The 71,582-nt window shown below is 38.3% G+C and overlaps 1 pseudogene; it reads left to right on the top strand.

The window, feature by feature from the left end:
• Positions 1-30,047: 30,047 nt before the first annotated feature.
• Positions 30,048-33,934, top strand: LOC115990574 (annotated as a pseudogene).
• The last annotated feature ends 37,648 nt before the right edge of the window (positions 33,935-71,582 follow it).

Genomic DNA, 71,582 nt, shown 5'->3' with positions numbered 1-71,582 from the left:
TAGGTTATCACTATCCGCACACATTCACTAGAGTTTATTTTTCCATTCAAATGTCATGCTTAATAAATTGAATTAGGGTTTATCACATGCACACACATTAAATTCAACATACAAATTGATTAACATATTGGATGATGTGATATGAATGTTGGCCACCATAGTCTAGAAGACCGGTTTCACCGGGCAAGGTGGGTGCCTAACACCTTCCCATCTTGTAACATAGCCTCCGAGCTTAGATCAAGGGTTAGTAGATCAAATACTTATCCATGTAATTTTTGATTTTTAGATTGTAACTAGGAAACAAAGCTATGTACTTTATCTTAGATTGTATCTAGGACCAAAGCCATGTAATTTTCCTATGATCAATGTAAATTCAATTTCAAATTAATAAAATGAGGAATTTTCATTCATGATTTTCTTATTTTTCCAATAATTAAATAAGTGGCGACTCCATTGTAAAACCCTTAATCTAAAGGGAAAAATATAACTAGTCGAACCTCCATTTTGAGAGGCAATAACACGACTTCACCTATTCACGTGGGTTTGGCCCAACATCATAAAAATGGGCCGGGGGCGCGGTCTCTCACAGTGGCGACTCCACTGGGGATATTGAGGGCTAAACTTCAATTAGGTTATGGTGGCCAACCATGTCATTGTTTGTTTATTACTTTTTGTATATAATATGTCTAATATGTCATTATTTTGCATGTCATGCATCATTTGCTTAAATGAAATTTATTTTATTTGTGTGCAAGCCCGGAAGCCCGGTAGTATTAGCCGTGGATTGTGGTCTTCCTGAGACTCACATACCCAGCGATGAACCTACCACCCACCGCGACAAGGATCATCATGGTTATGCCATGGTGGTTTATAGGGACAAACTGTACCGTTCGGACCAACGCGGCGCTCCTGGCGTCACAAGTTGGGAGGTACGACGTCCTAGCTTGTGGGGACCTTTAACCTACCTTCTACCCATGTTGTAATGACCCATAGAACCTACCTTTAGGTTGGTCCATGTAAATTGCATTTCATTACGCATTTGTTTGGCCGTTGTTTGAACCATGATGACTCAAGTCCAACGCTTGAGCCCATCATGATTGTTTGAACATTGCATGTTGTGAATGAACTCAAACCCAAAAGCCTAAGATTGAACTCTACTTGAAATGGAAGCCCAATTTGTTTCTTGAATGAGTCTAAGCCCAACACTTGAGCCCATCAAAAGTGTATGCTCATGATCAACATCAAAGGCCAAAAGCTCACAAGATGCATGCCTTCCAAGTGTAAGCCCAAGCCATTTCAAGCAGATACCAAGAGATCATAATCAATGTTCAAGCCTTCCAAGTGAAAGCCCAAGCCATTTCATCATAATCAAGGTTCAAGCACCCTAAGCCTCAAGCATCATAAATGGACCAAGAGGAAGCAAGTGGCCCAACTTTGCCTCACTCTACATTTGGTTTGCAACATCATGGTTAAGCTTAAAGTTTGATTGTTTATTCCATGTTTCTATGTTTCTTTGAATTCAAATTCTTCATGTAGCATTTAATGAGCTTTGTTTGTGTATATATATAATAAATAAAAAAAACAATTCAAGATTTCCAAATTTCCCAAAAAAAAGAGAAAAATTTTCAAATGAAAAAAGCCTTTGGACAAGGGGCATTGAGCCCTTAAGTCAATTTAAAAAAAATTCCTTGAACTAGGGACATTGAACTTCCTAGTGACTTTTTTAAAAAAGACCCAATTTTTTTTCTTTCTTTCAAGATTAAAAAAAAAAAGAAGGCTCCTTTTCAAAATGGTACATGAGGATCCCTTGGACAAAACATTTTTAGAATCTTGATGTTTGAAAGCTTGAGCAATCAACTTGTACCAAGGAATGATTAATTTCATTTGATCCATGTAAAGACTTTTGCTACTTGACTTAGAATATAAGAAGAAATGGTCTTAAAAGGCAATAAAAAAAAAATCCATCCATCGAAAAATCTCGAGAATCCATGCACTTGATCCAATTTTCAAAAGTCTTTTGTTTCACATCATTAGAGCATTCATACTTTTTCTTTTAAGATGAATTTATTAAAAGAGCTTGAATCACTATGCCTACAAGCAAGCATTACTAGGGATAGGAGGCCGTCTTTGGTAAAACAAGATTATACCTTAATACCTAGAATAATCATTATCCATTGCTAGCCCATTTGAGCCTTTAAACACTTAGCCTTTTTTTTTGCATGAACCCACTAAAATCTAAACTTAGGGTGGGAAAATTCAAAGTATGCATGCTTAAATCTCATGTTGAGGAGGAGTCGACCTTGTATCTTTGAAGCTAATTGATAAAGCTCTCCTAGAAGACATGAAAGACAAGTGGAGAATTCATTAAGCTAAAGATAAGAGATCATCAAAGTAAAAGGAGTTTTCACTCAATCAAGGAAAGAGAAATGAAATTCCATCAATGTGAGAGAAAACAAAAAGGTGTGCATCAAGTTTGAAAAGCCTAAAATTCATCATACCAAGAGGAATACAAGATTCATCTAAAAGAGATTTCATCAAAAAAGGAAAAGATTCATCAAGCATAGAAAGGTGCAAGTGCATTGAGGCAAGAAAAAAGTCTAGAGAGTGCATCAAAATGACCAAAAATCATTAAGCTGAGAAATACAAGGAGGGCAAAAGGTCCCCAAAAGTTCATTCAATCAAGAGATGAAAGACCAAAAAAAAAAAAAAAAAAAAAAAGAAAGAGAAAAAAGAAAGAAAGAAAAAAAGAAAAGAACAAGGAAGGCCTGTTTTGGCTTTTAAGCTGAAAACCCAAAAGGGCGGTCTAGGCAAAAGTTAGGGCCAAAAGGGAAAGAAAAGAAAAGAAAGCCCGTTAGGCTGAAAACCCAAAAGGGCGGCCTAGGCAAAAGCTAGGGCCAAAGAAAAGAAAAAAAAAAAGGTAAAATCCTAGCAAATTGGAAACTTGAAAATGTAATCTAAAAAGAAAAGGATTTTACAAGATAAAAGTCTAGAGGTATGATTCAAGATGAATGAGCATAAAAACAAATGTTGATACAAGTGACCAATGAAGACTAGTGAGAAGATGACAAAGAAGAAATGTGACAACTCCTCCAATACTTGATTTTTGAGTAATGCATACTTGGGGGAACATCATAGGAAATTTTGAGCCTTTTTATATCCTTCATTTCATAACCTGAACTCGGCCTACATTACAACCCATGAGTAAAGACCTCCTTGAAGTCTTGCTAGTTGTAGGCGCATCTTAAACTCTAATAATATCTTTCTCTTGAATTAAAAAGGAAAAATGCTTAAAATTGTCAAACCCCACAGGATGATATGTCCGAAGACAAAATTTCTCAAATTCTCAAATCCTCAAAAGAACTTCCAAACCTGGAGCACTCTCCTTGTTTGCACCCAACAATGTGATTCATAAATATTATCACATTTCATTTCTTGATTGCCTTTGGAGACTTAATCTGACGATGTTCAAAAGGATGTAGGAAATTTGATTACATGAGTTTAATGATCTTGATCCTTCCTAATCAAAGAGATTTGTTTGGTTCTTAAACACATTGATTTTCCAAAATAGTTGTTCAAAGGATCACATCTTGTTCAAAAAAAAAATGGAAATTTGCTTTTTTTCAAAAAAAAAAATCAATCTTTTTCAAAATCCAGTTCTCTTGAACTACGTCTTGACCTGATCCTCTGTGACAGAGGTACATAGGCAACCTTGCAGAGGCTCGATCCCTTTCACTCAAACAACCTTGGAGAACAAAGTCAAAATAATGTGACAAAATTGTTTGGGTGCATGTTAGGCTAAACTCATTTGTTTTGCATTAAGCATGTTTAAACTTAGAGCATTGGCCTATTTATATTGTATGCAAGTTTTCAGGATAATTGGTTTCTAACAAGCTAGAGAAAGAAAGCCTTTTTGCAGGAACCAATGATGACGGACCGTGATCTTCTTTCATGTTCCCCAATTGTTGCAACATCAAATGAACTCAACTTCAATTTAAGCATGGAATATGCCTCAAACTAGGGGCATTGGCTAAATACTTTCAATTCATTTCAATGAATAAATCCATTGCTAATTGAAATTATCTTTTTACAGGAATTAAGCAAGGACTTATCCAGTAATCTGCATCAACTCCCAACCAAAGTTGTTCTCATTCAAAGGATAGGTTTTTCAAAAAACATCATCATGAATAAATCTTCATCACTTTTACTCCATCTTCATCTTCTTCACTTTTTGATAATGAACAAATCTTCATATTTCAAAAAAAAAAAAAAAAAAAAAAAAAAAAAAAAAAAAAAAAAAAAGAAGAAGGGAAATTTTCAAAAAAGGGCTGGGACTACGGGCATTGGCTTCGTATTCTTAGGTTGCTTCAAAAAAAAAAAAAAAAAGATCATCAATCAAAATAAAAAAACAAAAAAAAAAAAAAAAAAAAAAAAAATTTCAATTCTTCAAAAAAATTCAAGATTCTCACCAAATTTTTCAAAAGAAAAAAAAAAAAGTCATCAATCAAAATTTTTCATTCTTCAAAAATCAAGTTTTCCAAATTCATTTCAAAAAAAAAAAAATCTTCATTAAATTCTTCTTCAGGAACAGAAAGCTATCATCATCTTCCATATTCTCCAGTGGTGCAACAAAAAGTCAGTTGTCCACCCTCAGCATTCATCGAAGCATAGAATATGTCCCAAACTAGGGGCATTCGCCAGGTATGCCAAAATATTTTCAATGAATATCTCTGTTACTAATTGAAAGTATTTATTTTGCAGGTATTAGGGTAAAAGGCACACACACATGGATATGAATAATACCTTTCAATTCGATCGAACCTCTGGGAAGCATGTCCAAAATTTCAATGCATTGGACCTCTCGGAAGCACGTCCAAAACTTCAATTTCAATGGACCTCTGGGAAGCACGTCCAAACTTCAAACCATCGGACCTCTGGGAAGCACGTCCAAAATTCAAATCCTTGGACTTCTGGGAAGCACGTCCAAAATTTCAATCCATTGGACCTCTGAGAAGCACATCCAAAACTTCAATCCATCGGACCTCTGGGAAGCACGTCCAAAAATCCAATTCCATCGGACCTCTGGGAAGCACGTCCAAAATTCAATCTTTGGACCTCTGGGAAGCACATCCAAGATTCCAATCCATCGGACCTCTGGGAAGCACGTCCAAAATTCAAATCCTTGGACCTTTGGGAAGCACGTCCAAAATTTCAATCCATTGGACCTCTGAGAAGCACGTCCAAAACTTCAATCCATCGGACCTCTGGGAAGCACGTCCAAAACTTCAATCCATCGGACCTCTGGGAAGCACGTCCAAAATTCAAATCCTTGGACCTCTGGGAAGCACGTCCAAACTTCAAACCATCGGACCTCTGGGAAGCACGTCCAAACTTCAAACCATCGGACCTCTGGAAGCACGTCCAAACTTCAATTTCAATGGACCTCTGGGAAGCACGTCCAAACTTCAAACCATTGGACCTTTGGGAAGCACGTCCAAACTTCAATTTCAATGGACCTCTGGGAAGCACGTCCAAACTTCAAACCATCGGACCTCTGGGAAGCACGTCCAAATTCAATCCATTGGACCTTTGGGAAGCACGTCCAAACTTCAATTTCAATGGACCTCTGGGAAGCACGTCCAAACTTCAAACCATCGGACCTCTGGGAAGCACGTCCAAAACTTCAATCCATCAGACCTCTGGGAAGCACGTCCAAATTCAATTTTAATGGACCTCTGGGAAGCATGTCCAAAATCAAACCATTGGACCTCTGGGAAACACGTCCAAATTTCAAATCCACGGACTTCTGGGAAGCACGTCTTCAAATCCATCAGACCACTGGTAAGTATGTCTTGTACTCATTTTTTTAAAAAAAAAAAAAAAAAACACAAAAAAAAAACAAAAAACAAAAGGGGGGGCCACATGCATGAACTACGTTTAGACCTGATCCTCCCACTAAGAGGTACGTAGGCAATCTCCCTCAAGATTCGGTCTACATTTTGATCAAGAACATGACCGTCTGCATTTTTATTTATATGCATCATACATTCACCATGGTTAAATACTGATTGCAAAGTTAGGTGTCTCTTTCATACATTGGCATTCGCTTTTCAAGCTCTGCCAATGAGGGGCATTCTGTTGACACCCTATTTTGCAACCCGTATTTAACCTCATATGGAGGGTAAAAGGGTAATTTCACATTGAAAATATGCATCTTGATTCTGGTCATTAGATCTTTAATCTCATTTCACCAAAATGATCTTGATGTTGTAACGATCAAATCGACTGGTCATGAGCCCTAATCGGACCATTAGATTGAAAGTTATCATCAAATCAAGTTTTAATGGCTGAGATGCACTATTACAAATTGAGTCTGACTATATGTGATTATGAACAATTGATTTCAATTGGTTATAAATATAATCAATTTGAGATCGATGATGTGTCATAATTTGATTGGTTAGGACTACATTTTATGGTAGGGTTGCACACACCTAATTAACTAGATAGTTAAATATTAATTATTCAATGAGTAATTTGTGCAATTATCTTTTAATTAGAGTAAATTTGGAACCAATTAAGTCTGAAATGGGAGTGATTGGAGCCATTTAATGTTAATTGGGAGCTAATTTGGGGACCTATTAATGTTAATTGTACTGAAACCATTTTCTAACAAATGACCTCTGCTTACCATTTCATTGATATCTCTCAGAATATTTTGAATCTGTGAATGAGGTTATTTTTCCCAGAAACTAGACATCCGGGGCTTCAATTTGAGTACAAGAATGAGACAATTCCGATCAGAATTGAGGCAGATATGATTTTTCAAAGTTGGCTCTATAGGCTGTGACAGCAGCTACGGGAAAACCGAATTTTGGCTTGCTCCTCACTTCCACCAATCTTTCCATTTAATGCACCAGATTTCCCCAAAGGCTAAAATGAGGTCTAGGTTCATGATTCCTTGTCAACTCTCATTAAATGGCATTCCATTCATATTTCCTCCACCACTACTATATAAACCCCCCTCTCCTTCATTCCAAAGGACACAAAGAATCCCCCTCTCTTCTCTTCTCTTGAGTTCTAGTGAAATTGAGTAGTCTTGTCATATCTTGGTCTTCCTGAGACTCAAGGTATTGAGTGAGACTCACTTTCCCTCTCTTAGCTCTTCTTTTCCTCCACCCTTAGGACCTCTATCAAGAATCCCCTCCTCCATCATATGGATCTTGCATGAAGGTATAATCCCCTTCCCTAATTGTTTGCTTATATTGTCATGATGAGAATTTAAGATTAAAGCATGATAATTCTCTTGAATATGTTTGAATGTTCTTAATTGTTTTTATGTGTTCTTCACATGTTCTTAGTTGTTCATCACATGTTCATGCATATCACTAGATTTAATCTTAAATCCACATCAAAAATATGAAAAACATGTTTGTTTAGTAATTTTTTCAAATCCTTGAATCTAGGTTATCACTATCCACACACATTCATTAGAGTTTATTTTTCAATTCAAATGTCATGCTTAATAAATTGAATTAGGGTTTATCACATGCACACACATTAAATTCAACATACAAATTGATTGACATATTGGATGATGTGATATGAATGTTGGTCACCATAGTCTAGAAGACCGGTTTCACCGGGCAAGGTGGGTGCCTAACACCTTCCCATCTTGTAACATAGCCTCCGAGCTTAGATCAAGGGTTAGTAGATCAAATACTTATCCATGTAATTTTTGATTTTTAGATTGTAACTAGGAAACAAAGCTATGTACTTTATCTTAGATTGTATCTAGGACCAAAGCCATGTAATTTTTCTATGATCAATGTAAATTCAATTTCAAATTAATAAAATGAGGAATTTTCATTCATGGTTTTCTTATTTTTCCAATAATTAAATAAGTGGCGACTCCATTGTAAAACCCTTAATCTAAAGGGAAAAATATAACTAGTCGAACCTCCATTTTGAAAGGCAATAACACGACTCTACCCATTTACGTGGGTTTGGCCCAACACATCATAAAAACGGGCCGGGGGCACGGTCTCTCACAAGTTAGTACTTGTAAGGACACGATTTTCGTTAACCCGGTCCTGGATGATCAGGCTCTGGCCCAAGAAGTCCCACACAATGAAATTTGTAGAGTATGAGATGAAGAACTCGGTTCCAGTTGGCTCAAACTGTTCATTGCATGTTCTTAGTGGATGTAGAAACGTAAATCACGAAAATGTAAGTCTAAGTCAAAGTTCCATTCATGGACAAGCTTTCATACAATGACTTCTTTCTTTTCTCTCTCCTCTCCTTGCCCTCCTTTTTCCGTTCCCTTTTTTGGGGGACTCTTACATATGATATAGGCCCTCCTTTATCATCTGGGCCCTACACTTGTTGATCATCCAAACTTCCACTTGAGCACCTGTCCCATCAGACGCCCTTACCAGTTCTTTGTGAGTTGCAGTGATCAAGGTAACACTGTTCAGGGGTCTTCTCCTCATTAATGCGGCCAGGAGAGTAGTTATGGTGCATTTAATGTGGTGGTGACAGCCTTTGCTGGGATATTTTGGACCTTCTTTCTTTTTATGCGTTTGGGGTGAGGGCTACAATAAATGGGATGCATCATTGATTTGGACTTTGGGATTTTCGAGGAGGAATCGCTCCTCGGACGTGTTTTCTTCTCCCAGTTGGTTTAGGTAGGGATTATGGGCCGCGACGTCTCCTCGGACAGGATCGTGCTCGGACGGGCCCAAGGCCCAGCAAACTTGTTATTCTGGGCCGGTCCCCACAATAGCCCCTCAAAACTCCGGTTTTGATCTCCCTCCGAGGAGAAAAGCGGGGTTTTGACATTTATGAATGATGGAATGGATGAAATCTTGGTTCGCGCGCGTGGGCGGTTACTTTTGACGCGCCATAATTTACGAGGCGCGGCCATTTACTCCAGACAGCTTTATGTCCCCTCCATCCAACGGCGAGGTGTGGATTTGACGGCCAGCATTGTTCCTTGAATTCGTGAGCGGATGGGATTTTTTCTCTCTCCCTCCTGCTATATAAGGCGCCTGAGAGGCTCATTTTCTCTTTTTTATCCACACATCAGAACAGAGAGCTCCAGAGAACTCCAGCGCCCAGAAATCCTTGAGCGCCTCCATCCTTCAAACCTCTATAATCGTTTCTGCGAAACGTCCTTCCTAGAAGAGATTTTCGACCACCTCACCGGTCATTTGTGAAGATATCCGTAAGTTCTGTTTGCTTCGTCACTTCGATTTTCTCCTCGAACTTTACTTTTCTCCTCGGTCTTTATTTTCATTCCTCCAGTTCAGCTTAGATGGGTAGATTCAAAAAACTAGTAGACACTCCGGCTGTTATGGAGGCTTTTAGGGCAAAATACCACATCCCACCGGGGGTGGTTCTGCGGTACTGTCCCCCAGAAGGAGTACTATTAGATAAAGGCATGGGTGAAGTGGTCATTCCCATGATTGCCTTTATACAAGGGGGAATGACACTCCCCATGCGTAGGATTACCCGGGACTACCTGTTCCACCATAGGTTGACGCCACACTAGTGCGCTCCAAACATGTTCAGGATACTAGGCTGCATAGATGTTTTGAACGAGCGAATGGGTCTGGGTCTGACTTGGTACGACGTGGTACGCATGTACGAGTGCCACTACGTAGAGAATGGGGGGTATTACCTTAAATCTCGATCCGAGGTGGTTAGGCTAATCTCTTGTCTCTCTATATCCAATAAGACCATGAAGGATGACCATGAAGGATGACTTCCTCATTGCCTCAGGAGAATGGAGCGATGGTCTTCATTGTCCAACTCAGGCAGGAACCCCAGGTGCGGCGCCTTTAGGCCCAATCCTTTAGGAAAGGGGCTTAGCTCCTCGGACTTACTCTCTTTTTCATTTGTCATAAATCTATTAGTTTAATTCTGATTTTCTTCTCGGCTGTATTGCAGATAAAGCTTTGGTTGCTCCCAGGCTGAGCCACGTGAACGTTCCGGCCCTAAATTATCTTTTAAGGTCAGAAATCTACGTTCACAAGGACGGGCAGCTGCGTGCGTGTCATTTGGTTTTGGGCTATCAACCACTAACCCGTGCTTTCCAACCCGTTGGCCACGCCATTAGAGCCGGCAGCCCCTGGTTAGCTAGGATTGACGTGTCCCAGCCTAAGATTTTAGCCCAAGTAGATCTTAAGCCAGTTGTGCTACCTGGAGTTCGGGCTCCTCCACCGGTCGTGCAACTGCCTCCAGAAGATTTTGAAGTCGCCGTGCCAGCTGAGGAAGAGGCTGAATCATCTCGTCTTTCCCTTGAGGAGGAAATAGACGAGTTTTATTTTAAGGAGGAGGTTGACAAAGCCGCCGTAGTTGAGCTCTCGGACCCTGAAGGAGAGCAGGATCGCAACTCCGTGGCGGGCGGTCCAATCATTATAACTTGCTCGGACGATTCTTCAGACGAGGAAGCAAGCGATATGGCTGGTAAGGGAAAGTCTTTGCGAGAACTGATGTCCAGCCGAGGAAAGGGTCAGTCCTCAAAGGCGCCTGCCAAGGCACAAACCTAGGACCCTCCTACAATCGCCCCTTAAGTTCCTTCTGACCCTGGCCTCAAGGTTAACCCTGACCTAAAAAAGAAGAGGCCAGCTGACATTCCTGAGGAGGGTGAAGTGGCCCCCCACCTGGCCAAGTAGCAAAAGGCCACTCGGGGACAGAGGAGTAAGAGGGCTAACTCCACGGAGAGCCGGGATGAGGAGAATCGGGCTGAGGTGTGTGTTAATCCCCGCGCATGGAGTCCGAAGATGGAGTTAGACGGGGTTGCTATCCCCTACACTGCCTCTGTTCGCGAGTACAACAGGGGCAGAACGGGCTACATAGTTGAGGCCCTGGAGTAACCAGTGCTCCTTCCTCGGGATATGGAGGCTTACAGGCAGTTCTCCCAGCCCGATCTTTTTCTGTCCCTTAAGAGGGACCTTGCGATGGTAAGCCATTCTTGCACCCTTTTATGAAGCCATCAATATTGTTGCATTCTGTCCTAATTCTGGTTTTGTTTTGTTGGCAGATCACCCAGCAGGTGTTTGTGGCTGAGGAGTTTTGCCGTAGCAACCGCAGCTTGGCTGAAACTGAGGTTCAATCCCGGGCTGAAGTGGAGAAGACCGTGGGGTCCCTCAAGCAAGAAATCTTTGAACTAATGGAGAAGTTCAAAGAGTCGGAGAAACAGCGCAAGAGCGCGGAGGCTGGCTTGAAGAATGCTGAAACCCAAGCAGTGGATCAGCGCCAGAAATTGTACGTAACTGAAACCAGTCTTGCTACTGAGCAGCAGAATGTACTGGATCTCAAGGCCGCTCTGCAGAAAGCTCAAGATGAGATGAGGCGGGTTAAAGAAGAGGCCCAGCTGATCCGAGAGGCTGCAGAGGCTGAAAAGAAAGCTTCTCATCAGCTCGGGGTCCAAGAAACGGAGGACAAGCTATCCGAGGAGATCCCCGAGGTGTGTAGGGACTACTGCAACATTTCATGGGCTCACGCCCTTGATGCTGCAGGAATTCCTGCGGATTCGGCGCTGAGACTGCCTGAGAACATCTTCTACCCTCAGGAAATCTGAGAGAATCCTGATGGCGTCCAAGCAGCTTCTGAGCAGGACTTGGCGGTGCCTGATGCCGTCCCTGTGCCTGATAAAGCGAAGGATCCCGCCATGGACTCTATCTCCGAGGTTCCTCCTCCTCAGCCAGAGCAGAAGAAGGATCCTCCTGCTAAGGCTTAGCTCTTAGGCTTTTAACTTTTGTACTTCCTCTTTATTTTGAATGAGAGTCGTCCTGTTTTTGTGTTCTTTTGTAGGGACCTCTCTTTGTATTGTCCTCAGAATATTTATGTAGAATGTTTTCTTTGTTTTCTATGGATGTATGCTGGTACCATCCCTTTATTTAACGTTTACAATGGTGTAAATAAATATAAATGGTTGAGATAAAAAGGATGACGTGCGGCGAATTTGAATATGGGTTGCAATAATGCTAAGCTGCGCGCACACCTTGAAATGACTTCCCTTAAGTAATAATTTCCCCTAAGTCTGGGGTCTGAGGACCATGCAGGACTTAGGTTCTGTTTAAAACTTGGATAAATTGTCATAAGTAATAATTTCCCCTAAGTCTGTGGTCCGAGGAGCCATACAGGACTTAGGTTCTGTTTAAAACTTGGATAAATTGTCATAAGTAATAATTTCCCCTAAGTCTGTGGTCCGAGGAACCATCCAGGACTTTAGGTTCTGTTTAAAACTATGAATAGTTACCATAAGTAATAATTTCCCCTAAGTCTGTGGTCCGAGGAGCCATCCAGGACTTTAGGTTCTGTTTAAAACTATGAATAGTTGCCGTAAGTAATAATTTCTCCTAAGTCTGTGGTCCGAGGAGCCATGCAGGACTTAGGTTCTGTTTAAAACTTGGATAAATTGTCATAAGTAATAATTTTCCCTAAGTCTGTGGTCCGAGGAGCCATGCAGGACTTAGGTTCTGTTTAAAACTATGAGTAGTTGCCGTAAGTAATAATTTCCCCTAAGTCTGTGGTCCAAGGAGCCATACAGGACTTAGGTTCTGTTTAAAATTTGGATAAATTGTCATAAGTAATAATTTCCCCTAAGTCTGTGGTCCAAGGAGCCATCCAGGACTTTAGGTTTTGTTTAAAACTATGAATAGTTGCCATAAGTAATAATTTCCCCTAAGTCTGTGGTTCGAGGAGCCATCCAGGACTTTAAGTTTTGTTTAAAACTATGAATAGTTGCCGTAAGTAATAATTTCCCCTAAGTCTGTGGTCCGAGGAGCCATGCAGGACTTAGGTTCTGTTTAAAACTTGGATAAATTGTCATAAGTAATAATTTCCCCTAAGTCTGTGGTCCGAGGAGCCATGCAAGACTTAGGTTCTGTTTAAAACTTGGATAAATTGTCATAAGTAATAATTTCCCCTAAGTCTATGGTCCGAGGAGCCATCCAGGACTTTAGATTCTGTTTAAAATTATAAATAGTTGCCGTAAGTAATAATTTCCCCTAAGTCTGTGGTCCGAGGAGCCATGCAGGACTTAGGTTCTATTTAAAACTTTGAATAGTTGCCATAAGTAATAATTTCTCCTAAGTCTGTGGTTCGAGGAGCCATCCATGACTTTAGGTTCTGTTTAAAACTATGAATAGTTGCCGTAAGTAATAATTTCCCCTAAGTCTGTGGTCCGAGGAGCCATGCAGGACTTAAGTTCTGTTTAAAACTTGGATAAATTGTCATAAGTAATAATTTCCCCTAAGTCTGTGGTCCGAGGAGCCATGCAGGACTTAGGTTCTGTTTAAAACTTGGATAGTTGGAAATAGACCAGGGGGCACAGGATTATCACGAAGCAAAACATGGGCAAAGCCATTTCCATTAATAATAATATCTTCTTAGGTTATTTACATTCCATGGTCGAGGTATAGTTTTCTCATCCAAATTTTCTAGATAATATGCGCCTATCCCAGCCACGGATGTGATGCGATACGGTCCTTCCTAATTGGGCCCCAGCTTGCCCCAAGAGGGGTTTTTCGCGCTGCCCAGAATCTTTCTCATTACGAGATCACCCGGGCCTAAAGGTCGCAGTTTAACATTGGCATCATATCCTTGTCTTAGCTTCTGATGATAATAGGCCATATGGATCGTTGCTTTTTCCCTTCTTTCTTCGGCTAGGTCTAGACTTCTTCCCAATAACTCGTCATTACTGTTCGGGGTAAACGAGCTAGACCTCAGCTTGGGAAAGTTGTTCTCGATTGGGAACACGGCCTCAACCCCATAAGTCATCGAGAAGGGGGTTTCACCGGTTGACCGTCGCGGCGTTGTCCGATAGGTCCATAAGACGTGTAGGAGCTCTTCTACCTATCTCCCCTTTGCCTCATTCAGTCTTTTCTTCAGTCCGTTCACTATGACCTTGTTCACGGCCTCGACTTGCCCATTTCCTTGGGGGTAGGCAGGAGTGGAGTATCGGTTAATAATCCCAAACTCGCGGCAATACTCCCTAAAGGTCTTGCTGTCGAACTGGAGACCGTTGTCCGAAATGAGTGTGTGTGGAGTTCCGAAGTGGGTAATAATGTTCTTCCAGATGAATTTCTAGGCATCCACGTCCCTAATGTTGGCCAAAGGTTCAGCCTCCACCCATTTGGTGAAGTAATCGGTTCCAACTATTATGTATCGCTTGTTCCCCGCAGTTCTGGGAAAGGGACCGACAATATCAAGACCCCATTGTGCAAACGGCCAGGGGCTAGAGAGGGGGTTGAGGACCCCTCCGGGTTGGTGGATATTCGGGGCGAATCTCTGGCACTGATCACACTTCTTGGCGTACTCTTGGGCCTCTCTTTGCTTGTTCGACCACCAGTATCCTTGGGTGAGTGCCCTGTGTGCTAGCAACCTTCCTCCGGTGTGACTTCCACAAATCCCCTCGTGTAATTTTTCAAGTAAAGGCTCGGACTCTTCTGGATGTATGCAGAGTAGGTATGGCCCAGAGTAGGAGCGCCGATATAGCTTGTGGTCCTCTGATAGCCAGAACCGAGGAGCATTCCTCCGTACCTTCTCGGCCTCCAATTTTCCCTCTGGTAGGATGTCGTCTTGGAGGAAGTTTTTTATGGGATCCATCCAGTTGGGACTCTTTCTGATCTGATGGACCTGGGATGGGTTTCTTCTAATGGGGCTCGCTTGGACTAGATCTTCGACAAGGATCATCCGCGGCAGATTATGCGTCAATGACATGGCGAGAGTGGCCAGCGAATCTGCGTGAGTGTTCACACTCCTGGAAATGTGCGTCAGATTGAAGGACTCAAAACTCGACTGTAGGCGTTTGACTTGTCCTAGATATTCTTTCATCCTAACGCCTCTAACTTCCAGCTCACCCATCACTTGGCCGACAACCAATCTGGAGTCCGAGAATGCTTCTATTACCCTTCCGCCCAATCTTTGAACCATCGTCATCCCTTGGAGTAAGGCTTCATATTCGGCTTCATTGTTCGTAGCTGAGAACCCGATTCTCAGTGATTTTTCAATGGCAGCACCATCCAGCGATATTAAAACTATCCCAACTCCAGATCCTCTCTGGTTGGCCGCGCCATCCATGTAGACCTTCCAATGCAAGGTTCCCCCTGCTAAAATTGTACCAACCAATTTTCCATCCACGTCTTTCTTCTCAGTTATTGTTTCTATAGAGGGTTCAGCAAACTCTGCGACCAAGTCTACGAGGACCTAACCTTTGATGGAGGATCTGGGCATATATTTAATATCAAAGGCCCCAAAAGCGCACTCCACATGGCGATCCTTCCTGTGTAGTCGGCGCTTCGAAGCACCGCTCGAAGGGGGAGCTAAGTTAGAATGATGACCGTATGCTCCTGAAAGTAGTGAGGGAGCTTTCGTGTGGCGTGCACTATCGCCAAAATTGCTTTTTCCAAGGGTAGGTATCGCACCTCAGCCTCATGTAATGATTTGCTCACATAGTAAACCGGTCGCTGCATCCCATTATCATCCTGTATCAATACCAGGCTGACAACATGGGGGGCTACAGCGACGTATGCAAACAGTACCTCGTCTGCCTCAGGGCTGGACATGATGGGTGGTCGTGATAGGTATTCCTTAAGCTGCTGGAAGGTCCAAACACAATCCTCCTACCATTCAAACCCTTTCCACTTATTTATCAAGAGGTAAAAAGGCCGACATCGATCCGCTGATCGTGATATGAATCGGTTTAACGCTGCGATCATGCCAGTGAGCTTCTGCACTTCCTTCAGATTCCAAGGAGCCTGTAGGTTGTTAATTGTTTTGATTTGATCAGGACTTACTTCTATTCCCCTGTGGGTTACCATATACCCTAAGAATTTCCCAGACCCAACCCCGAATGAACATTTGGAAGCATTCAGCCGCAACCTGTGCTCTCTTAAGATAGCGAAGATTATTTCAAGGTCTTTCACGTGCTCGGACACCCTTTTACTCTTCACAACCATATCGTCTATGTAAACCTCAATGATCTTGCCCAGCTGTGGCTCGAACATCCGGGTCATCATCCTTTGGTAGGTTGACCCTGCGTTCTTTAGTCCAAACTGCATCACCTTGTAGTGATAATTTTCGATGGGCGTCATGAAAGCCGTCTTCTCCTGGTCTTCTAACGCAAGGGGTATCTGATGATAGCCCTGGAAGGCGTCCAGGAAACTCATTCGAGGGTGACCCACGGTTGCGTCCACCAACCGGTCGATTCGTGGTAAGGGAAATGGGTCCTTTGGGCACGCCTTGTTTAGGTCCGTAAAATCCACGCAAACTCTCCACTTCCCTGTTTTCTTCCTTACCACCACCGTATTTGCCAACCATTTGGGGTAAAAGACCTCTTTAATAGCCTTTACTTTTTTCAGTTTTGCCATTTCGTCTCTTACGGCACTAGCATGTTCCTTTGAGGGGCGTCTGGGTGGTTGCTTCTTCGGAGTGGAAGACGGGTTAACGTTTAGGTGATGACAAATAAGGCTAGGATCAACTCCCGGAGAGTCGTAGGCATCCCATGCGAACACATCGACATTTCTTCTGAGAAATCTGACCAGTTCCTCTTTCTCTTGAAAAGGCAACTCGGAGCCGACCTGGAAGAATTTCTCCGGATCGTTGGTGACAGCGAATTTATCTAAACTTTCACACCTTATCTCCTTGGCTAGCCCATCGTCCTGCCCTGTCGAGGCGGCTGGTTGCTATAAGCTTTCAGGGGCCGAGGACTCGGCATGGGACCGATGTAAAATGGCGGTCACCATACACTGCCTCGACCACGATAAAATTCACCTCCACCACCTCCGATCCAGTCTGTATGGGCAGCCTGATCTGCCCCTTTGGCGTAACAGTCTTCCCTTCGAAGTTGATAAGGGGAGAGTCATAAGCTGTCAAATCCTCCGGCTTCAGGTTCAGCCCCTTGTACAGATCTGGGTACATTATCTCTACCGCACTTCCTGAGTCCACTAACACCCTTTTCACATCGAAGTCTCCAATTCTTAATGTAACCACTAAGGCATCGTCGTGAGGTTGGATAATTTCTCTCTTATCCTCGTCCGAGAATCCTAGTATCAAGGAGCTTCCCTTTTTTGACCTTTTGGGTTCCCTTTGCCTGTCCTCGAAAGGGAGCCGATCAATAGCCAGTACTCTAGGGAGGTGTGGTCCAGTTCTTCCTGGTGCGGCGAGGATGACATGTATTGTCCCGGTGGGGGGTCTTAATGACACATCCTTTCGAGGCTCTTGCATCGCTTGATTGGGATGGCCGCTCGAGGGGTGCAGAAGATGACGTAGCTTCCCTTCTCGGACCAACTGATCTAGGTGATTCCATAGATTCCTGCAATCCTCAGTGGTATGCCCATGGTCCTGATGATAGTGACAGTACAGGTTCTGGTTACGTTTGGAAGGGTCTCCAGCCATCTTTCCTGGCCATCTAAAATAGGGCTCGTTCCTTACTTTCTCCAGCACCTGTTGCACTGGCTCCCTGAACACGGCATTCACCGTTTACGTGTTACTCTGTCCAGCCTATCGCGAAAAATCTCTCCTCGGCTGGTTATGGTTATACCGTTCCGACCTAAAATCATTTGCTTTGGGGGGAATGACCTTTTCCTTTCCCCTTCCTTGCAGCTGATCTTCCTCCACCCTTTTGTACTTGTCGATCCTATCCATCAACTGATGAACGTTGGCAACTGGTTTACCAGTGAGGGATTTCCTTAGGCCATGCTCGGTGGGAAGACCGCTTTTGAATGTGCTGATATCAACATCATCATGGTTGTCATCTAACTCGTTATACACCTCCCAATATCTATCTGAATATGCTTTCAGGGTCTCTCCCTCGTGCATGGATAAGGATAATAGCGAACTGAGGGGTCGAGGGACTCTGGTGTTTGTAATAAAGCGGGAGCAAAAAGCCTGAGTGAGCTGCTTGTACGAGCCTATGGAATTTGTCTTCAGGCTGTTGAACCACCTTACCGCCATTGGTCCCAAGCTAAATGGGAAGACTTTGCACATCAGGGCTTCATTTTGCGAGTAGATAGCCATTTTTTGGTTAAACTGACTCACGTGCTCTACCGGGTCTGCTCGGCCGTTATAGATGGCGAACGCTGGTTGGTTGAAGCGTCGAGGCAGCTTAGCCCCTTCGATTCTATACGTGAAGGGTGACCTTGAAACCTGGTCTAGCGCCCTCTTCATAGCATCGTTTCCCGAACCCTTGCTAGATGGGCTCTCATATTTCCGTACAGGATGCGGTTCCCTTTCGTAAGAAAAGGTTTCACTTGGGGGGGTCCTTGACCTCCGTCGGTAACTCGCATCCTCCCCATTAGAGGACTCATCAGAGCCAGAGGGAGATCATTTTCGCTGTACACGTCGTAACTTCCTTTTCAGGTCATCTATCTCTCGCTACATGGCCTGATGACTATTTCGCCTCTGGGATACGTGACTACCTATCTGAGTGTGACTCTGGCTCGTCTGGATAGTATGCATACTTCCCTCACGATTCCCTCGGCCGCTTGGGTTGGCAGGGTTATTTTGCCTCTGGGACTCAATGGGTTGTGTCTGTTGGGAGTTGGCCTGGTGAGGATTCTCCTGGTATGGACCTGGTTCTGCCATGCTCGACCGTTGTACTAGTTGATACCCTAGTTCTTCCCACAGACGACGCCAATTGTAGGGACATGATTTTCGTTAACCCGATCCTGGATGATCAGGCCCTGGCCTAAGAAGTCCTACACAATGAAGTTTGTAGAGTATGGGATGAAGAACTCGGTTCCAGTTGGCTCAAACGGTTCATTGCATGTTCTTAGTGGATGTAGAAACGTAAATCACGAAAATGTAAGTCTAAGTCAAAGTTCCATTCATGGACAAGCTTTCATACAATGACTTCTTTCTTTTCTCTCTCCTCTCCTTGCCCTCCTTTTTCTGTCCCCTTTTCTGGGAGACTCTTACATATGATATAGGCCCTCCTTTATCATCTGGGCCCTACACTTGTTGATCATCCAAACCCTCACTTGAGCACCTGTCCCATCAGACGCCCTTACCAATTCTTTGTGAGTTGCAGTGACCAAGGTAACATTGTTCAGGGGTCTTCTCCTCATTAATGCGGCCAGGAGAGTAGTTGTGGTGCATTTAATGTGGTGGTGACAGTCTTTGCTGGGATATTTTGGACCTTCTTTCTTTTTATGCGTTTGGGGTGAGGGCTACAGTAACTGGGATACATCATTGATCTGGACTTTGGGATTTCCGAGGAGGAATCGCTCCTCGGACGTGTTTTCTTTGCCCAGTTGGTTTGGGTAGGGATTATGGGCCGCGACGTCTCCTCGGACAGTATCGTCCTCGGACGGGCTCAAGGCCCAGCCAACTTGTTATTCTGGGCCGGTCCCCACAGTACTAATTAAAGAAATAGAGAAGACAAAATTTTCATTTGGAGACTATATAGAAAAATTTTAATTTGGAGACTATAATAACTTTGATGTGATTATATAGGTTTTTATTTATTTTTTATTTTTTATTATTATTATTTTTTTATAAGCTAATGTTAAGTTCTTTGAAAAAATTCAAGGGCCATCTTTCTGTGACAATTACTAGGGATTCAAGTCAGTCTAGCATAACTAGAGAACATATTAAACAATGAAAGGAAAAATAAAATCTCAGTAATAATCATTGCTTCAGTTCAATTGGAGAACATGTTAAGTGCTTTTTATTTATTTATTTATTTATTTATTTATTTTATTCTGTTGCTGCTGGCGACTTGGTCGTGGAGGTGGAAAAGCCGTGGAGGAGATAGAGAGAGAAACGTGAAAAGATAAAAGAAAGAGACATGTAGTGGAGAGAGAAAATCAACCGTATAAATTTTTTTGGGTTTATAAATATGTATGGAATGTATTAAATAAGAGATAATAAATGAGATTAATTAGAATATTAGCATTAATGAGGATCTTTTTTTAACCGTTGTATCTACTTAAATCCAATGGTGTAACTTGAACCCATCTACATATATATATATATGTGTGTGTGTGTGTGTGTGTGTGTGTGTGTGTGTGTGTGTTGATAAATCATAACTGCAATGAAGCAGAAAGAATTTGAACTTTGAATATTTTCATTGAAATACCAAGAGTTACTAATTGAGCTATAAGACTTTTAACTTGTCATGCAATTTTGTAATAAAAAACACTAAATATTAACCACTACATTTAAAAACAACTTCCTGGTGAACTAGCAATCAATGGTGGGGTTAGGGTTAGGATTTGATTTTGGGAGGACAAAATTTCTAATTGATGCACACATGTATACAAATGCATGTACGCAACTACTTATAAATATTCTATATATATATATATATATATATATATATATATGTATATAATATAAAATCAAAACTTTTGACTTTAGTTGACCTTTTAAAATTTTGACACATAAGCTTTATATGCCTCACAAATTTACACCTCATTATAATTTATTTTTTAGTTATAAAACTTTGGTCAAGTCCTATAAGGACTCAAGATCCTTGCCAACTTAAATTATCAAAGACTCCAAGTTATAACTGGAATTCCATTCAGTGTGCACCACGACAATTGTTAAAGTTTAAAACAAAGAAGTTTTTTATATTTGCTTTGGCTAACTGGTTCGGTTTGGTTTGTAACATATGTTTATAGTAAATACTGATTTAGATTCAGATATTAAGTAGCAAATATATATGATTTATAATCTATTGAGGTTAGGGGTTATGATTTCAGGTAATTTGCAGCTAGAGGTAATGGATGCCACCAAAGTATCTTAATATTTTTATTCTCATGTTTGACGTTCTATCATTTTACCACGTTACTTTTGGGATCTTACAAATTTTCACATCACCAATATATATTTGTTTTATTAATTGTAAAAAATACCTCCTATAAGGACTCAAGATCCTTGTCAACTTAAATTATCAGACTCCAAGTTATACTTTTTTTTTTTTTTTTGAGAAAGGACTCCAATTTATACTTGGAATTCCATTGTGCATGCACCACGACAATTGTTAATGTTTAAGACAAAGAAATTTTTTATATTTGTTTTGGCTGACTGCTTCGGTTTGGTTTGGAATGTAGGTTTTGTAAGGAATTATACCAAAATCCCAACCTGTGAGAAACAAAACAAATAGAGAAAACACACGCCAAAGAAAACAATCACACGCACAAGACAATATTTACGTGGTTCGGCAATTTGCCTACGTCCACGGAATTGCAGGGATTTCACTATTATCAGGGAAAATACAATAGTGCACAAAGAACACTCTCAAGAAACCCAAATCCCAATTACACCCTAGCACTCTCTCACAGAAAAAAAAAAATAAGAATAGAACCTGGCTGCCTCTTTTTTTTCTATTTTCTCTGATGCGGCTGCTCACTAGGTTAATTGGAATTTCTCTCTAATCTCACAGCACACGGCTACAATTGAAATATAATATATATATATATATATATATATATTAAGGTCGGCTGAATAAGGTTTCCTATTACAAATAGGATTTGGTCAAAGCAAAGTGAATTTAGACTTGACTTGGGCTTGTGGCAATTCAAGCCACACACGGGCCCAATTCAACAAATCTCCACCTTGGCTTGAATTGATCAAGCTACACTAGCAAACTCCTCCATCAGCTCCACCTTAGCCCTTAAGGGCTCACAAGCTGTAAACATCAGCCACAATCCTCCATAACACAATCCCTCATCCCTGCAACTCATCCTCCTGTCCTCAAGCTAGAAGACCAATTGAAATTGCGCACAGCTTCAACTTCTCAATGGTGACACCCTTAGTCAACATGTCTGCCGGGTTCTTAGATCCACAAATCTTCTCAAGTATTACCAGTTTATCTTCAACAAGGTAACGGATAAAGTGGTATTTTGTTTGTATATGCTTCGACTTTGAATGAAAAGCTGAATTTTTGGCAAGAAATATTGCACTCTGACTATCACTGTGTAGAATGCCCATCTTCTGCTTCTTACCCAATTTATCTAAGAAACCATGTAGCCAAATCATCTCCTTTCCAGCTTCAGTTGTTGCAACATACTCAGCTTTTGTGGTAGACAAAGTGACAATCTTTTGCAGATTTGAAGCCCATGATATAGCTGTACCACCCAGAGTAAAAACAAACCCAGTAGTACTCTTTCTACTATCAATATCACCAGCAAAATCAGCATCTACATAACCCTACAGTTTCAAACTTGCACCTGTGAAGTAAAGACATGTATCTGATGAACCCTTCAGATATCTCAGAATCCATGACTGCCTCCCAATGTTGCTTTCCAGGCCTACTCATGAATCTGCTCACAACTCCCACTGCATGTGCAATGTCTAGCCTTGTACACACCATAGCATACATCAAGCTGCCAATAGCTGAGGCATAGGGCACCTTGCTCATATGGTCCCTTTCTTCTTTTGTCTTCGGTGATTGTTCTTTACTTAGTTTGAAATGACTACCCAAGGGTGTGCTCACTGGTTTAGCTTCATTCATGTTGAACCTGCTGAGAACTTTCTTCACATACTCTGACTGTAAAAGCTTCAATGTACCATTAGCCTTGTCTCTAATGATTCTCATACCAAGGATTTGCTTTGCAGCTCCTAAATATTTCATTGCAAACTGTTTGGACAATTGCTTCTTCAGATTATTAATCTCCTCAATGCTAGACCCTGCAATAAGCATATCATCCACATACAACAGTAATATAATGTAAGAATTGTCAAAAGACTTAGCATAACAACAGTGATCAGCTTCACATCTCTTAAACCCAATTCTATGCATAAAACTGTCAAATTTCTTGTACCACTGCCTAGGAGCTTGTTTTAGTCCATACAAGCTCTTTCAGTTTGCAGACTAGATTCTCTTGTCCTTGAGCAATGAACCCTTCTAGCTGAATCATGTAAAGGTCTTCCTCTAAGTCACCATGAAGGAATGCTATCTTCACATCTAACTATTCAATATGTAAGTTTTCTGCAGCCACCATTCCCAGTACCAGTCTGATTGTTGACATCTTTACAACTAGAGAAAATATCACTGTGTAGTCAATGCCTTCCTTCTGTTAGAACCCTTTAACAATTAATCTGGCCTTGTAACGTTTGCTACCATCATGCTCAATCTTTATTCTGTATACCCACTTGTTGTGCAAATCCTTTTTTCCTACTGGCAATTCAGTCAGTTCCCATGTCTGATTCCCCAACAAGGAATCCATCTCATCCTTCATGGCTAACTCCCACTTGCTTGAGTTCTCATCCTGTAAGGCTTCATCATAACACTCTGGCTCACCACCATCAGTCAACAGGAGATAATTTAGAGTGGGTGAATAACGCTGTGGAGGTTCAATGTTTCTGGAAGATCTGCGGACTTCAACTACAGGTGTACTAAGATCTACTTGTGAATTTACATTCTCCTTATCTTCTTCACCCCTTTTCTGGACAGTACCTTCAGTCAATTCATCTAAGTTGACAAACTCAGATTTCTTTTGATCTATCACTGTAACATTTGACACTACAGTTGACCTGTCCTTGTACACAACCTGTTCATTAAATATCACATTTCTACTTCTGATGATTTTCCTGTTTTGTTCATATCAAAACCTATAGCCAAATTTCTCATCACCATAGCCAATGAAAAAACATATTTTAGACTTTGCATCAAGTTTACTACGAGCATCAGAATCAATATGAACATAAGAAATACAACCAAAAACTTTTAAGTGTGAAAACTTTACCTCTTTACTGCTTCAAACCTCCTCAGGAAGTCTGAACTCCATGGGAACTGAAGGTCCTTGGTTTATCAGGTAAGCTGCAATACTAACAGCATCAGCTCAAAAAGTTTTTGGTAGGCCAGCATGCAACCTCATACTCCTAGCATGCTCATTGAGAGTTCTGTTCATGCGCTCAGCCACACCATTCTGCTGTGGTGTCCTAGGAATGGTCTTCTCCATCCTAATTTCCTGTGCAGCACAATACTCACTGAACCCTCCATCTATGTACTCTCCTCCATTATCTGACCTCAAACATTTTACTTTCAAACCTGTTTCTGTCTCAACCATGGCCTTCCACTTCTTAAAGGTTTCAAATACATCAGATTTATTTTTCAGAAAATAAATCCATACTTTTCTGCTTGAGTCATCAATGAAAGTGATGTAGTACCTTGAACCTCCAAGGGAGGCAACCGGAGAAGGCCCCCATAAATCAGTATGTACTAATTCCAATTTTTCAGCCTTCGGTGTCTTGCTAGTTTTCAAGAAACTCACATTTTTCTGCTTTCCTAAGATGCAACTTTCACACATGTCAAAATCAATGGACTTCAATTCTGGAAGTTTTCCTTTTGACAGCAGCATCTTCATCCCTTTCTCACTCATATGACCAAGTCTGCGGTGCCATAGGCTTGTATCAGTACTTGCATCAGCAACTGCAATTGTGTCTCTTGGACTTGAGGTCATGTACAGAGTATCAGTTTTCTTTCCACGAGCCAATACCCTAGCTCCCTTTGTAACCTTCCAAGTACCAACAACAAATAGTATTGCATGTCCATCATCAAGTTGTCCAACAAAAATCAGATTCCTCCTCAAGTCAGGAATATGTCGAACCTTCTCCAGTAACCAAACAGACCCATTAGGCAACAATATTTAGACATCTTCCATACCAACAACATCCAAGGCTGAACCATCAGCCAAATACACCTTACCAAAATCACCTGCAACATAATTTTGTATGATTTCTCGGTGTGGAGTGGTATGAAACGAAACTCCTGAATCCAAAACCCAATCATCAAGTGGACTGTCTACTGCAAGAAGTAATGCATCTTATACCTCTTCTGTTACAGCATTACCAGAATCATTTTCATTCTTCTTCTTAGGACTTTTGCATTGATTCCTAAAGTGACCTGTTTTCCCACAATTCCAGCATTGTACTTGTTGGCCTGATCTAGATTTACTTCTGTTCCGATTAAAATTTCTGGATTTTGATTTGCCCCGATTTGAATTTCTGTTATTACCTCTGCCTCTTGTCTCAAGGTTTAGGGCAGAACCAGATCCTGAGGTTTCACCTGCATTTCTTCTGCGAATCTCCTCAGCCAGAATTAAATCTCGTATATCATTGTACTTGAGTTTTTCCTTTCCTGTAGAATTACTTACTGCCATCCTCATTGCCTCCCAACTATTTGGCAAAGAAGCCAAAACGATCAGTGCACGGATCTCATCATCAAAATCAATTTCTACAGATGATAATTGATTTGTGATAGTGTTAAATTCATTCAGATGTTGTGCTACTGATGCATTCTCTGCCATCTTCAGATTGAACAGTTTCTTCATCAAGTGCACTTTATTGTTTGCTGACGGCTTTTCATACATACCAGATAAAGCCTTCATCAGATCTGCTGTGGTCTTCTCCTTTATAACATTGTGTGCAACAGACCTAGACAGAGTTAACCTGATAACTTCTAGTACCTGTCTGTCAAGAAGAGCCCATTCCTCAGCCTTCATAGCCTCAGGTTTTGTCCCCAAAAGAGGCAGATGCAATTTCCTCCCATAGAGATAATCTTCAATCTGCATCCTCCAATACGCGAAGTCTGTGCCATCAAACTTTTCTATTCCAGACGCCTTTCCTGCTTCCTCTACCATTGCTCCCACTCAAACCTAACCCTAGGCTCTGATACCAGTTGTAGGGAATTTAACCAAATCCCAACCTGTGAGAAACAAAACAAATAGAGAAAACACACGCCAAAGAAAATAATCACATGCACAAGACAATATTTACGTGGTTCGGCAATTTGCCTACGTCCACGGAGTTGCAGGGATTTCACTATTATTAGGGAAAATAAAATAGTGGACAAAGAACACTCTCAAGAAACCCAAATCTCAATTACACCCTAACACTCTCTCACAGAAAAAAATAAGAATAGAAGCTGGCTGCCTCTTTTTTTTCTATTTTATCTCATGCGGCTGCTCACTAGGTTAATTGGAATTTCCCTCTAATCTCACAGCACACGGCTACAATTGAAATATAATATATATATATATATATATATATATATATATTAAGGTCGGCTGAATAAGGTTTCCTATTACAAATAGGATTCGGTCAAAGCAAAGTGAATTTAGACTTGACTTGGGCTTGTGGCAATTCAAGCCACACACAGGCCCAATTCAACAGGTTTATAGTTAATTTTGATTTAGGTTCAAATATGAAGTAGCAAATATATATGATTTATAATCTATTGAGGTTAGGGGTTATGAATATTGCAGGTTGAACCAATAATTCACAGCTAGAGATGATAGATGCTACCAAAATATGTAAATATATTTGTTTTTTTTTAATATATTAATATTTTTATTCCAATATTTAACCTTCTAATATTTTACCACATTACATTCGATTAATTAGTATAAAAAACGATTAATCCATTAACTGAAAAAGAAAGGTAGAGAAGACTTCTAGGTTGCATAATTAATTAATTAAAGAAGAAGTATATGGCACGTCCGTTTGCATAAAAAATACCACACAAATGATCTGAAATTTTTTATATAAGGTAACCTTAATCACCAATGAGAAAGAGGTGAACCTCAACCTGTTGATAGTCCTGTCCATGAGGTCACTTAAGGAGAAAATAAATTATATGGTCTAAATTAATGTTGGATTGTCGTTATTCTTACTAGACAATAACTCGCAAATTTCATCGAATACGTTATCATCGAATACGTTAAACAATCATTTTCTTGATCAAGAAAATGATTGTTTAAAATATTTAAAAATTTTAAGACTTTTTTAGATATCTTTTTTTATCCCAATCAATTGTTCAGAACTTTTTAAGAATTTTTAGATCTTTATTATTTTCCATTACAGATAAAAAAAAAAATGAAAAAGTATGTTAACAGTTACTATTTTAAATTATAATGATAAAAGAAAAAACCTTTGCCGGATAAAATTATTTTATTAACAAGCAGTACATACTAAAAAAAAAAAAAAACACTAAGGTTTTTAAAAATCAGTCCTACTTAAATATTGATTTTAGAAGTCAAAACGGATAGAAAAAATTAGTTTACAAAGATACCCAATTGAAATCCTCGTCGGGGAACTAAAAAAGCTTTAACTTTTTATACTTATCTTACCTTCCCTTAAAAGTTATCTTGATTTTTTAGTAAAGTTTGTGATTTACTTTTGTGTTAGAACATATTTCCCTCTCCTTTATGTATATGTGTTTGTTTCTAAAAAAAAAAACAAACCTTGTTATACTTCTTTCACATTGTCCATTATCGTTTTCTCTAATTGTGTGAATCAATTAATCGTAGCTTGCATTATTGATAAGAAAAAAGACCAAAAAATATGAGAGATAGAGGAATAGAAAGACAAAAGGATATAAGTAGTTAAATTACATACATGAGTAAAGAACCTATCATTGATATTCCAGAAGAAAATTTTGAATCAAAATGATAATAAAAAAAATTCTCATATAAGTTTGAAAATAATAAATAAAGAAAAAAAAAAAACATTTCCTATGAGTCAACTTGGCAATTCCAAACGTGAAAGTAAAAAATCAAACTTTGCACCATAATTTCTTACAAAATTAAAAAGAGATTTTAACTTGTAATGATTTGTTGAGTAAAAAATAATAATACCAAAGTTGCAATTGTTGTAACTTGAACAACGAAATATTTCATGATTACTGCCAAACCAGCAGAAAAACACTAAGCAAACTATAGGGTCTCTGTTCGGGGCCCAGACCCAACAGTTATGGGGTTTTGGCCCAAGAAGCCCTAGACAATGAATTTGTAGAGAGTGGGTTACAGAACTAGGCCCTAACGAACTTTGGGCCATACAACAATCAAAAATAATAAAATCTCTTTTATGTCCATTAGATATACAGTCCGAGGAGACATATGGGGTGTATCCCTGTCTCTGATCAAAGGCTATGGTTCTCCTCTTCTTCTTCTATTCTAAGTTCCTCCTTTTTTTGGTCCCCTTTTTCATGGGGACTCCCCTCTCTTATATAGCCTCTTTAAGGTCATCAGAACTTTACACTTGTTGATCATCTGTACCTTCACTTGAGTGCCCGTCCCATCAGACATCTCCCCCATCTTTGAGTTGTAGTAGCCAAGATAACACTGTTCGCAAATCCTCTCCACATTAATGTGGCCAGAAAAGTAGCTGTCATGCATTTAATGTGGCAGCTGTAGTCTCTCCATTGACATCCTACACTTTCTTCCCTCTTAAGGGTTTGTGGGATTCATCCCTGCTACTAACACTCGTTGGGGTGAATTTTTATTGCTGGCAGGGGGCGTGTTTGAGCCATATTTGGTACGTCCGAGGAAACATTCCTCCTCGGACCGCCTTTTAAACAAGTTTGGGCCGGGAGCCCTTTTGGTATCCACACCTTCTTCTCAGACGTGATCGAATTCTATATGGGGCCCAAGGCCCATTGTATGTTCTGGGGACTTCACCCCTACACAAACCTATTTCATTCTTTTTATTTTTTAAACTTTCTTTTAGAAGACGTTTTTTTTTAAAAAAAAAATTTATTCCACAAGCAACCAATTGCCAAACATTTTTATATATTAGTATTATAATAGTAATATTAAGAGTAACAATTAGGGATCAAACATTTCTTGATGTTCACCATAATTAGTCGGCTTTTATTTTTAAGAAAAAAAAAAGATCCCTCTCAGTTGTTTAAAATATAAATATGTTAGTCAAAAGAAAGAATATGTATTGAAGAATATCTCTACAACGAATATTTTAGCTAGTTACCTAATCAAATTACAAGTGTTAATTGGGGAGAGAAAAATGAAGAAAAAACTAATTTTATGAGTGTTTGACAAGAGAGAATGGATGGATGGAAAATTGGTGAAAATTAGATGTTTTCTCTCCTGACCCACCAAAATTTTATCTCCCCAATTTATGAAGAAATTAGAGGGGAGATGAATAGTTGCACCAATGACTGAACAACTTTTTTTCCTTGGTGTGGGACTTGCTGGCTACTTTTCCAATTTTTTTTCCCTCCTAGGCGTGATTCAGGTTTTGCTCTTCTTGTTCTTGTTCTTGTTCTTTTTTTTTTTGGGTGGGGTGGTAAACTAGATGTGAATTTTTTTTTTTTTTTTACTTTTTTTTACATGATTTTTCTTTTTTAATAAATTTAGGTGATTGCCTTTTTTTTTGTTGGTTGTTTGCCACTTTTTTGTTTTAATTGGGCATCAGTTTTTTAACAATGATATATGAGTAAATTTATACAAACTCAATTTTTTCATCCATCCACTTTTTCATCCTCAACTAAAATACAAATGAAGGAAACTAAAATATATTTTATTCTCACACTTTTTTATCACTTCTCTATTTTCTATTTTCCCACTTTTCTATCATTTCTTCTTTTCCTATCCCCTAACTTTTTCACCCCTCCACTTTTAATTGTAATTGCTTGTCCTAATTACACCAATTACAATTCCTTTTTTTTTTTTTTTTTTTTTTTTTTATCAATTCTAATTTCTTTTATCTACAAATTAGTTATGTAACTTGGTATAACGTGACACTTTAGTATTGTCAAAATTGATTTTTATTTCAGGCTTTAGTATATTACTTAGATTTTTTTAATTTTTTATTTTTTTTTATAGAGTTTCAACTTATAACATCCGTTTTTGATGATCGTATTTTTTATCATAAGACCAATATACCAATCAATTTTTTGTATATGCGAAGATTAAATCCCAGATCTTTTATTCAATCATCAAAAACTTTACCAATTGAATTAACTAAAACCCGCATTTCTTAGATATTAAGATGTAACTTGCATTGTAAGATTCACATGATAGATTAAACAAATGTGTACAACATTATATACACATTTATTTAATCTATAATGTAATATTAATTACATTACTATTACAATGTCAACTTATAATTATCCGTTAGAATATTTCCATTTTTAGTCTTCTTTGCTATTATTTTGTTCTAATACAATATATAATTTGTTTTTTTTTTTTTTGTTTTTTGTTTTTCTCTTAAAATTCATTTTTCGGGCTATATATATAACACCCATTGCACCATGCTGCTAGGTAGAGTTGCACCTAGGCTAAGCAGCAATGGCATCAATGGAGCCGGTTAGCTCTTGGAACTCTAATTCAGTTCTCAGCGTTATGGAGCTCACCAAAGAGCCAATGACCGTAGTCCCGAAGAACTATATTCGTCCAGATCAAGAACTTTCCGCTCCCTCAGATTACAGTGCCTTGACAACAATCCCCACCATTGACATGAAAAAATTGGCCTTGGGGAAGACCTCGGACTTGGAACTAGAGAAGTTGCATTCAACTTGTAAAGCGTGGGGCCTCATACAGGTTCTTCTCAATTTTTTAGATTATTTACACACAGGATTGCCCTTGAATGCTGCAGCTATTTGATTAAAAAAAAAAAAAAAGACACAGCATATCATAATGTCTAATTTTCCTTTTTTGAGACAGAAATTTAAGTTTGAGAAATATCCTAAGAAATATTTTTTTTTTGATATAGCTGGCGAACCATGGAGTACTTAGCTCTTCACTATTAGAAAAGCTAAAACATGAGATTGAAGAATTCTTCATGCTTCCTTTGGAAGAGAAAATGAAATATAAGGCAAGGCCAGGTGATGTTGAAGGCTATGGAACAATCATCAGATGCAACGACCAAACACTCGATTGGGGTGATAGGTTCTACATGACACTCAACCCTATTCAAAAAAGAAAGCCATATTTATTTCCAGAGCTCCCTTCATCCTTGAGGTTCTCTCTCCTCTCTCTCTCTCACATACAATAAAGCCAGGACACAACAATTTCACTACAAAGCCTAGATGGCAATTGTTGCTAATGATAAATCAAAAAATGATAAACAGTAATAAATAATTACTTAGACTTTGTTGTGAAATTATTACGAAACTATTGTGTATATAGCAATATTCAATTTGTAATAATAATAATTATTATTATTTTCATACGTACTTACAGAAACACCTTAGGGGCATACATCTCAGAGTTGCAAAAGCTTGCCATGACACTTCTAGGTTATATGGGAAAAGCTCTGAAAAATAGAGATCAAAGAGATGGAGGAGTTATTTGGAGATAGGATGCAATCAATGAGGATGAATTACTATCCTCCATGCCCACAACCAGAACTTGTTGTGGGTCTTACTCCCCACTCTGACGCTACTGGGATCACCATCCTTCACCAAATTAATGGAGTACAAGGTCTTCAGATAAAGAAAGATGGGGTTTGGATTCCTGTGAACTTTTGCGCAGATTCTTTTGTTGTGAATGTCGGAGATGTTATGGGGGTTTGTCATGCTTCAATCTCTCTTCCTTTATCCAAATTCTTTTTTCAAAATGCACGTGTTGAATTTAACTAGTCTAGATTATTAAATAGTACCCTAGCTATCATAGTCAAACTTTTCTGTTAGTTTGAATATCATCTCCAAACATTTACTTTTAAAAAACAAAAAAATCATTTCCAAACTTGGTCGGTAAAACCTTACATATTGCACGAATAATGTGATTAGAAATATGGTCCTTGTTTTGGTAAAATGATAATTAATCACTATTTCAATCTATTTTTTCTTTTGGGTGTCCGTTTAGCATAATTAATTTTGCCAACTTATTTTACTATTTAGAAGTTCTATTATACTTTTTGATACTATTCATGGATCTCACTATACTATTTAAACTAACTTTTATCTTTATCTACAGTACTTTTAGTAAAAAGTTTTCAGTTTTAATAAAATAAGCATATCCCAAATAGACCCTGGGGGTATGATATTTTTACAACAGTTTTACAACAAATTCTAAGTGGCAAAATGTTAATGACTCTCATTTGAGTTCACCATTTACATAATTTTTTTACTTACCATTACCAACTTGTTATATAAGATTTAGTGTGAAACTGTCGTACTTGTAGCTATACGTTTATTCTTTGCTTTGAATAAAGAAAATTCATTTCATTGTTAAGATTAGATATTACAAGTCTAGAAGTATATATATGGAGTGTAATGTCATTTAAAATTGTAAATGACATGACAGTTTGTATACTTTAATTTAGAAAATAAAATCATAATTATAAAATTAATTTTCTTTAATTAAAATGTAATAGAAAGAATCCTATTTCCTTCCAAATTACATACCCAAATTCACAATATGTATAAGTGTTATTTTGTGATTTCTTCCATCTAAATTTTTTTCCAACAAATACTTATAGTTGTCTTGTAAGTAAGTACTGAAATTCAATTATAAGTTGACGCTTAAACGTATTGTAAAATTAAGTGTAAATTTAGACGTTTAGATGAGGTGTGTGCGCGTCACAAAAATAGGACCTCATTTGACTTTGCCGACAGGAATATGATAATATCTAGGAACTTGGCTGAACAGCTGCCACGAAATTTCTGTTGGGATATGCCCCATCACCATGCTTTGTTCAATTTTTCTCGTGAGTCGGTAAATGTTGCAACAACTTTTTTTTTTTTTTTTTGGGTCAAAGTTGCAACAACTATTGCTTCATTATTAATTAAGCTTGTGCGATTATCAAAAAATTAAAAATATAGATTTACTAAGCTTCCGCATGTGGATCTTTAAGGAGTTTAAAACCAGTCACCATGATAAGTGATAACTTTAGTATGACACTGAGTCTGTGACTTTAGGACCCCGCTTTTTGGTCAAGGGGACACCCTACATCTATAGGGACCAACGAGTTTAGCAATCCTTACCTAGTTTGGTCAGCCAAACAATAAGTTATTTCATGCATATCTCATGCATGGATCATAAAGTTTTCGAGACGCAAAAAAATCTTACGACAATTTTTTTATTTTTTTATTTTTTTTTAAGTTTAAGTAACTTGACGTGAGTGGTGATGAACCAGACAGTGTAATTTCTTTTGATTTGAACTATTATTTTGCCTTGTAGTGGACCTGGGGTGTTTGAGATGACAAGATACCTTAACTTACGGTAAAATTTGTTGTCTATAGAAATAACTATATAGAAAGAACTATATATATATAGTTCCAACAAAATGTTTAATAATAGGATAGATTAAAGTATTGACGTCACCAGGAATACTTTGACCAACTCTTTCATTAAAAATGGGTAATCCATCTTCATCTTTTTTAACAGCCTTTTTGATAGGTTCTCTAGACTCTTCAGTAAGATATTTTTCCCAACAACCGTGAAGGGTCCTAAAAAAACCGGTAGTAAGAAGATCAACAATTTTAGCATGGTCAAGATTATGGTGTGTCTATATATATATATATCCAAGCTGAGATTCAGTGTAATAGTTAGGACTATTGCACCATGCAATACCCTTAGAATGGTTAAAATGTAAAAAAGTTAGGTGGTAAAAAAAAATTAAAAAGTTGAAATTTTGGGTGGGAGATTGCATGGTACAACTATCGCACCAAATCTCAATCTAACATTCTCATTAATGTGATTGGCTGTGAAAGAAATGATACTCTATATATATATATATATATATATATATATAGCACATGAAATAATTATTAATGTTGTAAAATATGTCAATAAATTATTTGTACTTGTAACCTCTTAGAATTTGTATTGGTATGTTGATATAGAATCCAAGGTGGAGAAGACAACCTTCTGCTCTTGATCTAATTAGCATGCAAAAATTAAAATGAGTTTAAAATGGGAGAACATGTTAGTTATATGTATATTGTCACATCATTCTGCAGATCCTGAGCAATGGGGCCTTTACCAGCATTGAGCACAGAGTAACTGTAAATTCAGATAAAGAAAGAATCTCACTTGCTATGTTCTTCAACCCCAAATTTGAGGCAGAGATTGGGCCTGTGACTGGTACTTTAAGCCCACGAAACCCACCATTATTTAAAAGGATTGCAATGGAAGACTATGTCAAAGATTTCTATTCCCGTAATCTGAATGGGAAGTCGCATTTGGAGAACATGAGAATCAAAAGTGGGGAATCAACGCTAGCTGCTTGATGGTCAAACAGATATATAGTACTTATAGCTTGAAAATTGTGACACTTTCAGTCTTGTCTCAGGTAAAATAATCCCATTTCGCTATAGCTTTGGATGAATCTATACAATGAACAAAGCCAGGTGATAATGCATGAAAAAATAAATCAGTCTGTTCTGGTGTGTGTTTGGTTCCATGTTGTATAAAATTGCTTTTTAGAAATGAAAATATATAAATATATAAATAATTCAATGTTGATCTTTACGATGAATGTTCACTTTCTTGCTTTCTTGAAGACTAAAAAACACCAAGGATATTTCCCATCACAACCTTATATATTTAAAGAGTCTCTCACGGATTGATAAACTCATATAGCTTGAACGCTTTCAATATATCCCCCCATCATAACCCTATTTAAATCTACCGCTTGAGCTTGTCGGTCATTAAATTGTGACTCATGAATAATCATAATCATTGTTTTAGCATGTGGGATGATCTGTTAGTCTTTGAGCACAGAAAACTTTTTATCTGGTTAATTTATGAAACCTATCAAGTTTACATATTTCTAACTCAAACCCCATAGCAAAGTGGAAAATGACAGTTCACCATTTTCGGGGGAGAACCAAACAAAACATAGTGTGGAAGGCTCCACCATTTTTCTTTTTCTTTTCTCTCTCTCTCTCTCTCTCTCTTAGCGGCGTGGTTTTAGATTTGCATTGCCGAATTTTTCGCAATTTTTCAAGCATGCTATGGGCCCCTTGAGAACAAACTTCGTCCTTCCAAATGATGAACCACGTTATTGGATGTTTACTCAAGACTAGAGTCAAGACATATCCCCTTTCATTCCCTCCTTGCTGGGGGCCAAAAACATACTAATCAAAAAACAAGAAAAAGTTCCCCATAGCATATGGGTGGGGACATTGTGCTTTGGAAATTGTCTCACCTACAAATGAGATAAGTTTGATTACTACTTCAATAAAGTCTACAGATGGATAACATGTAAAATTCACGACCTTTTCCATGAGTTGATCTTGCCACTAATTAAAACCGCTTTTTTTTTTTTTTTTTTTTTTTTTTTTTTTTTTTTTTTTTGTATGCCAATACCATCAATATCACTTTAACGCAAACCTGTAATAACAAGACGCCCCGAAAAAGTTTTTAAAAATGCTACTTTAGGGTAGTGTTTATTACACACTCTCACATACACTCAAACTATACATAAATTACAATTTAGGGCTAATTACAACTTACTCTCCTGTGGTTTGGTCGAAATTTAAATTGCCTATTTGTGGTTTAAAGTTTGACACTTTACTCACCTGAACTTTGCTCCATTAGACTTCTGTAACTCACATTTGACTTTTCCGTTAAAAACACATTTTAATTAAAAAAACATTACATAAAACAAATCAAAAAGTTAGGGCTTGGAATTTTGCAAAAAATGGATGAACATTGCTGTGAACAATGATCTTGGGCATAGCCAAATTGCCATATCACCCATTCTATTTCAAGCACAGAAGCCCAGCCAGAGAGAGAGACATGTATGAGTGCCCAATGTTGTGCATGTGTGGAGACGTAAATTAATTACACTAGCCTACGTTCTGTAATTAAGAAAGACTTCTTCTTTTTTTGGTTAAAAATTAAGAAAGACTTCAAACATGGCTTTATTATTGTTGAGATTTATTGTTGTTACTGCTGCTGGGTGCTTTTGTTCTTTCTGCACTGCTGTCCTTTTTTCTTTTTTCTTTTTTTTTTCTTTTTTTTCGTTTTTTTTCTCTTTGGATCGGTCTGTGGATGGTTTTACTGTTTTATTCTGTTGGCCCTCTTGTACTGCCCACGTTGCTCACGGCTAAGTTTGTAGTTCGTATAGTTTACATCAATAAACTTCTATCTATTATATCAAAAAAGTTTCATACTCTTGGGTTTTTTTTTTTTTTTTGCTACATTTGATGAATTGTAGCGGATTAAATTTGATTTCCTTTTTGTTTGTTTGAAATTTGTATTTGTTTGAAATTCCATGTTAATGTTCATAGAGTTTCAAACCCTATCTTTTTGATCCATTCTATGTTATGTTTTCAAATTAAAATGTGTTTTTTCTAATGGCAAATAGATAGGTGGGTTACTGAAGTCTAACGGAGCAAAACTTAGGTGGGTAAAGTGTCAAATTTTAAACCACAGGTAGGCAACATAAATTTCGGCCAAACCACAGGTAGGTAAATTGTAATTAGCCCTACAATTTATGTACAATTTAAATATGTGTGAGAGTGTGTATAATAGGGTGTATGAACTAACGTTTGCTCACGAATTTATGCGTAAACTTAATGGTCAGACATACTTTTAGCTTGCGTTGTTGCAAACATACTTGAAAGCCACTGGTAATGCAATGGCAACTTAGGTGGTGTTTGGATCCGGATGTTTTGCATTTTGCGTTTGCGTTTGCGTTTTCAACTTTTTTTTAGTCGTGATTGTTGACTTTCTGTGTGAACAGTGCACCCGTGCACTGTTCATAGGACCCTCAAACATCATTTTTCAGCAACTTTTTCATTAAAAATAGGTCCCACGGTACTATTCACATATTTAAAAATTATTTTACTACAGTTTTTTCAATTTTCAGCTATATGACTTTCTGTGTGAACAGTGCACCCGTGCACTGTTCATGGGACCCACAAACATCATTTTTCAGCAACTTTTTCATTAAAAATGGGTCTCACGGTACTATTTACACATTTAAAAATTATTTTATCACAGTTTTTTCAGTTTTCAGCTGTATCCAAACGGACCCTTAATATGTGTAAAAAAAATGACGACAAAGATTTGGAGGGAAAAAAATTAATAAACAATTGTGTCGACAGGTTATATGTAGTCCCACTCTCATATAATATAAATTTAAGTGTATACTTAAAAATCAAATCAATGGGAAATAAAGTTATTAAACCTTAAAATATAATTATAAAACTCCAAATAATTGAACTCCCAAATAAGAAAGTGTTGAAGGGCTAAGAGGATAAGCCAATGACAGGGATTTCCTCTTAGGTGGTGGTGGGGACTAGGGAAATAATCAGTCTTTCCCACAGCATAACAATCCTTTCTGAGGTGAATTCTACAATTACCTCGACTTTGACAGCAATGCTTAAGTATAAAACCCAATGCACCGCCTAAATCTAGGGGTTACGTGTAAATGCTATAGGGCTGCCATAAGAGTGGCACAGAAGAAAGGAACAAGGCAAATAAACTAAGCAAGAATGATGCAATACATTAATCAACTTGTTGCCCTAAATTTATTTTCTATCCCCTTTTTTTATTCTCTTTCTTCTCCTTCTTGCCCTAAATGAAATATTTTTAAATTAGGGTAATTATAGGTTTACATTAATTGTACACTACATTGAACGAAAAATTATTAGGTACTCCCGGAGTACCATAAATGCGTACTTCATCCTCTCACATGAATGGTTGGTCCCATTAATTAAATTCATGGTGGGACCCACCATTCATGTAAGAGGAGGGAGTACGCATTTATGGTACTCCAGGAGTACACAATAATTTCTTACATTGAACACATTTGTTTAGCTTACAATGTAAAATTTACATTGATAGTACAATATAAACTAAGAGTTTTCTTTTAAATTATGTTTATAGGCATGGATAGTCAGAGATAAGAATCAACTTGTTACTAAATTTTAAAGGCCAAAAATCCTATCACGGTGCAGGTCAGCATTAAGGTCTATGTCCCTTAATTGTTATCCTTGTTCACATATCATTTGTTTCCATAATCCTACAATCGATACTGTATTTTGTCTAGCCCCGATTCATACGTCGAAACGAAAACTAGAAAAACCAAAAACATTAGAAAATGTGCAAAACCATGAATTTCAAAGCCAAAAAGAGCAAAAATAAATACAACATGTTTGAATGGCAAATCAAAAAGCCACAACATTTGAAAAACACATTTTACAGAAAATATGGCCAAAACCCTAACTAGGTATGGTCAAAAAGTTTACTTTTTGATTTAACTGTTGGATCATGTTGAATTTTAGACTATATCGTAAGGCATATTTTTCCCTTTGAAACGATAGTTTACGAGCCAAAATCGGAGTTAAAATGGATGAGATATCACAAAAATATCGAAACCCTAATAAAGTCTTCATTGTATTTTTTAGGAAAACTGATAGTTTTGATTCGGTTTCGCATAATAAACTGTATTGATTGGGCAAGAATTGGAACAAGCAGGCTGGACCATCTTGAAAAACAAGGTCTTAGCTAATTTTCACCAAAAGGGCTCAACGACATCAGTTTTAGATTAAAAGATATGAATTTTTCAAGGGAAGACATTTAGAATTTTTCAGCTTTGCATCACCTCCCTTCTGAGCGCAATATCTCCACGACTGTAGCTCCAAATTGAATGAGGCTAGAACCATTGGAAACTAGACATCTATAGCTTTCTGTGAATATGAAATTCGAAGAAACAAGAGCTCAGAAAGGCCTCCAAAAATCTGCACAAAGATCGGGCCAAAAATTAGAAAAAGACGAAAAATGCTGACAAGGCGGATGACGTGGTGGATAAGGATGGAGCTAGCATTGGTGTACCTAGCTGCCTCTATGAAGGGGTGGCTAGCACTAGTGTAACATAGTACACTAATGCTAGCCTCCCATTCCCTCATTTTTCCTATAAATACCCCCTTTTTGGAAAAATTATGTTGAAAAGTGAGGTAGAAAATTCATGTAGAAATTAATGTAAGGTTTTTGTGAGGAAAGAGTAAAAAAAATAGTGAGAGGTAAAAAAACAATAGAAAAACCCTAGAAAAAAAAAATCTTTCTCTTTCTTTTTAGGAAACCCCACACCAAAAGCTCCATCCTTCCTCCATTCTTGTAATTTTTTGTGGGTAAGGATTTGGGGGTGGGTTTAGTTTATTAATAACTAAACTCATCCCACCGCTTTTGTATATTGTAATTGTAGGGATATTGGGTCTACAACTTCTTTATCTGTTTATATATTAGATCTGTGGCCCAATCCGAGGATGAGGGTTTGTCTGAGGATGAGATATCTTTGCCAGAAGAGACTGCGATAGTAAGTAGAGAGATCAGTTTGGGTCATAACAGTTTAAAGGGTGGGCCAAGGATAAGCACATCCTCGGCTAACCAATGCCGAGGTCTAAAGGGGTTATCAGTCGTCCCGGGTAACGCTCCAGGAAGTTCTGTTGGTGCAAATATGTATTGCAGTGAGATCAGACTGGGAGAAGTCCTAAAAATATCCTAGGAGAAAGCTGCTGCCTCCGCATTAAATGCACTGCAGCTAACTCTCTGACCGCATGAATGTAGAGGTGATGCCTGAACAATGGATTTCAGCCTTACAGCTACTATATAAAGACTTATGGAGAGTGCTGATGGGACAAGTATCAACATCGACTATCTGGCATGCACGTGGAAGGTGGAGATGGAAAGGGAAGATAGTATAAAATGAGAAGAAGTCAATGAGACTGTAGGATCAAAAGGGAGAGAGAAAAGTACTGTAGCATCTAGAACTGACTTTGTAATCAAACCTGAAAGAAATACATAAGAACAGATCTCCTCAGACTTTGGCGATGATGATTTTCTTCATTATAAACCTGTTCATTTACATATTTTTGTCCTTTAAACCTATTTTCTAGTTAGTCTAATTCATTAGAGCCCATTTTTCCAACTCATTCTCTACAAATTCATTGTTTTGGGCTTTTTGGGCCTAAGTCCAATCATACCTTGGGCTAGGATCTCAATTATGGTCCTTACAATTGGCATCATCTGTGGGAAAGACTGGTGCGATAGTGAGTTTGACATTCAATGATGGTAGGTTCAAGTCCACACCTAGCAGAATCTATGGGGTCTCAGCGTCAAGACCACTTCCATGATCTTGAACGAAAGAGGGATCAGGAGGGAAGTGTACATACTACCCACACCAGTAAGAATCAATCTCAGGGCAAAATCCATGACTCTTATGAGGAGAATGCCAGAAACATGTAGAAGGAGATTGATCACCTAAAGAGGAGCCTGTGCCATGAACGGCAAAAGCGAGCTCCATCCCATTCTGACTTCTCTTCTGATGGTGAAGAGGATGGTAGCAATAGGTACAGATCAAGGACTCCTCCTAGCGAGTTTTTCTCATATGATGAAGATTATCATTATAAGCACCAAAATAGAAATTCGTCCTTGGTAGGCCTGGGAAACAATGCTATGAGCAAAGCACTCAACCAAATTTCCAAATCATCTTTCACGTGCTGGATTGAGGGAGGGAGACTTTCTCGACGGTTTGCACAGCCCACGTTCACCATGTATAATGGTAAAATTGACCCTGTAAAGCATGTTAGCCACTTCAATCAAAGGATGGCCATACACTCCAAGAATGAGCCCTTGATGTGCAAGGTATTCCCATCCAGTTTGGGACCTGTGGCGATGAGGTGGTTTGATGGACTGAGGGCAGTTTCCATTGATTCCTTTAAGGAACTCACTCAAGTGTTTGGGTCCTACTTTATTACGTGCAATAGGGTTCCTCGACCTTTGGCTTCCTTGTTGTCTTTATCCATGAGAGAAGGAGAAACCCTGAAAACATATTCAGACAGATATTAGGAGATGTTCAACGAGATAAATGGTGATTTTGACAATGTAACCATCAGTACTTTCAAGCTCAGCCTACCTGCTGAGCATGGCTTGAGGAAGTCTTTGATTAAGAAACCTATTACCAGTATACGCTAGCTCATGGATCAGATTGACAGGTACAAGAGGGTTGAAGAGGACCAGCAGCAAGATAAGGGGAAGGGCAAGGTTATCTCTTAGGAGAGGAGGGATTTCAGGTCGAACCGCTACAACAATAATAGGACCTGAAGGGATTTTGCTGGGCAGTCTGAGCCTGCAGCTCCTCAAGTGGTGAACACTGTATTCAGAGAACCGGTGCATTAAGTTTTGGAGAAGATCAAGAACGAGCCATAATTCAGATGGCCGAACAAGATGAGTGGAGACCCTTTAAGGCGCAACCAAAGCCTTCATTGCCTATACCACCAAGAGCGAGGACATACCACCGAGGACTGCTGAACGTTGTGGAATCATTTGGAGCAACTGGTCAAAAAGGGGAGGTTACAACAATTTCTATATCGACCTAGCGGACAAGGAAACCAATTAAGGATAGGGGCTCAGGGGAATGCTCCTCCAAGGCCCCCGTTAGGTACAATCAATTTCATTTTTGCTGCACCTAGGAGAACCAGTTCTCACCTTTCCAAGGTGATGTCTATAGCTAGTACACCAACCAAGGACTCCAATTCCGAGCTGAAGAGAGCTAGACTGGAAATGTGACATTCGTTGAGTTTCTTAGATGAAGACAAGATTAGAACCATCCAACCACATGATGATGCTTTGGTGGTCACCCTCAGAATAGAAGGGTATGATGTGAAGAGAGTAATGGTGGAACAAGACAACTGTGCGGAGATCATGTACCCTGACTTGTACAGATGACTGAACTTAAAACCTGAAAACCTGACAGCCTATGATTCACCTCTGGTAAGTTTTGATGGGAAGCTTGTTACCCCAAAGGGCCAGATTAGGTTTCCCGTACAGGCCGACTCAGAGGTAGTGGAAGTGGACTTCATAATGGTGGATGCATACTCCCCCTACACGGCCATTATGGCCAGACCCTGACTTCATACCTTGGGTGCTGTTTCTTCAACTCTGCATCAGAAGGTGAAGTATTAGTCAGGAGACCAGATTGAGGAGCTGGTAGGGAACCAATCCATGGCTAGGTAGTGCCTCGTGTCTGCAATTTTGCATCAGCCAGCAGCTGAGTCTTTGGCCTCAATGAAGGAAGGTTTATAGTAGTCAAAGTCTCCAGAATTACCTGCAAAGGGGCCAACCGAGGAGGCCAAATGTGAAGATTTAGAGAAATTTGTCGTAGGTGATGATCTAGAAATTTTTTTTAAGGTTGAAGCTCAGCTACCACCTCCGGAGAAGAAGGAGTTGGTGGTATTTCTCAGGAGGAACATTGATGTATTCGCTTGGAATCCTTACGAAGCTTGGGGGTGGATTCGAGCTTCATCTGTCACCCCTAGGAAACAACCACCTCGGCGTTCATTCGAAAAACACTTTGATGCTGTCAAGGACAAGGTGATGAAAGTTAAGTAGGCTGGGACTATTAAAGAGGTTTTTTTTACCCTGAATGGCTGGTTAACACTGTAGTGGTAAAGAAGAAGATTGGGAAGTGGCGCGTATATGTAGATTTTACAGACTTGAACAAAGCCTGCCCAAAGGACCCTTTCCCTATGCCTTGGATTGACCAGCTGGTGAACGTAACGGTGGGCCATCCTCGGATGAGTTTTTTGGATGCCTTTCAAGGATACCATCAGATACCTTTAACTTTGGACAACCAAGAGAGGACAGACTTTGTCATTCCTATTGGAAATTACCATTACAAGGTGATGCCCTTTGGTTTGAAGAATACAGGGGCTACCAACCAGAGGATGATGACTAGGATCTTTGAGCCACAGTTAGGAAAAAACATTGAAAATTATATCAATGATATGGTGGTAAAGAGCAAGGCAGAGTCTGAGCATGTTAATGACCTCAGAAACATCTTTGCTATCTTGAGGAAACATAAGCTTCGACTTAATGCTTCCAAGTGTTCTTTTGGGGTCAGATCAGGGAAGTTCTTGGGCTACATGGTCACACACCACGGGATAGAAGTCAACCCCGACCAGATTAAGGCAATCAACAATTTGCAACCACTTCGGAATCCCAAAGAGGTCCAGAAGCTTACAGGTATGACCGCTGCTCTAAACTAGTTCATCTCTCAGTCAGCAGACAGGTGTAGGCCTTTCTTTCAATTTTTGAATAAATAGAAGGGGTTTGAATGGACTGAGGAGTGTTTCCTCGCTTTCAAGCAGTTGAAAGAGTATCTATCTCGGCCACCCATCATGTTAAGACCCGAGGTGGATGAGGTTTTGTTTGCCTACATCACGGTGGCCTCCCATACGGTGAGTTTGTTGCTAATACGGGTTGATAGTGGTGTTCAGAGGCCAGTCTATTACGTGAGCAAGTCACAGCATGAAGCCGAGGTCCGATACTTGCCACTTGAGAAGGCCATTCTGGCAGTGGTGCATGGTACGTGTAAGCTCCTCCATTATTTCCAATCACACATGGTTATTGTCTTGACTCAACTCCCGCTCAGATCCCTACTTCGGAGCGCTGATTACACAGGGAGAATTGCAAAATGGGGCACGATCCTAGGGGCTTTCTATATCAAATATATGCCTCACACCTCTATCAAGGATCAGGTCCTCGTTGACCTGGTAGCTGAGTTTGCTGAAACCCCATTAGTAGATAGATTAGAGGAGTAGAACATAGATGGAAAATCAGTTGGTATAATCTCCTTGCAAGAGCCTTTGTCTTGGAAGGTCTACGTTGATGGTGCAGCTAATCATAGAGGATTTGGAGTGGGGCTAGGTCTAGTATCCCCGGAGAAGATCACAATTGAGAAATCCTTAAGATTGGGATTCTCGGCCACGAACAATGAGGCTAAGTATGAAGCTCTGTTGGTAAGGATGACTATGGTTCAAAAAATGGGTGGAAAAGCAATGGAGATATTCTCTAACTCAAGGCTGGTTGTAGGCCAAGTCTACGGAGAGCTGGAAGCAAGAGATCCTAGAATGCAGGAATATTTGAGCCAGGTTAGACACTTACAATCTGACTTTGAGCCTTTTATTTTATCACAAGTTCCTAGAAGTAGAAATACACATACGGACTCTCTTGCCACGTTGGCAACCTCCTTGGCACAGAGCTTACCACGGGTAATCCTTGTGGAGGACTTGTGCAAACCCTCTGAAGCAGAAAGGAATGTGGTTCATGTTCACCAAGTAAGCGTGGGGCCTAGCTGGATGGACCCTATTGTGCTATTCCTTAAGGACGATATCCTGCCTAAGAGTAAGTCCGAGGCCAACAAAATACGGAGAAAAACTCATCGGTTTTGGCTCTCTAAGGACCAAAAGTTGTATAAAAGATCATTCTTTAGCTCATACCTGCTATATGTACACCCTGAAGCAGTTGAGTTACTCCTGGAAGAATTACATGAAGGGATTTGTGGAAGCCACACGGGGGGTAGATCTTTATCTCACAGGGCCCTCACATAAGGTTATTGGTGGTCGAATATGCAGAAATGAGCATAGGAATATGTGAAGAAGTGCAACCAATGCCAAAGATTTGCGCCAAACATTCATCAACCAGGAGGAGTCCTTAATCCTCTATCCAGCCCTTGGCCTTTTACTCAGTGGGGGTTGGATATTGTAGGCCCTTTTCATAAGGCAGCGGGGAATAAGAGGTATTTGTTAGTTGGCACAGACTACTTCACCAAGTGGGTTGAAGCTGAACCACTAACAAATATCAGGGACATGGATGCCAAAAGGTTTGTCTAGAAAAACATTGTCACACGATTTGGAATCCCACACACCCTCATCTGGGACAATGGACTTCAATTTGATAGTAAAGCCTTCAGAAGATACTGTTGTGATTTGGGAATAAAGAACATGTATTCCACTCCGGCCTATTGACAAGGGAATGGACAAGCCGAGGCTATTAATAAGGTCATAGTAGGTGGACTTAAAAAGAGATTAGACAATGCAAAGGGAAAATAGGTGGAAGAGTTGCCACACGTCCTTTGGACATACTGGACTACTCCTCATAGGTCCATTGAGGAGACACCCTTTTCAATGACTTATGAGACCGAGGCTATTATTCTTTTGGAAACTGGATTCCCTACGCTGAGAACAAGTTCTTTCACTCCGAGCAGCAACGATGGGCTATTGGAGAAAAGCTTGGATTTAATTGAAGAGTGTGGAGAAAATGCCATAGTCCAATTGGCCTACTATAAACACAAGCTCAAGCAGGGGTATGATGTCAACGTAAAACTAAGGCTACTAACATTTGGAGACTTGGTTTTGAGAAGGGTTTTAGGAACTGCAAAGAACCTAGCATGGGGAAAATTGGGTCTTAACTAGGGAGGGCCATATCGTATCACCTTGATGGCCGGAATAGGTGCTTATTATCTTGAGGATCTAGAGGAAAAGGCTATACCACGCCCCTAGAATGTACATAACCTTAGAAGATATTATTATTAATGACGTTTTTATTCACCCTATTTGGGTTTATTATATTACACGTCATGCATTTTTGCTATCTATCTAAGTATTAAATAGAACCTTGGTCATGCCTGGCTCCTCGGACTATATATCTTGGGTAAATTGATATCTTTTAATCACTGTTTTAAATATTAAACAGAACCTTAGCTATGCCTGGCTCCTTGAACCACATGCTTTGGGAAAATTAATATTTCTTGACATCTATCTAAGTATCAAACAAAACCTTGGTCATGTCTGGTTCCTTGGACCACATGCCTTGGGTAAATTGATATCTTTTAATTACTGTTCTAAGTATTAAACAGAATCTTAGCTATACCTGGCTCTTCGGACCACATGCTTTGAGAAAATTAATACTCCCTAACATCTATCTAAGTATTAAACAGAACCTTGGTCATGCCTAGCTCCTCGGACCACATACTTTGGGTAAATTGATATCTTTTAATCACTGTTCTAAGTATTAAACAGAACCTTAGTTATGCCTGGCTCCTCAGACCACATGCTTTAAGAAAATTAATACTCCCTGACATCTATTTAAGTATCAAACAAAACCTTGATCATGCCTAGCTTTCGGACCACATACCTTGGGTAAATTGATATCTCTTAATCACTGTTCTAAGTATTCAACAGAACCCTAGCTATGCCTGGCTCCTCGGACCACATGCTTTGGATAAATCAGTGTCCTTTAATCACCAATACTTCCTCTCATTTTTGACAAATGTCCAGACAAAGCCTTAGTTCATCCCACATACTTAAGGTAAAACAAGTATCTCTTATTAATTACCAGAATGTCAAATGTGATCAGCTTCTCTAAACAACAAAGATCTTCATGGTGGTAACAAACTCACTTGGATATTCATGAACATCACTTAAAGCATTTACAGGCTTACCAGTATTTGTTTAAGAGTTGATTATCACTTTGCTCCTTTAAACTTATCAATAAGTAAAGAGCAAAGTAGGTTTAAACCAGTACACAGATTATATTACTGTGTATGTTCTTAAAAATTAAAGTTATGCCCTGCCGAGGTAATGGACTTCGTAGAATTTAACTTATTTTACAGCTGACCATATAAGATGGGGTAACTTGTCTGTTACTTACATAGATTAGTAAGCAAGGTTTTACCCAATTGTTACCTTTATTAAGTGTTAGATATGATAGAAGTTATATCAACACCAATATAAGAATCATAGAAATAAAGAAAATATAATTAACTTCCATTAATCAGAGCCTTTAAGCAAGGTAGATAGAGTACAAAATAAGCAACTTCCTTACAAACTTTGGAAATTAAAACAAAAGTTGCAAGTAAAATAAAAGGAAGAAAAAGGAACAGATAAAATGAAAAGAAAAACTACACTTAGTCTATTTCTTTTTCATTACAATTTTTTCCTTTGAAAGGCCTCTAATGGGCTGAACAGTTGCAGCTTTTGAGACCTCAGGGCCCTTGCTCGCAAGATTAGATTTGGCAAGCAGAGGCAGAGAAGCTAGGACAATCTCCATTGTTTTAGATGCTTCTTTTTCTGTAGGAGGGTCCCGGGAGGTAGTTAGGGGCTTTATGGCTTCAGGAGCCGCCACTTGATTGGAGTTCTTTTCCTTTTCGGTACCCCCGGGCTTCTCAGCCTCCTTGGAGAGGTTGGCAGAGGTGGTTGTAACATTGGTTGTGATGTCCTTGCTCACCTCTGCCACCTCGGACTTGGCATCAATCCTCGGAACGGAGGGAACAGACCGACGGATGGCTGGGGGATAGTAGACGTTCTTTGCCTTCCTAAGCATAGATGAAGCCTTAACCCCAGCCTGGTTAAGAGCTTCATACCACGTCTGGGAGCAGTAAGTCCTACATACCCCCGGGACCTCAGTCCTGAGGCCTTCCTCGATCTCTACCACTCCAGCGTCGTACCCATCCTGCTCGGCCTGATCTCGAGCCCTCTCTACTTAGACCTTCGCCTTCTCGGCCTCCTCTAATTTCTTCTTAAGCACGACAATTTAAGTTTTGGAGGCAGCCAGCTAAGCCTCGGTGTTGCGAAGGAGCACCCTCTGGCTTTTGGCCTGTTTTTCAGCACTATCAAGAGCTGTTGCTGCACTTTTCCTTTCTCTCTGCTTTTCCAGCAGTTGCTTCTTGAGCTCTTTATTGCTTTGCTCGACCACATTGAAGGCCTCCACGGTAGAGTTACACCTTCTCTCCTCCTCTTTCATCTACCGGTGGCAGTAGTTGGTAATCTCCTCTGCTTGGAAGGAGGCTTGAACGGCCTGCCAAAGAAAGAAAGGGGGTTTAGAAAAGGAAAATAAGTAAACCAATTAAAGAAATGAAGGAGAAAGAGAAAAAGAAGGGGTCAAGTAGAAGACATACCATAGCGAGATGACTATTGAGGCTGAGGAAGACCTCATGCCTCCTCATTGACCGTAGCTCGGCAATATCCCCGGGGAGCAACAAAGCCTGCTCCACAGCACCTGCCAGGTAGTCGGCAGTTCCCCCCTGAAAGTCTCTAATAGAGGCGATGGCTAACAAAGGTGCCTCGTCCAGCATTAGAGCAGGAAGCTAAGCTGAGGGCGCATCCTAAGGCTCACTCCTCCTTTTAACCCCCTTTTGCCCAATTTTAATTTGCTTAGCCGCTCTCTGGGCCTCATCCTCTTGGGAGGGAGGGATTTTTCCAGTGTCCATCACCTCCTTGCCTTTAGGCTCCCTTTTCCTCTTTAATCCAACAGGTTCAAGCTAGAGGGGTAAGGCAAGTGGGGGAGTGGGAGGCTTGGACTATGCAACCTTCCTAGGTGCATCCTTCCCCAGTTGGGACTCCAGCAAGTCTTGGAGACTGGACCTTTGCTTGCGCTGGATCCCCATCTCGCCTATTAATGGACTGAATGGAGGGCCGAGATCAAAAGTTGAAGTTTCTGGGGACCAAGCTCAATTGAAAACCTCAAATTCGTCCTCAGAGTCAGGTACGTCAACTACTTCTTCCTCTTCAGTGCTGGCAAGATGGGAAGAAGTGGCTACTTCGATGGCTTGTGGTGGTGGCAAGGCTACCTTCGGTATGCCCTTAGGAATAGGATCAGCAGCGTGTGTGCCTTCTGGAATAAGGTTGGAGAGTAGAAAACCTGGGGCTGCTACGCTGATTCGTTGCAGTCCAGGATCTCTAGCTTTAATGACACAGTTAGGCACCAAAAAGCTCTTGGAGATCGGGACGTAGTCCAAAATCAAATGAGCTGCTCCAAGCTGGCCATCTGTGTGGACGAAGATCTCGGCTTTCAAGATCTTGTTCAAACTTGCTCGGTTTACCAGGTTAAAGTTGGGCGCAATAGTGTGTGGGTCTGCAATGTCATCAACAAGGACAAAAGAACCATTCATTAGCAAAGTGCAAATCAAAGGAAATATTTGGGTAAACAAGAGTTAAGGAAAAAGAGAAGGGTATGACTTAAAAACTAAAAATTTAGACTTAGAACTCCACATGGTTTCCCCTCCATCGTCGGACAAGGGAGGCCATCGTGCCACTCCCCTGATAGAATCAAAAAATCCTTTTTTAGGCCTTTATTGGAGTTAGGAAGGCATTGGATGAGCCTAACCTCAGGGTACCTAGATTTCAAGTAGTACCCCTGTCCGGTTAGGTGGTGGAGATTGTAAATCTAGTTTACGTCGTGATGGGTAAGGCCTAAACCCATTCTTTCATTTAGGACATCAACACAACCTAGGATCCTAAACATGTTGGGAGCACACTGGGTGGGAGCTAACCTATGGGCTCTAAGGTAATCCCTAGTGATCGTGCCCATAGGGATTCTCATCCCCCCCTTCTATGAAAGTAATCATGGGGATTACCACTTCTCTCTCCCACCTATCTTCAAACCATTGCCCTTCCTCACAGTACCTCATACCTACTCTAGAAGGGATCCCGTACCGGGCCCTGAAATTCTTCATTCCCTCCTCGGACTCTACCAAACACTTGAATCTACCCATTTTTTGGAAAGGAAGGGAGAAACTAAGAAGATTGAGAAAAGGAACTGGAGTCGAAGAGGAAAGAATGCAAAGAGAAGAAGAGTGTATAGAAAAATAAAGAGTAAAAGTTTGAGAAGACTTACAAAAAGAATGAAAGGGTCCTTGGACAAGCCTTTGGTATTTGTAAAGGGCTCAAGTGAGTTGGAAGGGTGAGCAGGTTCAAGGTATGTGCACTAGAACAGTGTAAATGCTAAAGTGAGAAGAGAAGTTGATTTGAGGGGTATTTATATCAAAGAGAGAGCTACAGAGTGGGAAAGTTCCTGCCCAAGTCCCAACAGAGTTCTCAATCGTTGGATTTGCATTGCACCGTAGAACGTGGGGGACATAAGGCCGTCAGAATTTAATGAGGAGCACATCTCATAAGCAGAAGCATCAGGAGCGTGTCTTGGGCAGTTAAAAAGGCGTTTGTGTAGGTAGGAGTGATGCGTGATAGGCACGGACTGGTTAAGGTGGCATCAAAATCCTCCTTTCTTGCCGAGGAGCCAGAAAGAAGAATCCCGAAGGGCTATTGTAGGGATATTGGGCCTAGAACTTCTTTATCTGTTTATATATTGGCCTGTGGCCCAATCCGAGGATGAGGTTTTTTCTGAGGATGAGATATCTTTGTCAGAAGAGACTGCGATAGTAAGTAGAGAGATCAATCTGGGTCATAATAGTTTAAAGGGTGGGCCGAGAATAAGCACATCCTTGGCTAACCAATGCCGAGGTCTAGAGGGGTTATCAGTCGTCCTGGGTAACACTTTAGGGAGTTCCGTTGGTGTAGATATGTATTGCAATGAGATCAGATTGGGAGAAGTCCTAAAAATATTCTAGGAGAAAGCTGCTGCCTCCACATTAAATACACTGCACCTAACTCTTTGGCTGCATTAATGTGGAGGTGATGCCTAAATAGTGGATTTTAGCCTTACAGCTACTACATAAAGACTTATGGGGAGTGTTGATGGGACAAGTATCAATACCGACAGTCTGGCATACACGTGGAAGGTGGAGATGGAAAGGGAAGACAGTATAAAATGAGAAGGAGGCAATGAGACTATGGAATCAAAAGGGAGAGAGAAAAGTATTGTAGCATCTAGAACTGACTTTGTAATCAAACCTGAAAGAAATACATAAGAACAAATCTCCTCAGACTTTGCCGAGGACAATTTTCTTCATTATAAACCTGTTCATTTACATCTTCTTGTCCTTTAAACCTATTTTCTAGTTAGCCAAATTCAATAGAGCCCAGTTTTCCAACCCATTCTCTACAAATTTATTGTTTTGGGCTTTTTGGGTCTAAGTCCATTCATACCTTAGGCTAGGATCTCAATTCTGGTCCTTACAGTAATCATATTTTCATATTAAAAAAAATCTTTCCTTTACTTTATTGTGTAAATAGTTGCTTTATTAAGTTCTTGCATATATTGTGCTTGTTTCGAACTCATTTTTCCTATAAATACCTCGCCCACCTTTTTTGGAAAAATCTTTAGAAATGTGATGTAGAAAAGTGAGGTAGAAAATTCATGTAGAATTTTTTTTTTTTTTTTGAGAGAGAGTTTCAACTTATGACGTTCGCTCCTGATAATAGCTCTTTATTATCAGATCAAAACACCAATCAGTTTTGGTGTAGGCGAGGATTGAACTACAGATCTCTTATACAACCATTAGAAACTTTACCAGTTAAGCTAACTGGAACCCACGAAAATTCATGTAGAAATTTATGTAAGGTTTTTGTGAGGAAAATTTAAAAAAAAAAAAAAAAAAAAAAAAAAAAAAAAAGCTCTCTCTTTCTCTTTAGGAAACCCCACACCAAAAGCTCAATCCTTCCTCCATTCTTGTAATCTTTTGTGGGTAAGGATTTGGGGGTGGGTTTAGTTCATTAATAACTAAACCCATCCCACCCCTTTTGTATATTGTAATCATATTTTCATATTAAAAAAAAAAAATCTTTCCTAACTCATCATGTAGAAAAGTGATGTAGAAAAGTGAGGTAGAAAATTCATGTAGAAATTAATGTAAGGTTTTTGTGAGAAAAGAGTAAAAAAAAAAAAAAAAATAGAATAACCCTAGAAAATTTATTAAAAAAAAAAAAAAAAAAAAAAAAACTCTCTCTTTCTCTTTAGGAAACCCCACACCAAAAGCTCCATCCTTCCTCCATTCTTGTAATCTTTTGTGGGTAAGGATTTGAGGGTTGGTTTAGTTCATTAATAACTAAACCCATTCCACCCCTTTTGTATATTGTAATAATATTTTCATATAATAATAATAATAAAAAATCTTTCCTTTACTTTGTTGTGTAAATAGTTGCTTTATTAAGTTCTTGCATATATTGTGCTTGTTTCTAACCCCTTTCTTTCATTGCTTTTAATATTAATGTTGGATATTATATTTTTATTATTCATCCTAGATGGGTATTGGACCATCATCCTAGGCCATGAATTGGAAGTACCCATAGGGGGAAAAAAACCTATACCACCTAGGCATCTAGGATTTTATTTACTTGCCTTTACATTATTTGCAATTCCTTTTATTTTCTTGCAACATCCTCATCCCCATTTACTTTTATTGCTTCTATATATATATATATGTGTGTGTGTGTGTGTGTGCGTGCGCGCGTTTGTGTGTGTCTTATATCTAGACATCTAAAAAAAAAAGATTTTCTATCATCCTCTTTAAATAGTGTTTAAACCTCCATTAAGGCACAATATGGGTATGTCTCATAAGAGTGGTGATGGCCTAAGAACTCTCACTTCTTTATGATGAAGGATTCATAAGGGGATTAGACTCTATTTAAGGAGGACATAATAAATAAATAAATAGACATTGCTTAAGAGTGTGTGTTGTATGTAGTATAACTTGTCCCATCCTCCCTTAAAAGTTATCATGACTTTTGAGTGGAGTTGTGGTATACCTTTGTGTTAGAACCCTTTTCTCTCTCCCTTATGTGTGTGTGTGTGTGTGTTTGTTTCTCAAAAAAAAAAAAAAGGGTAATTGTCCCACATTGCTTAAGAGAATGTGTTGTGTGTAGTATAATTTGTCCCACCCTCCCTTAAAAGTTATCATGGCTTTTGAGTGGAGTTGTAGTGTGTCTTTGTATTATAACCCTTTTTGCTCTCCCTTGTGTGTGTGTGTGTGTGTGTGTTTGTTTCTCCAAAAAAAAAAAGAATGGGTAATTGTCCCACATTGCTTAAGAGAATGTGTTGTGTGTAGTATAACTTACCCTACTCTCCCTTAAAAGTTACCATGGCTTTTGAGTGGAGTTGTGGTGTGCTTTTGTGTTAGAACCCTTTTCCCTCTCCCTTCTATGTGTGTGTGTTTGTTTCTTAAAAAAAAAAAAAAAAAAAAAAAACTTTACAATATTCCAAGCTTTTACTTTTATGTCATTTACATTTCAAGTCTTCATTATTTTTTTTTTCTTGCAATTTAAATTCTAAGTCTTTACATTTCAAGTTCTTTGCTTTTCAAGCTTTACTTTTTATGCACCTTATCTTGTTGTTGTCTCTTTATCTTGTTGATAATGTGTCATAAAGAAAATGCTTGGGTATAAATTTTTTCTACACCTCTATACACCTTTATTCTAAGAAAATGTTTGTTTTTTATTTAAAAAAAAAAAAAAAAAATTCTCTTTCCACCCTTTTCTAAAAGAAAAGTCTTTTTCAAAAAGGTTTTTTTTTTTTTTTTTTTTAAATGTCTTTTGTCTTTTAAAAGTTTTCAAAACAAAATCTTTTCTTTATGTTTCTCCCTCCTCTAAAAAAAAGAGAGAAAGTTTAAAAAAAAAAAAAATTTTTAAAGGGAAACCCGAAACCCTAAAAATAATGATACACATGTTTTCAAAATGTTTTTCCAAAGTTCTTTAAAAAATGTTTCTCTTCAAATCCTTTTTCAAAAGTGTTTTTAAAATGATAATTGTGGGGGTAACGGACCGAGGAGCCCATACCAATATACACATTGGGCCAAGGGCCCAGTCCAAGGAAGAACCCCTCCTCGGCCATGGGAAGAATCCCTCTTCGGCCATACATGGCCGAGGACAAAGGGAACGACCTATCACTGAGAGTGGCACTTTGGATCACTCCATGGAATAGGAAAAGTACTAAGACAGAAAAGGACAACGGAAATAATGGAAATATCTAAGGGAAAGCTGTCATTATTGCATTCAGTGCTCTGTACCTGACAGTGCCATGCTTTTTTGCCTTTACAACCACTCCCAATAACTTTGGGAAGAGGCTGATGGGACAAGTATCAGCATTATGAATCTGAATCAAAGAGAAGGAAACTGATATAAAAGGGGGGGGGGGGGTGATGGGAGGCAATCAAGGGGGGACGCTGGAACCCCTACCACCCAACGTATACTAGAAAAAGCTCCTTGGATTGTGCCAAGGACCAACCTTCCTAGATAAAATCAGTTCATCTTTGTCTGACTGTCATAAACACCATATTAACTGTTATCCATGCACTGAGACCTAGCTCTTCGACCCATTCTTTACAAATTTATTGTACAAGGCTCACAGGTCCAAGATCCCATACATCTTAGGCTTGGGCTGCAAAACGTGACCCTACAATAATCTTTTTTAGGGGAGCCCGAAATTTCAAAACAAAAAAAATATGTTTTCCAAAACTATATTTAAAAAAAAACGTTTCCTAAAAAAATCTGTTTTATAAAGTAAAAAAAAAAAAAAAAAAAATTGTTTTAAAAACTATTTTTCTTCACTGTATAAAAAACTGTTTTCTGCATTAAATCAAAACTGTTTTCTGTAGTAAATAAAATCTGTTTTCCGAATACTTTTTTTTTTTAAAGAAAATCTGTTTTCAAATGAAACTAAAGTCTGTTTTTTTAAGGAGGGCCAAAACTCTAAAATAAAAATAAAAAGTGTTTTCAAAGTTGTTTTAAAAATGTTCTCCAAGTGTTTTCAAAAAAGTTTTTCTAAAAAAAAAAGATGTTCTTGAAGTATTTCTTTTAAAATACGTTCTTTCAAAAAAAAAATATATGTTTTTCATGAACCCTTATACCACTTAAAAAAATGTTTTCAAGAAAAAAAGTTCTTTTCTAAAATAATAACGGTAACGTTATAACCCTTTTTCAGTTTATTATTATTTTTACTCTTTTTTTTTTCTGTAGTTGCACGATTTTTCTGGCCCAAATTCTATTGATCAGGCCTTGACCCAAAGCGCAACCCACAATAAATATTTGTAGAGGATGGGTCAAAGAACTTAGCCTCAGTGAGCCTATTCGGTCTGATACATGGACAGTATTGTTGTAGAAAATAAAAACACAAAAATGGATCTCTCACGTATGATTTTATTTCTTCAGTTCCTAATACAATTTTTCCGTCCTCTTCTTTGAGGGACTCCACTACATTATATAGTTCTCCTCCTCTCATCTCAACCTTACACTTGTTGATCATCTAAGCATCTACTTGAGCACCTGTCCCATCAGACGCCCTCATCACTCCCTTTGTGAGTTGCAAATGCCAAGGTGGTACTGTTCAGGGGTCTTTTTCTCATTAATGCGGCCAAGAGGGTGGTTGGGGCGCAATTAATGTTGGGGTGGCAGCTTTCCATGAGATATTTTGGATTTTATTCATTTTATATGTTGGGAGGATGAACTGAAATGGCTGGGGAGAGTTCCTCGTCTGGGCTTCGTGATGTCCGAGGAGGAGTTACTCCTCGGACAGGTTTCCTTGGCGTTATTGGGATTGAGTAATGCTTCATATGTGGTTTCTCTTCGGACAGGACGCTCCTCGGACGGGCCTGAATTTGGAATAGCCCATTATTTTTGGGCTGGGCCCCACATTTTCTTTTTTAAAATTTTTTTTATAATGAGTTTATTGGCTCTATACAAATAAATTTGGTAATAACTGGCCTCACTCATTTTTATATACTTAATAATGTGAGAAATCCACAATTCAAAACTAAATAAATATCGTGAGAAACTTTTAGATTTCTTTTGCTAGACCCTTTAGCATTTATATTATTATTTTGCAAGAATCTTCCACTTATGGAAAACAGATAAAACGGTTCAAGTTAAATATGGTGTAGCTTTAAGTAATATTACTTGTATTTCTTATTTGTGTTTCTTGTGTATCTTATTAAACCTTGTATTTTAACAAGTTGGATGGATGTTATTTTGAAATAGCTTGGAATAACATCTCCAAGACTTTTAGGATACATAGTCCTTGGGTTACTTGTATCTTATTAATTGTCTTTATTTTTCAATTTAAAGCTTACTCTTGCTTGTGTATAATATAAGATGCTTTAGTTTTCATATGACAGAATCAACTTCTACATTAATTAATGCTTTCCTGGCTTTTGCACCTAAGAATCTATTTGGTGGAACAATACATTGACTATTGTATGGATTGTGAACAGGGACCACAATTTGTCTGCATGAACTTTTGGACATTTGTCTGCACAATCTGCAGTAGAGTACAGTATGCTGACATATCTCATCACATATGTTGCCTCCTATTCTATTTCAAGCTCATATAAAAATTTTGATAATTGGGGCTATCTACATTTTCATCTTGTAATTTTTTTTTTCTGGATGTTTATATGCTGTCTAATTTCTGTGTTTGAAACAATTCTAGCCGGGAATTCACACATCGAGTGAAATCAATATCAATGGCCAACTTTAGTGCAGAAGAAGTTAGTGCTCTTCAAGGAGGCGGAAATGAGGTATACTTTGACTCATTTACAACTAATGTACAGGTTATTCTTTTTCTTTTTGTTTGTTAGCCCCTTCATGTATATACTTGTGGCAGATCACTAAACCAACAAAAAGATATATCCAGCTCCCCTATGGTGCATCCTGTTTGAGATATATGGGAACATTTTCCAACTCTAAGGAGAGAGACATTCTAGAGCAAATAGTGATGGAGCTGCTGATGATTCTGCTCAGACAGAAGCAGGTTGAGTTTTCTTCTGCTTATGCTTTGGACTTGTGTTTTATGTTCAATCAGTGCTTCACCTGGCCCCCATTTTTGTTTTATTGTTTGCTATGCAACTGGCTTTTTAACATTTCTGAGGTAGGTAGCATTTTTGCAGCTTATTTTCTTTCTTTTAGTTGAGTATTCTGCTAACATGTTATCTTGGTTGTTGAGAGTGTCATGATCTAAATTTGATCCATACATGAATCCATTTCCATCATTCAGCACTAATTCTGAAAGTTCAAATATGTGTATAAACACCCTTGAACGTTTAAACCCCCAATTTACAAATTAACCAATTCAAGCTTTATGTCAAACAACTAGTGTGCGGAAAATGAATATAAGCTATAATATAGAATTGGAAAAACTATCTAAGCTAAATTAAAATCACAACCCACAGCAGATAATAAAATGCAAAGATAAAAGGGGAGGAAGATGCAAACACAAAGATAACACGCGATGTGTTATCGAAGAGGAAACCGAAGCCCTCGGCGTAAAACCTCTCCGCCGCCCTCCAAGCGGTAAACAATCCACTAGAAAATGTAGTTGGGATACATGGACAGCAATAGACCTTCCAAGCCTAATCTACCCAGTGCACCTAAGCCCTCCAAGCTTCTTGCTCCAACGAGGTTGTGCCAAACTTTTTTCTTTTCTAGCTTCCCGGATTCCGCTACTAGACTGTGACATCAACCAATGTAGATTGATTCCTTCCTAACTGCTTCCCAGAATACCAAACAACCCTCTCACAGTGATAAATATGGTGAGAACAAGGTTTTGGTAAAATGCCTCTCAAGGGTTTGACAATGGAGAGGAAGAGAGTTGAGGAATTTGAAGAGACTCTAATGTATAGATTGTAGGTGAATCAATCTTATTTTTCTTTAGGGTTTCTCTCTCAAAATTCTCTCTGGAAGCTCTTTTTTATTTGTGGGTATAAGGGGTATTTATACTGGAGTGAGAGCGGAATGTGAAACATCAGGTTTTACAAAACAGGGGTGGCTCGCGGCTTGGCCTCGCGACTTGACTAAGTCGTGAGACCTAGTCGCGAGATAATCGTATGGCCAGTTGTCCTGTTTTGTCCTGTAGTGCTCCAGCTAGCATGACTGTTCACCTTCTAGCATGCTTGGCACGTGTGCTGCATCTGGCGGCTTGCAGCCGCAAGCCACCTGCGAGATCAAGCCGCAAGTCTCTGTTATCTTGCACACTCTTGAGCAATCAACACTCTATCTCACTCACTACAATAAACCCACCTAAATACAGAGTTACTAAATGCTGAAATACAAGCAAATTTGGCACGGAATAAAACCAATAAGATGGTTGATTAAATTCAACCTTACAAATTCCATTTTCCTTATTACATCTTTGATAATATGTCCTTCCTCATTACTTCTGCCCATCTCATTTTCAGCTTCCCTTTGGACTATTTTCACTCAACTTGCATCAAATTTTTGAGGATCCATAACCAACCTCAATATTTTGGGACTAAGGCTTTGTTGTTCTTGTACTTGCATCAAATTACTCTTTTGAGCCACAAGGTCTAAGACATCAGGAATGTATGTTGTACAGTTTTAAACTGTAAATTGGGATGGTGTAGTGCAGCTTTATGCTAAAAATTCTGAACTGGTACTTTATCAAGGACATACTTTTCCCATATTGCGTCAAACTTTCTACCTGATCACAAGGCACCTATCAAAATCCAAACCTAGTTGGAGTGAAACTGCTTTAGCAAAGTAGCACTCCTAAATGCTGTTGCTTTGCTGTCCATGTTTTTGAGTTGACCTTACCTTATTATTTTTGAAAATGACTTTGCTCATAATGATATCATACTGTAAATAAAACTTATGACTATTGTTTAGCCATCTCATTCTTTGTCATTATCATAACATACTCTAGATGAAAATATATGCATGGTTCTTAACCTAATGAGAATTCTGGTTGCAGAGAAATGCATCTTCTAGTAGCATAGGATCCATAGATGTGAATGCCATGGAAATTAAAAGGGAAAATTCAAGAGGCAGGATTGATTTCAATGCAGTTACTAAACCTTCCCAGAAAAAAACTAGTAATATCATCTTCAGCTGGTCAATCTGTGATAATGTCCTCTGAAAATAATTTGATAGCTTTTGACAGTTTTAACGAGGAGAAGATATCCCAGGCTGCTTCAGACAAATTGTCAGTTCCTGCAGCTGCGCCTTTAAGAAACGAGTCAATGTTTCCTATTACAGGCAATTTGCACAGTGAACACATAGATAACATTCCAGCATTAACAATTGGTGGTTCTTCTGCCACTGCATCAATTTCGCCCTGTGGCAACAATGCTCCTGCTCCTGCAGTTGCATCTTCAGGTACATCATCATTATTACCTATCAGCGATGGTGATTCCTGTAAGGTAAGACCATAAGAGTTGTAAGGTTCTTGACTGATGTTCTCTATTACTTTTTGATTTTGTTTTTTGAGGTGATTAGATTTTATCCTTTTGCTTTCTGCATGCTTGCCATAGTCCCGGAGTACTCTGCTTGGACCCAATGGCCAAGAGTCAGGAGTACTCTGACTTTGCAACCATCTCAAGTTTTCTCAAAGAAGTCTCCTGATACTGGTTCTGCTGGTATGTAACTGTATCTTCCTTCAGAGAAAGTGTATAGTGAAAGAACAGAACTTTTGAGGTGATACTCTCAGACTTTCCTTTTATTGATTTCTCAGTTTTCCTTCCATGCAATATTTGGTCTATTTAGGGCAGTGCAATTTGAGCTTCATTTTTTTCGGTACATGCACTTTTGTAATATAAAGAAAAAGAAAGAATAAAAAAGAACTGATAATGTGAGAGCTAAGAGTGGAGCCTGAATGTGCTTTTTGTTATTGTTGTTATAACATGATAGCAATTTGAATGGTCTGCAGGACCCTTTTACTGTTACTTATTGATCGAGTCATGTTCCAATCCTTGGGAGGAATGCATTTCAACCCCACAACATCAGGCATGGCATGCGATGTTCTTCTGTAATGGCAATACATAGCATCCAAAGTACATGCTTCACACTTTTACTCTGCATCTCTTTTCTATTTCTTTTTTATTACTTAAATCTTTAGCCTGTAACCAGCCTTATGTTATCATATTAGGGAAGTGTATATGTTTTTTAAATTATGTACGATGTATCCATGAAGCTCTGGATTCTTGTTCTATAACTGTTTGGTGATAAACCAAAGGGTTAATCATTACTTCACATCCAATAGTGCACACTCTTTCACATTGTTAAATTATCGATTCTCCCAAAAGCTTAAGCTATTAGGAAATGGTGAATTTTGTCACTTAACCATAATTCTAACACACATCATGTGTAAAATTTGGACATCAATATCTACATTTTACTTATGGTGTAAAAGAATTTTTTCATAGTTGTAATCACTTTTCTGTTAATTTGCAAATGGCATGGGGAAGAAAAAATTCTCATAATCTGAAATTTCTGTGTCAGGTACCTACAACAGGTTCTTCCCAAGGAGCAGTATTAAACATGTCCGCTTCAAGAATGGTGCCAAGTTTATTGCACACTTCCAGCCTTAACTTATGCAACATAAATTTCTCCCCAGCCACATCCTAACTCTTTGGGAATGCCTACGGGTAATTTTCAATACCTTTATCTTTCATCCATTTTATTTCCTTTCCATAGGGGCTGGTTTGGTACTTTTATTTTGCTGATGCATGATTTCATATTCGTCAGGTGCATCCAGAGTTCAACAATTATCAAGTGATCTGCCCCTTTTTGGGTAGTATGTTGTTTGTCTTATCTAATTTAATGCAGAATTTTTTGTTGGGATAAATTTCACTGATATTGGCCTATGTGCATTGTTAAGGGATATTTGAATGCCAATGCAATGTAATAATTCCTTAATCTTTAACCTAGCAATTCAAAGAATAAAATCATCCTTGAGAAATAATAACCTAAAATTGTTGAAAATTGAAAATTGAAGCAACTTTGTTACTCACACAAATAGATTCCTATACAACTTATAATAATCAATTCAAATGCCTTAAGTGAAGACATTAAGTAATTCCCTGTTGATTTAGCTCTGAGATAGTAATGAATAGGGAAATTAAAATGGAATGTGGTGCTGGAGTATACGCCAGTCTAAATATGCTTAATAAGTTTTTTGAAGTTTAGAAATTTATCAACTATTTGTTAAGAAGAGGATAATCTACCATTCATGATTACCTAACAGTTACAATCAATCACCTGAAACCTCCTTTTGGAGATAGTATATAGAAAATTTAATTCATATGGCTGGCTATTGTTGCAGACATCAAGGAGTTGGGGGTTTTTGGTAGTGGTGAGCTGTTTCTGACAGCATAAACACATATCAGAGGCTGGGTGGAGGATTCGCTATCTAGGCAACCTTCCGTTCTTTCTCTTCCCTTGGAGGAAACTATTTTTGATAAATATGAGAAACAGGGCTAATCATATGATAATCTTTTTGGGCAGCATGTTCTAACTGTGCCAGAAATATCTGAAGAAATAAACATGATTTTCTTGCTTTGTTTGAAGATGAGTACTGCAAAGTTGCTTTAGATAACAGAACCTTAGGAGCTGTGTTAATAACTTCTGGGCAGGAGAAGCTTCAAATGTACACTTGGCCATGTAAATTTGGTACTAAGAAAAAAGAAGAGGGATTGGATTGATTGCTTGGAGATTCCACATTCATATATTGGCATTTAGTTGTAATCTTGTTACCACAGTTTTGGAGTTAAACGTAACTCTATAAATGTAGAGTTATATGCTACCTTGTGCCAGAGCTAGTCACCTTAATTTTCCCTAGAATGGTAGGTCATTCCTTTTAGTTATAGGTTTTGCCAGCCTATAATCACACAGATTAAGAATGTAAATGATTCAGCCTGAGATGATTGTTCGTCGAAATTATGTCTGCTTTGAGCAAATGATGGCAATAGAAAGTTGGCATTCAGGACTGAGTACAAGAACACACAAATATGAACATAGACCAGGATCCATATTGAAATATTTCTTTAATATCATATGCATCTTACTGCTTTCTTATTTCAGTAACATGAAAGGTGTACTAATGAACTGGAGCAGCTCATCACATAGCTTTGCACTTTTATCCAGATCTGCAACATAAAGCAAATATGTAAAATATTGAATTCATTTTTGGGAGAAGAATAATTAAAGTGAAGGAAATTTTACTTAAACTTATTACTTTTTGTTAATTTTTTAAAAAAAAGAGGATTTTAGGGTGTGGGGGGGGGGGGGGGGGGGACTGGAACCCAATTTGATGGATTTCTAACTTGAAATAAAATGTTGGATGCATGGGGCATGTTGAATTGTATGTTGAAAAGGTTGTGCATAGGTTTTTTTTTTTTTTTTGTTAGTACCAGAGCCCACATTTGTACACATAAAGTTTGAGCAGCTGTTAGTACAATTGCAGAGATTATATGGGATTGACTAAAAGAGTGTTTGCATTAACATTTTCAATGGCAATCATTAAAGCTAGATCATAGATGTGAACTCTTGCCTTTCAGCTTCAGCGGCTGCAAGCAAGACCAACACCAATGCCATAATTACCACAAGTATCCTAATACTGAGTTCCCCCCATAGCTGCAGTGTTTCTATCTTCCCAAGTTGAGACAAACCACTATTTGTATGTCACTAATTGAAGGCTTATCTCTAAAAGAGACATCTCATTGGATTCTACATTTAATTTCAGTTACGATGTTGAGGATTTGGGAATTTGACTTAACCTTCAGTTGATATGTATCAAGGGATTTTCTCTTCTTTCCAGGAGAAAGTTACACATAAACAAAGTTAGAAATGAATAGATTTTTATTTTATTTTATTTGAGAAATAAATGGTTGATATTTAAACATTTTTGTTAGGTTCTTAGACTTTAGAAACTAATGTATTAGAACTTCAATTTGTATATATTGGCAAACCATGATTAAAACGTTTAGTCTAGTTTTAGGCTTGCTCAAAGTTTGGATTGATATAAAGTTGGAATTGAGTAATTGTAGGAATTACTATTCAAAATCTGCAAGGCTCGATCAATCGAAAGTTGTGCATCAGTGATTTTCTGCAAAATTCTCAAATCAACCCAAGCCCATATGATGTGTAGGGTTAAGTGTTTCACTCCAAGTATAAAAGGAAAAACCCTAATTATGTTTTAGTAGTCTTTGTTGAGTTGTGTGTTGAATCTTTTGTGAAATTTGAGAGGTGTTTACCTTCATGCACACACATAAAGTTAATAATTCACGTCAAGAACTTAATGATTGCTTCAATTGCTGCATAAAGAACTTTCAAGAAGATCTGAAACCTTTGAGAGGTGTCTCAAAGTCACAAGTACGAGAACTTGTAGTTGCTGCAGATCAAAGAAAGAAGTAATCCGTGGACTTGGAGCTGTCACATGGTCGTGGTAGTAAGTTTTCTACATGAGGTAGCAATAAGATGTTAGTAGTCTAAGTCTTATTGTACAAATTTTAATTCTTTCATAGTGGATCTGTGTTTTAACTTGAGGATAGTTAAGTTAAATTCTCCCCAGGTTTTTTACCGGTTAGGTTTTCTTAGGGCATCAGATATGTGTGTTCTTTATTTTTTCCACGTTATAGCTATGTTTGGATCACGTCTGCGTCTCCTATGTTTGCCCTTTTTTTTTTTTTAGCTCAATGCCTCTTACACCGTTCATGGGTGAACAGTGCAAATAGGCAAATACACAGTAATTTCATTTATGAATAGTAACTGGAAAATAATTTTTTATTGTTTTTAGTTTTCAGTTTTCAATTTTCAGCAAAATAAGCGGTATGTGTGTTCAATTTTCATAGTGGATCTGTTTTTAACTTGAGGATAGTTAGGTTAAATTCTTCCCAGGTTTTTTACCAGTTAGGTTTTCTTGGGACATCAAATATGTGTGTTCTTTATTTTTTCCACATTTAGCTATGTTTGGATCACGTCTGCATCTCCTTCATTTGCTTTTTTTTTTTCCAGCTCAGTGCCTCTTGCACCGTTCATGGGTGAACAGTGCAAATAGGCAAATGCATAGTAATTTCATTTATGAACAGTAACCGGAAAATCATTTTTTTATTGTTTTTAGTTTTCAGTTTTTAATTTTCAGCAAAATAAGCGGTATCCAAACGCATACTATATTTGTTTTACACATATTGGTTTAACCTAGATCTAAATTAACAAACTTGTTAAACAAATTATTCGTAAAAACTAATAATTTCACAAAATTCAATTATTTGGTACTTTACGAAAACACCAAAAGCCAAATATATTTTTTCAATGCATACCCTTAGGCGGTTGATTTGCCTTTCAATCATGTCATAAAATTTTTACCGCATTTATGATGTTTTCTGTAACGGAAATCTTGGTTAATATTTTTTTTGAGAAGGGAAATCTTGGTTAATAGAATCCAAATTAAAATCAAACAAGAAAATAATAAGGCCATTCCCTTGTATTCTCACCTCGCAATGCAATTAGTTATTACTAGTGCGGTAGTACCCTTTCCCTCTGATGAATATATATATATATATATATATATATATATATATTGAAAATTTATTAGATACTCTCGGAGTATCATAAATGCGTAGTCTCTCTTCTCACATGAATGGTGGGTCCCACAATGAATTTAATTAGTGGGACCCACTATTCATGTGAGAGGAGGGAGTATGCATTTATTGTATTCTGGAAGTATACAATAATTTTCCATATATATTGGAACTGATTAGTGTTTTTGAAGTACCCTTCATATGGGTGCTTTCAAGTTTCAAGTTTCACCGAATGATTTATAATTAGAGGACTTCTAAAGATTTATTCATTTAGATCAAGTCTTTTAATTATAAATAAATATAGCTACAAAATTAGTTGCAGTCTTAGATTACAACCTTATTCAATATAATTTTATTGGAGGTGAGTTTTGATAAATCCACCATTGGATTATAAAAAATAATTTTTAGAAAATAATAGATTTTCTAGAAAACATTATCGCCTAAACAAATAGAGCATAAAACAATTACAAATGACTTTATAGAATTCTTAAAAACACATAACCTTAGGCCTTAGCCAAGACGTATGGTCAACCAAAAACTTGTTTAACTCAATAGGAAACATATTTAATCTTAATTCAATTTTCTTATACAACTCTTCCTTCGTATCAATACTTTTTGAGATTTTAAATAAACAAAAAAAATATCCCACTAACAAAAACAAAAAATAGAATTCCAGAAAATTGGCATTTTATGTTGCTCATATATGCTGATAATCAATTTTCCTAGGAATTGATATTTTAGATGACGTTATATTTAGAAAAATATAAATTTTAATTGTCTTAAATAATTTTTTTACGAACTCATTAGTAACAAAAAAAAATTCAAAATTTAATCATTAAGAAAGTAATATTAATTGTGCAAACCAAAATAATATTAATTGATTTTACCAATTTAATTTATTATATATATTTGTGAAATGCTAACGAGTGCCTTTAGGGCACTGGTTAAGAATCCAGTTAAAAAAAGTTGTAAGGACTCGATTCGTAACGACCCGTAACAGTGTTGGGTTCGTACATAAAAAGGCCCAAACAATATCACTTGTAGAGCGTGGGTTTGAAAGGCTAGGCCTCAGTCACCAGACGGTGGGTTTTTCATGGTGTTCATACATGATTAAGTCGCTTTCGCCCTAGAAGTCTTTCTCCTGGAGGCGGGCTGGGAAGCTCTGGTTTTTTGGCCATTTTTCCCAGCCTCCTGTCTGGATTCCCCTCTTTCCCTTTTATACTCGCATGCGTTCCTTATCCTTCGTCCACGTGTAGGATCGACTTTTCCTAGACTGATACTTATCCCATCAGCCCATACCCAGAGTGGTTAGGGGTGGTTGTAAAAGCTGAAGAGTATGGCTCTATCAGATGCAGAGTATTGAATTGCAGTAAGGGTAGCTTTCCCTGGTCGTTATACTTTCCAGCGCATCCTTCTCTATTGACCCAGATATTTTAGATTCTTTTCCAAGTTGGTCCTATACCGTTTTTGCCCTTCCTTCCGGTGAGACCTCAGACATGCCGAGGACTGAATCGTCCTCGGCTGTATCCCAAAGCTATTTCGTACTTGTATTGCCGAGCCTGGGCCATAACCTTCCTCGGCTTGGGCCTTTGGACCCCAACGAATAAATGGGCCTAGCCCACGAATTATTGGGCCCCACAATAGCCCCTCAAAACCCTGCTGTCCAACCTCTTGGTTGGAGAGAAGGGTTTTGGTAATACCCAACCTTTATTACAGCTCGTTTCACCCACCCCTTTATTAATGTTGGCGTTTCTTCATCTGCCCAGGAAATGTACCAGTCTACGAGACATTCTAAATTCATTCACAACGCGTTCATACTGTTTGGCTATCCAAAACGTGCCTTTAATAATTCCCCTTTACGAGACCATTTAAATTCAATGGTTATTGATGGTGTGGGGAAGCGGAACGGGTATATTCTCGTTTACAGATTTTCTTGGAAATCTGAACAAATTAAATACCTTCCGTCTCGCCCTTCATATAAAAAGAAAAAGCAAGAGGTTATTTCTCCTATACATAAACCCTTTTAATCCCTCTGAAATCTGAAACCCTTAGACTCCTTCAGAGTTTACTTTACCCGCTAGTTATACTTTAATTTGTAATTCGTTCGAAATAGGAGTAAGTAATGAAGGAGTCATACCCTTCTCAGAAATTTCATGTTCTTATGAAGCTAAAAATGGCTCGGTTGGGGCAGGAATGGCAGAGACTCAAGACACTTCTCACCCTCCTTTCAGCCAAAATCCGAAGCAGGGGCTCGTCCCGTAAGGCTTTCGGCGCGACTGAGCTGGGGTCACCCATTATCAGTACCAGCTGCCTCTCTTACGAGCATAGCTAACATGACACCAGCGTGTTAGGAGTCAGGGCCGACGCAGGGACAAAGCATCCCTGCTTCTTCCTCTCTTCCTTCACTGGTGCCTCCTTTTGCCTCTCTTTCTTCTTTTTTCCACCGCCAGATCCATCTTGGCGCTTTTCCTTCTTCCTCTTCTTCTCCTCCTTCTTTCTCTTCATCTCCTCCATCTTCTTCTGAAGAAAGTCCTCCTCTCAATATGGGTGCTATTGGGGCAGAGTTTGGAAGGACTTCGAAGACGAGTTTAAAAAGACATTTGACTGTTTATTTGTTATATTGTTATTGTTTTCCTTTTATTATTTTTGTAATCCACCTTCTATATAGGCTTGTTTAAACCCTTCTTTGTACGTTGTAATACTTCTTTATATCAATAAAAGTCGTTATTGCTTTATTTCACACATTCTATCTCTTTATTTCTGAAATGGTTACGCCGTGAATAGACATACTATCTTGTGAATTCTTTTTATTTTTACACTTTGACCGATGTCTAAGACCGAAGTCCTAGTTAATAAAAAGATCTTACTCTGTGTTTATGGACACTATCCGACTTAATACTACTAAATCGAATAAGTGATACTTAGGGTTGAAACCCCTATTAAGAAGAAAAAGAAAGGAACATTATGATGAGCTCATTGAGGTGGCCTGGCACAATACCACTGACCTTAGAGCACAATACTTAGGGCCGAAATCCCTTATCAAAGAAAAAAGTGCTATTATGAACTTACGAGTGCTATTTCAGCACAATAATACAGACTTGAACTAATGATAGTTAGGGTCAAAATTCTTGCTAAGGAAAAGATATTATCACAACTTTAATAGAGTTGTTTGGCACAACAATGCCGACCTGCGAAAACAATACTTACCCCAAAATAGCCGAGATGACAACTGAATGCTCGGTGCGGTGCAGGAAGTAATCATCCGAAGACATATAACCCAAAAAATGAACAGCCCTTCTAGGTTGCTGAGTAATAGGGTGTTTCACCATCTTCTTAACAACTTTAATAGCTTTAACCTTTTATGGTATTTGAGCTGAGGATTGAGTAACTTTAGAATTATTATTAAGTTTCCGACCTTACGAAACTCAGTTTTTCTTCCAAAACTTAGTTTTTCATCTAAGTAGTTGGTTTCCCCATAGGTTTGAGTCTGAGGACCATACAATACCTTGGCTCTGTCCAAAACTCAGTTTTCTCATCTAAGTAGTTGGTTTCCCCATAGGTTTGAGTCCGAGGACTATACAATACCTTGGTTCTGTCCAAAACTCAGTTTTCTCATCTAAATAGTTGGTTTCCCCATAGGTTTGAGTCCAAGGACCATACAATACCTTGGTTCTATCCAAAACTCAGTTTTCTCATCTAAGTAGTTGGTTTCCCCATAGGTTTGAGTCCGATGACCATATAATACCTTGGTTCTGTCCAAAACTCAGTTATGGCATGGGAAATAACCCTTCAGCTATGGCGTGGGACCTTGGTTTTAGGGGGATTGGCTCCTCGACCGAGCCCCTAGAACTATCCATGCGATTGACGTTACAAAGCGCAGCTCCTAGTCAAGAATCATAGCCCCTAGTGGAACTTTACACTAGAACTCTATAACCAGCTGTTAGAAATGACAAAGGAACTGTCTCGACCTATCGTCTATGCCAACACACAAGCCTTCCCCACAGACGGCGCCAATTGTATGGACTTGATCCGTAACGACCCGTAACAGTGTTGGGTTCGTACGTAAAAAGGCCCAAACAATATCACTTGTAGAGCGTGGGTTTGAAAGGCTAGGTCCTAGTCACCAGACGGTGGGTTTTTCATGGTGTTCATACATGATTAAGTCGCTTTCGCCCTAGGAGTCTTTCTCCTGGAGGCGGGCTGGGAGGCTTTGGTTTTTTGGCCATTTTTCCCAGCCTCCTGTCTGGATTCCCCTCTTTCCCTTTTATACTCGCATGCGTTCCTTATCCTTCGTCCATGTGTAGGATCGACTTTTTCTAGACTGATACTTGTCCCATCAGCCCATACCCAAAGTGGTTGGGGGTGGTTGTAAAAACTGAAGAGTATGGCTCTGTCAGATGCAGAGTATTGAATTGCAGTAAGGGCAGCTTTCCCTGGTCGTTATACTTTCCAGCGTATCCTTCTCTATTGACCCAGATATTTTAGATTCTCTTCCAAGTTGGTCCTATACTGTTTTTGCCCTTCCTTCCAATGAGACCTTGAACATGCCGAGGACTGAATCATCCTCGGTTGTATCCCAAGGCTATTTCGTACTTATATTGCCGAGCCTGGGCCATAACCTTCCTCGGCTTGGGCCTTTGGACCCCAACGAATAAATGGGCCTGGCCCACGAATTATTGGACCCCGCAAAAGTTTTTATGGGAAAAGAAAAAAAAAACTATTAATGTTTTGACAACTTTTTTCATTTCCCATAAAAATGATGTCAAAACTTTCCTAAAATGAATTGTTAGCATAACCCTATATATTTTAATGAGTTATTGTATATTTGTTTCCATTATTTTACTCTCACTTTTTTAATTTTATTCGCTCATCCATTAGAAACAACTATGGAAAATTATTTAAAAAATTCACTTGTTGTTACTAACCAAAAATCGTCTTCCTGAACCTATAAATAATGGTTTCAATTTTAGTATTCATATAATAGAAGTTCCAAGGTTCTCAAAAAAAGAAAAAAAAAAAGAAAAAAAAAATGAAGAAGAAGAAGATACGAGAGAGAGAGAGAGAGAGAGGGGGGGGGGGGACAGTGACAATGAAAGGAAATTGTGTGAGAAGATTGATGATTATAATGGTTTTGATTAAGCTTTTTCATGTTGAAGTGCAAGCTGAAGATTCCCCTCCTCCTTTTCTCTCTCTTCTCTCTCGCCTTTCAAAAGCTGCAATATTAGTTTCTAAAGAAATGCATAATTGGAATATTTGTTGGGATTTATGTGGAAGGTCAATCTTCTCTCGAAGGGAATTCTATACTTCTTTTATTAGATGTACTTCTAAGTGCATGAAAAAAAAGAGGATGGACAAGAATAAAAGTCTTGATATTCGCGTATAGGGAAGCAAACCAATGCTGGGATGCCTTGGCTAGAATTGGCAGCTCTAGCGGTGAGCCATTTATGGATCAGCTTCGTACCCTTGATAAGGAAGGGACCTTTTGTAATAGGCTTATTTAATTTTAATGCAAGTTATCCTCATTCACCCAAAAAAAAAAAAAAGTCTTGATGTTAATCGACATGCCTTTTGCTATTTAACTTGAAGTAATTTTTTTCTTTCATTTTTATTATATATTTTTTAATAAATATTAATTATAATATTGAAGTATTTTCTTAGTTTATATATAAATATTTTATTAATGCTCGCATAGATATACTATGGAATTGCCATTACAAGCACAAGAGGGAATGTAGATTGTTACTTTGTCTTTGTTAGTGACTTACTACTTTTTTCTCTACAACGCAATACATGTTTTTATCAACAATAAGCGGAAAGTAATGACCATCACTGGCCTTTATAGCTAAGGAGTGGTAAAGCTAAAGTTCATTGATTTTGTTGGGAAAGAATTAGTGTGGGAGGATTACCTTTATTTTGTGAGGTTTTATATTAATAATAATGGCTTCAAATACGATGTTCCATGCTAAGTGAGGGTTTTTTTTTTACTAAGTGTACGGTTCTTTTTAGAATTCATTTCTCTCTCCTTTGTATGTGTGTGTTTGTTTCTAAAAAAAAAAAGTGCATGGTTTTCTTTTATTAGAGATATTACCAAAGAAAGAGTAAGTTTGGGTATCTTGCATGCATATATAAGAACTCTTTGTTTGGTAATATCTCTAATAATATTTGATATATCCATGGAAGACAATTGTTCTTTTGTAATGTAAGATGCCAACTAGACAGGGACGGAACCAAGATTCATACCTTGGGGGGCCAAAGCTTAAAACCAAAAAAAAAAAAAATTATGAAAATAAAAACTAACATCTATTTCATATTCAACAAAATACTACCTACAAAATAAGTATTTCTTAAACATTTCATATTATAAAACACATTAACAAAGTATAATATACTAAATAAGTGTTTTTTATTTTGTGCGTGATTTTTGTTTAGTCCATATTTATTTATTTTTATTTTGGTTTTGTAGTTAAAGGGGCATGAATTTTATTTATTTATTTTCTTGTAGGTCAATATCTAAATATTTTAGAGGAGGAGAGACAAATATATATATATATATATATATATATATATATATAAGGGCAAATCTTAATTTTTTTATACTAGTTTCTTTTTTTTTTTTTAATTGAAGGGGGGGGGGGGGCACAATGGCCCCCTCTTGAATAGTGTAGGTCTGTCCCTGCAACTAGAATCTTTAGACAGTATCTAGTTGGTAAAATACTGGGCTAACAAGTCTCAAGATTTGGGTTCGAGTCTCAAACAACTAGTTGTGTATTGATACTTCTTATATCCCATCTCAATTCCAAATGATCGACCTAAAAAATAAGTGAGTTTCTCACACAAACTGAGAATATGGAGTTTTGCTCGAGAGTAGGTAAAATGCTATTATAGTCACGCTAAGGTAGGAAACCCACACTAATCACCCCCATCTACCCATTTTTATTTACCAACCAAAAAAAAAAATTATCACTTTTTTTTTTTTTTTTTATCATGATGGATAAAAGGTGACCACTAAATATCATCAAAATTTAGAAATCAAAACCTACCAAAAAAATCAACTTATTTATTTACTTTTTATTGGAAACAAAACAAAACTTTTTTTTTTTTTTTTAAAGCAAACTAAACTTTTATTTCACTTCATACACTACCCATTTTTTTAATTTATATACTAATAAATTTAGTATACATATTTTTTTTTTTGTGGGCTAGAAAATACTATTGTTTAATTTAGTTTTAAAATTTAATAGTAATGGGCCCAGTTAAATGAGCTTAGGCCCATACCGTTCAGCAGTGATCCAAGTCCAACTACAAAATTCTTTTGAATTTCGAAAAATGTTACCGTTGTGTTGGGGCTACGCCCCTACCCTGCTTTTCCCCTGTATAGTTATAAATTGTAATCCCTCACATAAACCCACACTCCATTTTAGATTTTGAAATCACAGAGAGAGAGAGAGAGATGGGTATCAGCAATGAGGCAAAAGGGTGGGGAGTGCAGAGAGCGCCGTCTCCGTTTGCTTCGGAGGTATTCTTCTTCTCATCAATCCCTTTGCGGCTTCCATTTCTCTTTCTTTGTCTCTCTTATTATTCTGTGTGTGTCTGTGACTCTATTCTTATGTATTTCTTTGTCAAAACTCAAAAGATCACTTTGTTTGTTTGATCCATAGGGTGATGGGGCAGACAAACTGGTTTTTCTTTTTGCCACGGTCATGGGTTTTTGCACAGGTAATTTCCTCTTAATTCAGAATTTGGGCTTTGATTTTCATGAATGAGAAGTTTCTATGATATTTCGAGCAACTGTTAGATTAATAATTGACAAGATAGATTTTTATTTTGAAAAATTGAAACAATTGCATGTTAATAGATTATAATCCCCAAGCTATATTCAAATGTCAAAATGAGATTGTATCGAATTAGTTTTCTGTAAAAAAAATTTCAAGAATAAACCAAACTCAGTTAACAATATTGCTAAGGATCTTGTCAAATTCCTAATTTGTCTCTGTAATCATGATGGTTCTGTTGTAATTTGATACTTTCATGTTTGAAATAGAATTGTTAAGTTTGAGTGGGAGCCCCTTTCTGTTGCAATTACATTTCACTACTTGTGACAAATCGTT

Source organism: Quercus lobata, chromosome 5 (genome assembly GCF_001633185.2).
Source record: "Quercus lobata isolate SW786 chromosome 5, ValleyOak3.0 Primary Assembly, whole genome shotgun sequence".
NCBI lineage: Eukaryota > Viridiplantae > Streptophyta > Magnoliopsida > Fagales > Fagaceae > Quercus > Quercus lobata.
Note: the sequence above shows the minus strand (reverse complement) of the source record. Positions and strands in the feature narration are given on the sequence as shown.